This window comes from Nansenia antarctica (assembly GCF_963989245.1).
Source record: "Nansenia antarctica genome assembly, chromosome: 3".
Lineage (NCBI taxonomy): Eukaryota > Metazoa > Chordata > Actinopteri > Argentiniformes > Microstomatidae > Nansenia > Nansenia antarctica.
In genome coordinates this window covers 3,084,589-3,156,677 of record NC_137688.1, presented here as the reverse complement: position 1 = coordinate 3,156,677, position 72,089 = coordinate 3,084,589, and the positions used below count along the sequence as shown (strand labels likewise).

Below are 72,089 nucleotides of genomic sequence, written 5' to 3'. Positions count from 1 at the left end.
GTGCCGGACGGCGGCAAGCCCAAGGCGGACGGCAAGCCGGTCCTGGTGCACTCAGAGACGGTCGGGTCGGCAGAGAAGGAGGAGGACCAGGACCCGGCCCGGGTTGACCCGGTGTTGCTGGCGTACGCCCAGCGTCTGTCCGAGGAGATCGTGGCTCGGGCGGTGCAGCAGTGGATGGAGGTGGACAGCCGCTACAGCGACATCCCCTACATCGAGTGTGACGCGCCGTGAGGGACCAGGAGAGTAGGAGGCCCGGACAGAAACAACAAACCCTGCGGTGGCTTTCCCCCCCTTCCCTGCTCCTCCTCCTCTCTCGCCGTGGTGAGACAGACGGACGTCCAGCGACTACCGGACGCACGGACGGCAGACAGTTCTGTTTTGCGATTCTGTAAGTCCATAAGACGTCCTAAAGACGTCACCTGGACGTCCTAGGAAGACATCATCTGGACGTCCTAGAAAGACGTCATCTGGACGTCCTAGAGAGACGTCATCTGAACCCACATTCTGGCTTCCCTGAGGACGTCTTTTGGACTCTTTGTTTACCGGGAGGGCGATTACACAACAAACATCTGCCTGCCTACCCAGAAATGACCGGAAAAGTTGCCGTTCTATCGTCCCTCGCCATTTTACGTCTATTGATTGATTGTCTGATTCATTCGGAGCGTCTTTGTGTCTTTAGTCTAGTCCAGTCTCCACAACCATTGACATTTCGACTTTCACTACTGAACAAACATGTTGGCCAATCTGGTGTCGTCATACTGTAACTGCATTGAGAGCATGTGCTCACTTCCATCAGGACACGTCCATCTGCGATGGTCCAAGCCGATAGAAGGACTAGGACTGGTCATGAGGTCAAATCCCACCTGGGAACACCACCACAAGTGTGCCCCCTTAAGTAAGGCACTCAGCCCTACGTAACTCCAGGGAAACTGTCAAACTGTAATCTCTAATTGTATGAATCTTTAGATAAAAGTGTAACTGCTAAATGGTTCAAATGTAAATGTTCTTCCTTCCAGTGTCAGTCTATACTTGAATTTCAGTTCCCATGTAGGAAGTGACTTAATAATAAACCCCTCAAGTGGCCAAGGCTTTCACTTGAGATGTGAACACACACACACACACGCACGCAGGCAGGCAGGCAGGCAGGCAGGCAGAGGCAGGCAGGCAGGCAGGCACCCACGCACACACACACACACACACACACACACACACACACACACACACACACACAGACAGGCAGGCAGGCACCCACGCACACACACACACAGACACACACACACACACACACACACACACACACACAGACAGACAGGCAGGCAGGCAGGCACCCACGCACACACACACACACACACACACACACACACAGACACACACACACACACACACACACACACACAGACAGACAGGCAGGCAGGCACACACACACACACACACAGACACACACACACACACACACACAGACAGACAGACAGGCAGGCAGGCACACACACACACACACACACAGACACACACACACAGACAGACAGGCAGGCAGGCACACACACACACACAGACACACACACACACACAGACAGACAGGCAGGCAGGCACACACACACACACACACACACACACACACACACAGACAGACAGGCAGGCAGGCACCCACGCACACACACACACACACACACACAGACACACACACACACACACACACACACACACACACACACACACACACACACAGACAGACAGGCAGGCAGGCAGGCACGCACACACACACACACACACACACACACACACACACACAGACACACACACACACACACACACACACACAGACACACACACACACACACACCTCCTCCCTCCCTTCACCCTTCTACCCAGACAGCGGTTCCTGGATCAGGGTAATGGCGTCTCCAGTGGGCCTGTGGTGGACTAGCAGAGAGGAGCTCCCTCCTCCACACATCCTGACCCTGCTGCCTAACGGACACTTTTTTTTTTCTTCTTTCCTAGCACCAGGGGAGCCACCCCTCCTAAATTTCGTTGTTTGGTACCTGTACTGTAGCAATGACAATAAAGACCATTCATTCATTCATTCATTCATTCATTCAACAAGGACCTCACGGTCACTTTGTGTAAACCGTCTCAGAGCATCGTTTCAGTTTCAGCACCTACATGGGAACTGGAATATGAACGTGCGTCTGTCTGTGTGTGTGTGTGTGTGTGTGTGTGTGTGTGCCTGCCTGCCTGTCTGTGTGTGTGTGTGTGTGTGTGTGTGTGTGTGTGTGCCTGCCTGCCTGTCTGTGTGTGTGTGTGTGTGTGTGTGTGTGTGTGCCTGCCTGCCTGTCTGTGTGTGTGTGTGTGTGTGTGTGTGTGTGTGTGTGTGTGTGTGTGTGTGCCTGCCTGCCTGTCTGTCTGTGTGTGTGTGTGTGTGCGTGTGTGTGTGTGTGCTCACATCTGAAGTGAAAGCCTTGGCCACTTGAGGGGTTTATTATTAAGTCACTTCCTACATGGAATCTGATCCATTAGATGTTTCTGTCCTCATGCCACTAGGAAGGAACCAGACACACGTTTATCCTTTTATCCTGGACACAGAATGGGTTTACAAAAAACCTTTTGTTGGAGCCAAAATTGTCTGGGCCCAAATAACCACGGTTCCCTGTCGTAGCATGAGGGTGGTTACCATGGTTCCCTGTCGTAGCATGAGGGTGGTTACCATGGTTTTAATATGCTATATTACAACAACAAAAAACTATCGCCATCTGACCAATATAGTATACAACAGCACACAAATGCAACTCTCATGACCTCTGACAGTAGTTAGGAGTAGGCCTCCGATGCACAGTCACCATGGAGAGCTGAATTATACTGAATAGGGGACCACAATTCGTGACGTTGGAATTATAAGGTTCTATCAAAATTTTGTTTTTTACATAATCTGATCCATTAGGTGTTTATTAATGCCTGTGTGGTGTTATTTTTTAAAACGTTGAAATGTTTTAGTTAGAAATTAATAAAATACAAAGGTTCCATCTCACAAAACATAATGGAATGTAAAAACTTTCACGCTCAATATCTCTGAACTACCCTAGACGGACATAGAACCTTATCATTCTAAGCTCACGAATGAACGTGTATACTTAAGCACAATGTGTTTTATGGGCTAGCTAGAACAACCTTGGTCATAAAAGGTTTTATGACAGAGGGGAAGGCAATATCAGTTTGGTCAGTTAAGGTGTGTCAGAACCTACCGTACCACAACTGATGTTCAGGGAGCAGAACAAGGCAATCAGGGAAACAGGAAACATCGTCAGTTTCATGAAAATCCATCATGGTAAATAAAAGAGTGTTATTGAAACAACTATTTCACTGGAAAAATAAAGAGGAACAAAAAAATGAGAAGATTTGGAAAGTTTCCAAACTCTCTCCAACTTGGTGGCAGACTGTCTTGTCTCCCATTCAGCAGTCATTAAACAGCAACCAAAGGGGCTTTGTCACAAGTTACATTGACCTCCACCCAACTGTCGTGCTACGTAAGGTGTTATTAGTATTGTAAACTGCGGATCAGAATAAAAGTTCTATCACAGCCATCATAGCGATCACTTGCGACAACTGTTTGGGAAAAACCCCAATTATGAGATGGATCATAAACATTTGACATGGTATATTACATGGTTTCACAATGTTTGCTTTTATGAGCTCTTAGCCAATAACTGAGGAAACATTGAAGGCACGTTGGATAGGTGGAGTAACCCCAGTGCACAACGAAAGATTAGCTCTGATTCACCTAAACCTCTTTCAACACAACACATGGCAACAGTTAAAAGTCTGCCTATTCTCTCTTATTCCTCCCCAGTTTCCTACTGCATTCATACATTTCTTTGCGGCAGAGGTCAGAAAAAGCTGCAATTGTCAAACGATGACACATTTTTACGATGTTAAATGCATAGAGCGTCTGACCTCGATTTGAAACATTTTACAAAGCTTTATCTAGCACTGCAGTCAGGAGGAGGACCGGCCATGTTATGACGAAGACACTTGGATTCGCGTTTTTCAACAGTTAAGTGGCAGTTGTTTTGGTTGCTACGGCAACGTGCTGTAAGCAGACCTGCTTTTGTCTTTGGCTAGCTCTCAAACAAACGGCTGAAACGTAAAAACTATTAATGTTTGGGCTTATATGTTGATATTTGATGTGACAGTAAGAGTTGCTCTACGTTTCCATGTAACAATTGGGACATATAGACATACAATTGTAACCGTGGGAGCAGTTTGCAAAATGTGTAAAAAAAACAGAGATCAGAGGTTTTAAACCCAGTAAACAAAGAGTCCAAAAGACGTCCTCAGGGAAGCCGGAACGTGGGTTCAGATGACGTCTTTCTAGGACGTCCAGGTGACGTCTTGTCCATAAGACGTCCTAAAGACGTCATCTGAACCCACGTTCCGGCTTCCCTGAGGACGTCTTTTGGACTCTTTGTTTACTGGGAACGGACTTTGAACCTGCGTCCAAATTCTCCACCCTTTTGTGACAGTGTCCACACCCCAACATCTACTAAAAGCATTAGTAGAAGCGACAATGGGATATTACACAAATGCTATGCAATGAAGGGTGGTGGTGATGTTTAATAAGTCGTAAGGTCAGCAGAGTGTTGGTTTGAACCCCGGCTGGCCACATGTTGAGGTGTCTTTGGGCAAGACACTTAACCCCCAATGGGCGGGCCGGGGCCTTGCGTGGTAGCGTGCCGCCATTGGTGTGTGTGGGTGAATTGAATGAAGGCATTGATAAGCATTTACCATTTATAATTGCTCCAGATAAATGATGATTAGGTGATAAAAGATCGGTTACAAGGAAGCAGCATGTCGACTGAATATCATCCATGTGTCTGATAGCCTTTTTTTTACCAAAGAGGTGATGACACAGTAGTATGTTAACAGTAGTAATCAAGTACTTCCATTCTAAATATGATGTCATTTGATAACATTGGCAAAAAAGGGTACATATCATCTTTTACAGTATCTATCATGAACAGCTGCCTTCCAGTCAACCCGTCATCAGTGTCATTGACTGAAGGGCGTTTATCAGTGAGCGTGGTATTACGGCTATTTCAACATTTCGTTTTGCGCATATTGAGTAAAATACTGTGGGCGAGGAAGGGGGCACGCACACATGCAATGACATTTTTACCAAGTCACTGACACTGAAGTCACTAAGTAAGTAAGTAACGTTTAATTTAAACGTTTTATTTATATAGCACAACATTTACAACGACAAGAGCCGCCCAAAGTGCTTAACAGATAAAAGATAAAGATAAAAACAAGATAAAAGAGATAAAAAACAGATTAAAGAAAACTGATCAAATAGAAAAATACACTAAAAGCAGCAAGGTGCAGTACAAATAAAAGTGCAAAGAGTGCAGTGTCGGGAAGGCAGGCTCACCTCAGGTCAAAGGCCAGGGAGAAAAGATGTGTTTTTACTAGTTTTTTAAAAGCCTCAATGCTCTCACTGACGCTGTGGGGATGCTAAAATTGTCTCCATATGATAAAATCCACCTGATGTTCTTTTACAACTTGAGTACTGGTGGTGTATATATATATTTCACCTGCCGCACTGTACAGCTTTGTAAATAAGTCAATGAAGGATAAAACACTGTGAATAATAAATAAATGCAAATAAATCTGTGTACTTCCACTGAATAAGTTTCCTTTTAATTAAACCTGCATGCAGACAGTTCTTCAGCGGTCAGCTCAGATCAAAACGATCATGTTTGTTAGATTCAGTTTACTTTCTCTCACATTTCTCGAAACCGATTACAATCCAGATCATATTTATTATACAGTTGGGGACGTGTGTATTCAACACATCAACACTGGATGTAGCTGCTACTGGGCGTCATCGACGTGACGGAGCTGGTCTGCAGAACTACAACCCAGCGCTGCCTATGAGGCCACTGCTACATGTTTAAACAACGTTGAGGCAGTTCCCAAAGCTCCTCTGCACTCCCCTGTCTAATGTCACTGTCACATTATATTAGCTGACAGACATGTCTCACTGTCACATTATATTAGCTGACAGACATGTCTCACTGTCACATTATATTAGCTGACAGACATGTCTCACTGTCACATTATATTAGCTGACAGACATGTCTCACTGTCACATTATATTAGCTGACAGACATGTCTCACTGTCACATTATATTAGCTGACAGACATGTCTAATGTCACTGTCACAATATATTAGCTGACAGACATGTCTCACTGTCACATTATATTAGCTGACAGACATGTCTCACTGTCACATTATATTAGCTGACAGACTTACCTCAGCAGATCAGTTAAACTAGCTTTGAAGAATCACATAGCTGACGCAACGAATTAGAAAGAACACAAGGAAAAGGTTGGCCCTTGCAGTATACCGAGTTACTTTTCCTTGGTGTTGTAGTTATTATGATAATAATAATAATAATAATAATAAGTAATATTAGGTAACAAGCAAAGTGTTGCCTGGCTGGCGCCATTTGAAAGGCAGATCATAACCCTAAACCATAACAGCTTATCTCTGACACCAAGAGAATGATGGAGCCTCCAGCCTTGTTGCAGTGTGTTAGTGGTGGTTTGTTGCAGTGTGTTTGTGGTGGTTTGTTGCAGTGTGTTTGTGGTGGTTTGTTGCAGTGTGTTTGTGGTGGTTTGTTGCAGTGTGTTTGTGGTGGTTTGTTGCAGTGTGTTTGTGGTGGTTTGTTGCAGTGTGTTTGTGGTGGTTTGTTGCAGTGTGTTTGTGGTGGTTTGTTGCAGTGTGTTTGTGGTGGTTTGTTTCAGTGTGTTAGTGGTGGTTTGTTGCAGTGTGTTTGTGGTGGTTTGTTGCAGTGTGTTTGTGGTGGTTTGTTTCAGTGTGTTTGTGGTGGTTTGTTGCAGTGTGTTTGTGGTGGTTTGTTGCAGTGTGTTAGTGGTGGTTTGTTTCAGTGTGTTAGTGGTGGTTTGTTGCAGTGTGTTAGTGGTGGTTTGTTGCAGTGTGTTTGTGGTGGTTTGTTTCAGTGTGTTAGTGGTGGTTTGTTGCAGTGTGTTAGTGGTGGTTTGTTGCAGTGTGTTAGTGGTGGTTTGTTGCAGTGTGTTAGTGGTGGTTTGTTGCAGTGTGTCTGTGGTGGTTTGTTTCAGTGTGTTAGTGGTGGTTTGTTGCAGTGTGTTTGTGGTGGTTTGTTTCAGTGTGTTAGTGGTGGTTTGTTGCAGTGTGTTAGTGGTGGTTTGTTGCAGTGTGTTTGTGGTGGTTTGTTGCAGTGTGTTAGTGGTGGTTTGTTGCAGTGTGTTAGTGGTGGTTTGTTGCAGTGTGTTTGTGGTGGTTTGTTTCAGTGTGTTTGTGGTGGTTTGTTGCAGTGTGTTTGTGGTGGTTTGTTGCAGTGTGTTTGTGGTGGTTTGTTGCAGTGTGTTTGTGGTGGTTTGTTGCAGTGTGTTTGTGGTGGTTTGTTGCAGTGTGTTTGTGGTGGTTTGTTGCAGTGTGTTTGCGGTGGTTTGTTGCAGTGTGTTTGTGGTGGTTTGTTGCAGTGTGTTTGTGGTGGTTTGTTGCAGTGTGTTAGTGGTGGTTTGTTGCAGTGTGTTTGTGGTGGTTTGTTTCAGTGTGTTTGTGGTGGTTTGTTGCAGTGTGTTTGTGGTGGTTTGTTTCAGTGTGTTTGTGGTGGTTTGTTGTAGTGTGTTTGTGGTGGTTTGTTTCAGTGTGTTTGTGGTGGTTTGTTGCAGTGTGTTTGTGGTGGTTTGTTGCAGTGTGTTTGTGGTGGTTTGTTGCAGTGTGTTTGTGGTGGTTTGTTGCAGTGTGTTTGTGGTGGTTTGTTGCAGTGTGTTTGTGGTGGTTTGTTGCAGTGTGTTTGTGGTGGTTTGTTGCAGTGTGTTTGTGGTGGTTTGTTTCAGTGTGTTAGTGGTGGTTTGTTGCAGTGTGTTTGTGGTGGTTTGTTGCAGTGTGTCTGTGGTGGTTTGTTGCAGTGTGTTTGTGGTGGTTTGTTGCAGTGTGTCTGTGGTGGTTTGTTGCAGTGTGTTTGTGGTGGTTTGTTTCAGTGTGTTAGTGGTGGTTTGTTGCAGTGTGTTTGTGGTGGTTTGTTGCAGTGTGTCTGTGGTGGTTTGTTGCAGTGTGTCTGTGGTGGTTTGTTGCAGTGTGTCTGTGGTGGTTTGTTGCAGTGTGTTTGTGGTGGTTTGTTTCCGTGTGTTAGTGGTGGTTTGTTGCAGTGTGTTTGTGGTGGTTTGTTGCAGTGTGTTTGTGGTGGTTTGTTGCAGTGTGTTTGTGGTGGTTTGTTGCAGTGTGTTAGTGGTGGTTTGTTGCAGTGTGTTAGTGGTGGTTTGTTGCAGTGTGTTTGTGGTGGTTTGTTTCCGTGTGTTTGTGGTGGTTTGTTGCAGTGTGTTAGTGGTGGTTTGTTGCAGTGTGTTAGTGGTGGTTTGTTGCAGTGTGTTAGTGGTGGTTTGTTGCAGTGTGTTAGTGGTGGTTTGTTGCAGTGTGTTTGTGGTGGTTTGTTGCAGTGTGTTTGTGGTGGTTTGTTGCAGTGTGTTTGTGGTGGTTTGTTGCAGTGTGTTTGTGGTGGTTTGTTGCAGTGTGTTTGTGGTGGTTTGTTTCAGTGTGTTAGTGGTGGTTTGTTGCAGTGTGTTTGCGGTGGTTTGTTGCAGTGTGTTTGTGGTGGTTTGTTGCAGTGTGTTTGTGGTAGTTTGTTTCAGTGTGTTTGTGGTGGTTTGTTGCAGTGTGTTTGTGGTGGTTTGTTGCAGTGTGTTAGTGGTGGTTTGTTGCAGTGTGTTTGTGGTGGTTTGTTGCAGTGTGTTTGTGGTGGTTTGTTGCAGTGTGTTAGTGGTGGTTTGTTGCAGTTTGTTTGTGGTGGTTTGTTGCAGTGTGTTTGTGGTGGTTTGTTGTAGTGTGTTTGTGGTGGTTTGTTGCAGTGTGTTTGTGGTGGTTTGTTGCAGTGTGTTTGCGGTGGTTTGTTGCAGTGTGTTTGTGGTGGTTTGTTGCAGTGTGTTAGTGGTGGTTTGTTGCAGTGTGTTAGTGGTGGTTTGTTGCAGTTTGTTTGTGGTGGTTTGTTGCAGTGTGTTTGTGGTGGTTTGTTGTAGTGTGTTTGTGGTGGTTTGTTGCAGTGTGTTAGTGGTGGTTTGTTGCAGTGTGTTTGTGGTGGTTTGTTGCAGTGTGTTTATGGTGGTTTGTTGCAGTGTGTTTGTGGTGGTTTGTTGCAGTGTGTTTGTGGTGGTTTGTTGCAGTGTGTTTGTGGTGGTTTGTTGCAGTGTGTTTGTGGTGGTTTGTTGCAGTGTGTTAGTGGTGGTTTGTTGCAGTGTGTTTGTGGTGGTTTGTTGCAGTGTGTTAGTGGTGGTTTGTTGCAGTGTGTTTGTGGTGGTTTGTTGCAGTGTGTTTGTGGTGGTTTGTTTCAGTGTGTTAGTGGTGGTTTGTTGCAGTGTGTTTGTGGTGGTTTGTTGCAGTGTGTTTGTGGTGGTTTGTTGCAGTGTGTTTGTGGTGGTTTGTTGCAGTGTGTTTGTGGTGGTTTGTTGCAGTGTGTTTGTGGTGGTTTGTTGCAGTGTGTTAGTGGTGGTTTGTTGCAGTGTGTTAGTGGTGGTTTGTTGCAGTGTGTTTGTGGTGGTTTGTTGCAGTGTGTTTGTGGTGGTTTGTTTCAGTGTGTTAGTGGTGGTTTGTTGCAGTGTGTTAGTGGTGGTTTGTTGCAGTGTGTTTGTGGTGGTTTGTTGCAGTGTGTTTGTGGTGGTTTGTTGCAGTGTGTTTGTGGTGGTTTGTTGCAGTGTGTTAGTGGTGGTTTGTTGCAGTGTGTTTGTGGTGGTTTGTTGCAGTGTGTTTGTGGTGGTTTGTTGCAGTGTGTTTGTGGTGGTTTGTTGCAGTGTGTTTGTGGTGGTTTGTTGCAGTGTGTTTGTGGTGGTTTGTTGCAGTGTGTTTGTGGTGGTTTGTTGCAGTGTGTTTGTGGTGGTTTGTTTCAGTGTGTTAGTGGTGGTTTGTTGCAGTGTGTTTGTGGTGGTTTGTTGCAGTGTGTTTGTGGTGGTTTGTTTCAGTGTGTTTGTGGTGGTTTGTTGCAGTGTGTTTGTGGTGGTTTGTTGCAGTGTGTTAGTGGTGGTTTGTTTCAGTGTGTTAGTGGTGGTTTGTTGCAGTGTGTTAGTGGTGGTTTGTTGCAGTGTGTTTGTGGTGGTTTGTTTCAGTGTGTTAGTGGTGGTTTGTTGCAGTGTGTTTGTGGTGGTTTGTTGCAGTGTGTTTGTGGTGGTTTGTTTCAGTGTGTTAGTGGTGGTTTGTTGCAGTGTGTTTGTGGTGGTTTGTTTCAGTGTGTTTGTGGTGGTTTGTTGTAGTGTGTTTGTGGTGGTTTGTTGCAGTGTGTTTGTGGTGGTTTGTTGCAGTGTGTTTGTGGTGGTTTGTTGCAGTGTGTTTGTGGTGGTTTGTTGCAGTGTGTTTGTGGTGGTTTGTTGCAGTGTGTTTGTGGTGGTTTGTTGCAGTGTGTTTGTGGTGGTTTGTTGCAGTGTGTTTGTGGTGGTTTGTTGCAGTGTGTTTGTGGTGGTTTGTTGCAGTGTGTTTGTGGTGGTTTGTTGCAGTGTGTTTGTGGTGGTTTGTTGTAGTGTGTTTGTGGTGGTTTGTTGCAGTGTGTTAGTGGTGGTTTGTTGCAGTGTGTTTGTGGTGGTTTGTTGCAGTGTGTTTGTGGTGGTTTGTTGCAGTGTGTTTGCGGTGGTTTGTTGCAGTGTGTTTGTGGTGGTTTGTTGCTTACTTCTCAATCTTTCCGGTGGGTCACTTAGCCACTCTGGGCCGACTCCTCTGGGAGTGTGCAAGTGCACTTCCAAATTGTGTACACAAACTGGGTCTGAGTGCTGCAAATGGGATATGATATAAGCAATGACCATTTTGTGCTGGGTACATTTCAATTGAGAAGGCCGGATGTTGTCAACCCGACGCTACCAAAATGATTAGCTCATGCACTAATAACTCACAACCATTTCATTTAACGCTAGTCTTCCCAAACGGAGGTTCATGGGTGCGTGTGACACTTATTGGGAAACCCAACCTCTTTCCCTGACTTTCCGTAAATGCCTTTTTTTCATTTTTCTGAGTGGGGCAGTCCCACTCATATTTTTCATTTTATTAGACAGATGTAGTGAAGACAGACAGGAAAGTAAGGAGAAGAATGGAGAGAGGGCATGTCAGCAGGGCATGGGCCGGATTCGAACCCATGCCGACATGGGCATATGTGCACTGTAGACCGCAGTGCTAGACCACTGGACGACGCCTTTTTTTTTTGTTGCTACAATTTCAAAATCACACAGAAAGAAATCTGGAAACATTTCCATGTTCTACCACAGCTTCCAGCCAACATCTCCATATCACATCCTGAGGCACGGTGAACACCTGCTCTAACGGTGGATTGAAACTGACCGTAGTTATGAATTGCTTTTTCATTTCCATAAGAGCGATATCAGCAACATACACAGACAGACAATTACTTATTATTGTTATTTACATGATCAAAGTGATTACATGTGGATGCAGTTTTCTCTCAGTGTCTTTAAACCTTGTTTTCAATGAGCATCCTACGATATCTCCTCCTGTGTGTGTAGGCTACAGTATGTGTGTGTGTGTGTGTGTGTAGGCTACAGTATGTGTGTGTATGTGTAGGCTACAGTATGTGTGTGTGTGTGTAGGATACAGTATGTGTGTGTATGTAGGCTACAGTGTGTGTGTGTGTATGTAGGCTACAGTGTGTGTGTGTGTGTGTGTGTGTATGTAGGCTACAGTATGTGTGTGTGTGTGTGTGTGTGTGTATGTAGGCTACAGTGTGTGTGTGTGTATGTAGGCTACAGTATGTGTGTGTGTATGTAGGCTACAGTATGTGTGTGTGTGTATGTAGGCTACAGTGTGTGTGTGTGTGTAGGCTACAGTATGTGTGTGTGTGTGTGTGTGTAGGCTACAGTATGTGTGTGTGTAGGCTACAGTATGTGTGTGTGTGTAGGCTACAGTATGTGTGTGTGTGTGTAGGCTACAGTATGTGTGTGTGTGTGTAGGCTACAGTATGTGTGTGTGTGTGTGTAGGCTACAGTATGTGTGTGTGTGTATGTAGGCTACAGTATGTGTGTGTGTGTGTGTAACCAGGGAGTAGCTGAAAAGGACTGTATAATTTAGGAAGGGGCTGGTTATCTAACTAATGGAGCTAAATAGGCAGTGTAGGAGGATACAGGCAGGGGGCGCCAGCAAACCGTTAGACTAGCAGTTACTATCGTTAGCATTAGCATGGGAACTAGCATTAGCATTAGCCTTGTAATTAGCATTAGCATTTAGCATTGGAACTAGCATTAGCATTAGCCTTGTACTTAGCATTAGCATACAAACAACTAACACACGGTAACGGTATCACTTATGAACAACACATTTATTATACATGACTGATGTATACATCCCCAAATATACATTCCCTCCCCGCCGGCCACACACACACTCAATCACTCACTCATAGTCTCTGGCCTGAACAGGCTTATAGTCCAGGGCGGTGGTGCGCGTTGAGGCCTGGTTGGATGGCATGTGCGTCGATGAAGTTAGCCGACGAAAAGGGGGGGGTGACGTAGCAACGCGGAGGGAAAGGGCCGTCTTCGTGGTCCACAACGAGGTGAAGGGCCCAGGTCCGGTGGTCCGCGTCGAAGCTCCGCTGGAGTCAGTGTTCGGTCGCAGTCCGCTCGTGGAGGCGACGATTATGTCCAGCTGGCGTCTCGCTTGGTCCAACGTTGAACAGCCGGCTGCTGGCAAGGCGGTCCAACGGGAACACAACTAAACGGGCTACAGTGGTACACTCAATAATCGCTTTCCTGGCGTCTTCAGCTGCTGCACGGTGTGCGTGTTGCTGAATCCGCCATCTTAGATTGGCTTCTCTTTACTCTCTCTCGTTCGGTCTCTCTCGTTCTGATTCTCATCACACACTGACTCGCGGACTACTTCCGTCTCTTATATATACACCACCGAACCTAACATCCGGGTCACGGACACACCCCGGATATACTACGTCATTAAACATATACATAAACAGTACAATAATAATACATACACCTTCATAAACGTACAGAGATAGTATGAAAATAACAAAGGAAATAACTGGGGCGAAATAGGGCTGGTTTGGGGAAACTAAACTGGCACTAAACTGTGGGCCTTCACAACAGCCGCCCCATGAAACCCTCGGTTTCAGTTAACTAAGAAGGCACACTGGCTATGCTGCTCTAGCAGCGTGAGGTAGGAAGGAATAGTGTCTTTCGTAATTGGAGGGAGCTCAATCAGGCGTGCCACAGGTCGGGTGTAAGTGCGACCACCAACGTCCACGATGGCCGTCCGCACCCTTCCATCCGGACCCGGCAGGACCTTGGTCACTCTGCCTGTCTGCCGGGCGGCGCGTGGAAGGGACTGGTCGATCACCAGTACCACGGCACCTTCGGACAAGTTGTCTCTCTCCCTCAGCAGAGTCTTCTGCTTCTCCTCCTTCTCCAGGGCGCGGATGTGCACCTCGAAGCAGATCAGAGCGTCTTCCTTGTCCATGTTCTGCAGCGCCTCGTACTCAGCGAAGGTGGGGTTGTCCAGCAGGTACTGCTGGGCCTCGGACCAGGTGGTGCGGTAGGTGACGTTGGCCATGTTGTCCAGAATGCTCTTCAGCGCCTCCCAGTTCCTCTTCCTGAGCTGCTTGGCTTGTTCCTTCTCCTTCTTAGCCTTGTAGGCCTTAAACGCTTGCTTCTTCTCACTCAGCTTGGGCAGGGCGCTGTAGCGTGGGTCGTTGATGATCATTCTCATGGCTTGCTCCCATGACTCGTTGGATGAAACACTCTTCTCCTTCAGAAGCTCTTTGAAGGCCTGCTTGGCCTCCTCTTTTGGGTTCCACTTGTACGTCTTCTTCGCCAACTCCGGCCTTTCCTCCTTGGAGGCGTCTACAATACTGGCTGAGACTTCCATGGCTGACGTGTACTCGACGGAGTTGACGGGTGCGTCAATGCTGACCTCGGCCACGTGAGGGTGCATGGCCACCTGCAGGTGTTCCTCGGCAACAGCGGTTGCCGCCATGGCACGGTAGCGCCACCACCGGGACTCCTTAGTCTGGGAGTTGTAGTAGTAAGGCTTTCCCGTGTCAGACTTATGCTCTGTCCACAGAGACTTCTTCTTTGGTTGGTCATCCTGTGGTGAACCATTTGTGGTACTAACTGTTCCAGGTGCACTGGCAGCAATAGATTCCACTCCAGGCGGTCCGGTTGGTTGGTTTGCTTCTTCGGTTCGGACATGGAGGGATGACGTAGCTCTCCCGTCTCTATCTCTCCCCTCGGTAGCGCCTTGGAGGGCCCACCCAAGCGCAGTCTTAACAGCCATCGGGCAGCCTCGTGGTCCTCTCAGCGGAGGACGGAGCGACACGATCAGGTCAGCGTTGTCCGAGCCGATGAGAAGGGTTGGCTCCGCTCCTTCTATCGGGTGTAGGTCTACTCGCCGTAGGTGGGGATATCTTGCGCGTAACCTCTCCAGGGGGTAGTCGTAGCGGGAGAGCGCTAGCTGGTCCGCGGTGAAGACATTCCGAAGTCGATATCTGTCCGACGGCCGCCCCGCCGGGGAGATAGAGAAGTGGATTCTCGCCCCGGTGACCTCTTTAAGGTCGCGACGTATCGTGCGCAGAGTCAGCTTCTCCGCAGTCCCTTGGAGCCCCAACTGGCGCGCTGCCCCCTGGAGAAGGATGGTCCGTTCCGACCCGTCGTCTAGAACGGCGTACGTGTCGTACACAGCGTTGTTGTGGTGCAGTCGGACCTTCACCACCTTCAGTAGGACCTTGGAGCCGCTGCTCCGGGCTGGGTCTAGGTAGTAGACAGGGGTTTCCTCTTCCGGTGCGCGACCGGACCTAGGGCTTCTGGTGCCCTCCGTGGACCTGGCGAGGGAGACCTCGTGTAGAATGTTGAGGTGGACCTCCTCACAGCGATTGCACTTTCTCCTCAAGGTGCAGTTCTTAGCCAGATGGTCGCGCCCACAGTTCCAGCACCTCTTGTTCTCCTCGAGCCACCCCTGCTTGGCCTCGGTACTCAGGTTGTTGAAGTCACTGCACTCATTGAACCAGTGCTCGCTGGTGCAGTACGGACATGGCGGTGGACCTCTCCGTCCCTTTTGAGGGGGTTGAGAGGAATCCTTTCCCTCAGGTCGGGTGGTCCTCTCTCTCCGAGGCTCCTCCTCCGTGTGCAGCACTCCTACTGGGCGTCCTCTGTTCGAGCTCGGCCCGTCCCAGCGGTCTCCCTTCTCCCTCTCCTTCTTCGGCTCAGCGTAACCCATGGCGTCTACGTTGGTGTCATGCACTTCCTCCAGTAGGAACTCCGCGAAGGCAGCCATGCTCAGACCCAACTTCCCGGGGTTACGAACGCGCTGCTGTCGCCGGAACCTCTCCTGCCGGAAGCGTGGGATCTTGCGGAGCAGCCGCTCTACGTTGGAGGTGCTGTTGATCTCGCTGGCGCCAGCTGGGCCCTGCGTCTTCAGCATTCCAACCAAGGTGTGCACGCGGAGCGCGAAGTCATCCAGCGCCCGGTCATCCTTGATGGGGGCCTGCTGTTCGAGGGCTTGCAGTTCAGCAAGGGCGTGGTTCCAGGGACGACCGTAGCGGGCATCCAAGTCGGCGAGCGCTCTGGTGTAAGGTGTCGGTGCGGAGGCATGGGCCAGTACCATGTTGTGGGCTCTGGGGTTCCTCACATGCTGAAGGAGAATCGCATATTTGTAGGACTCTGAGCAGGAGTCGTCCAAGAGCGTGTCTAGGCAGATGCGTAGCTCCACATACTGGCTCCTGTCCTCGTCCTTGAAGAAGGGGAACTTGGGTCCCTCCACCTGGGGGAACATCCTGTAGTGGATCATCGGGGCTGGAGTGACGGTCTGGGTGTCCGGCCTGCATGCATTTTGGTGCACTGGAGGACCTAGGGGTGTGCTACGCTCTTGGGGGATGGCTCCCCTCCCGGGCAGCGACGCTGGCTCCCTCTGGGCCGCGTAGCGGTCGGGTCCCTGGTCCTCTTCCTTCCAGGTGGTCAGCTGGGCCTGTAGTTGGACAGTCATGGCGGGGGTCATGGAGCCATCGGCGGGGGGTTCAGGAGATGGCACTCGAGAGGGCCGTGCGGATGATGCTCTGGAGCTACGGGCCGACGGAGTTCTGCTGATGCACACGTCGCGCATGGTCTGCATCATTTCCTCCATCTTCTCTGCGTGCAGTTGCTCTCTCGCCATCTGGAGGCGGTCGCGCTCCATCTGGAAGCGTTCACGTTCTAGCGCCTCCTGGCGCTGTCTCTCCGCCTGGAGGCGGTCGCGCTCCATCTGGAAGCGTTCACGTTCTAGCGCCTCCTGGCGCTGTCTCTCCGCCTCGCGTTCCGCCCCCTCCATCTGCCTCTCCGCCGCGCGTTCCGCCCCCTCCATCTGGAGGCGCTCGCGCTCGTACTGGATGCGTTCCCTCTCTAACGCCTCCTGGCGCTGTCTCTCCGCCGCACGTTCCGCTCCGTTCATCTGGAGGCGTTCACGTTCTAGCTGGAGTCGTTCCCGCTCTAACGCCATCTCGGCCTGTTGGCGCTCCCGCTCTAACGCCATCTCGGCCTGTTGGCGCATACATTCCGACAGCGCGGCACTACTCCCTCTGGAGTGCAGGCTATCCGCCCCAGAGGCAGAACTGCCCACAGAAACCCTGGACCGGGAGGAAGCCACTGAGCGGCAGGAGCGAGGTCTCGAGCGCGCCGTACTGGGAGGCAGATCGTTAAGGCTGAGGCCCTCACTCTTCCGCCCGCAGGCGCTGTCGGACCGGGCCTCTCCTTCCTGCTCTTCCGTTTCCACGGCAAAACCCTGCGGTTCTGCCATCTCATCCTCAGGCTGGTGCTCTTGGAGGGCTGTCTCAGTGCTAGCCACCCGCGCGCCGGCGGACACCTCGGCCTCTCCGACCACTGTATCCCGTGGAGTGCGCTCCTCGCTACCACTCAGTGAGCTTTCGAGCTCAAGCTCATACTCCTGTAACCTCGGAGGCAACCGCGGGACTCTCTGTGGTCGTGGCTCTGGCTCCGGGGGCGGAGAAGGGGGGGTAACTGTCTGGTCTGGTTGGCTGCGCTCAGCCATGCTATCACTACACTACCGATCCGGCTCGAAGGACCAATTGTAACCAGGGAGTAGCTGAAAAGGACTGTATAATTTAGGAAGGGGCTGGTTATCTAACTAATGGAGCTAAATAGGCAGTGTAGGAGGATACAGGCAGGGGGCGCCAGCAAACCGTTAGACTAGCAGTTACTATCGTTAGCATTAGCATGGGAACTAGCATTAGCATTAGCCTTGTAATTAGCATTAGCATTTAGCATTGGAACTAGCATTAGCATTAGCCTTGTACTTAGCATTAGCATACAAACAACTAACACACGGTAACGGTATCACTTATGAACAACACATTTATTATACATGACTGATGTATACATCCCCAAATATACATTCCCTCCCCGCCGGCCACACACACACTCAATCACTCACTCATAGTCTCTGGCCTGAACAGGCTTATAGTCCAGGGCGGTGGTGCGCGTTGAGGCCTGGTTGGATGGCATGTGCGTCGATGAAGTTAGCCGACGAAAAGGGGGGGGTGACGTAGCAACGCGGAGGGAAAGGGCCGTCTTCGTGGTCCACAACGAGGTGAAGGGCCCAGGTCCGGTGGTCCGCGTCGAAGCTCCGCTGGAGTCAGTGTTCGGTCGCAGTCCGCTCGTGGAGGCGACGATTATGTCCAGCTGGCGTCTCGCTTGGTCCAACGTTGAACAGCCGGCTGCTGGCAAGGCGGTCCAACGGGAACACAACTAAACGGGCTACAGTGGTACACTCAATAATCGCTTTCCTGGCGTCTTCAGCTGCTGCACGGTGTGCGTGTTGCTGAATCCGCCATCTTAGATTGGCTTCTCTTTACTCTCTCTCGTTCGGTCTCTCTCGTTCTGATTCTCATCACACACTGACTCGCGGACTACTTCCGTCTCTTATATATACACCACCGAACCTAACATCCGGGTCACGGACACACCCCGGATATACTACGTCATCAAACATATACATAAACAGTACAATAATAATACATACACCTTCATAAACGTACAGAGATAGTATGAAAATAACAAAGGAAATAACTGGGGCGAAATAGGGCTGGTTTGGGGAAACTAAACTGGCACTAAACTGTGGGCCTTCACAACAGTGTGTGTATGTAGGCTACAGTATGTGTGTGTGTGTATGTAGGCTACAGTATGTGTGTGTGTGTATGTAGGCTACAGTATGTGTGTATGTAGGCTACAGTATGTGTGTGTGTGTGTGTGTGTGTGTGTGTGTGTGTGTATGTAGGCTACAGTATGTGTGTATGTAGGCTACAGTGTGTGTGTGTGTGTATGTAGGGTACAGTATGTGTGTGTATGTATGTAGGCTACAGTGTATGTGTGTGTATGTAGGGTACAGTATGTGTGTGTGTATGTAGGCTACAGTGTGTGTGTGTATGTGTATGTGTGTATGTAGGCTACAGTATGTGTGTGTGTATGTAGGCTACAGTATTTGTGTGTGTGTATGTAGGGTACAGTATGTGTGTGTGTATGTAGGCTACAGTATGTGTGTGTGTGTATGTAGGCTACAGTATGTGTGTGTGTATGTAGGCTACAGTATGTGTGTGTATGTAGGAACCAGTATGTGTGTGTGTGTATGTGTGTGTATGTAGGCTACAGTATGTGTGTGTGTGTATGTAGGCTACAGTATGTGTGTATGTAGGCTACAGTATGTGTGTGTGTATGTAGGCTACAGTATGTGTGTGTGTATGTAGGCTACAGTATGTGTGTGTGTATGTAGGCTACAGTATGTGTGTGTGTATGTAGGCTACAGTGTGTGTGTGTATGTGTGTGTATGTAGGCTACAGTATGTGTGTGTGTATGTAGGCTACAGTGTGTGTGTGTGTGTATGTAGGCTACAGTATGTGTGTGTGTATGTAGGCTACAGTATGTGTGTGTGTGTATGTAGGCTAAAGTATGTGTGTGTGTGTGTATGTAGGCTACAGTATGTGTGTGTATGTAGGCTAAAGTATGTGTGTGTGTATGTAGGCTACAGTGTGTGTGTGTATGTAGGCTACAGTATGTGTGTGTGTGTACAGTATGTGGGTCTGCGTAAAGCCCAGTGATGTTGATAGCAACACCAAAAGTGGTGTCGATGCATGTGGATAACGGGTGACAAACAATTGACTCTTCTATGTGTGTGTGTGTGTCTGCTGTTTATGAAACGTACCTTACAGCGAGTCTCTCCAGCCCCCTAAGGCTTCGCTCCCTCATTCTGGTTAAACTCCCCGCCTCCAAGTGAAGCACTTCCTCCACGACTAAATATCGATGTACAATAAGAATATGTGATGCTGGTATATGTAATCATGGTCACAGTATGAATGAATGAATGGTCTTTATTGTCATTGATATAGTACAGGTACCAAACAACGAAATTTGGGAGGGGGGGCTCCCCTGGTGCTAGGAAAAAAAAACTAAAAACAAGAAGGGAAAAGAGCTGGTTTACATAAATAAAGGCTATGTACACTATCCACTATACTATACTATACAAATAAAACACTGTGCTGTACTCTATGCTATGCTATACCTATTCTAACATTTCCTATCTCTGAACCTTATGTACCCGAGGGTTGTCATATTGCACATAGTGTTATTGCACATTCATTTAAAGTGTCGCAGTTTGCAGGTTTGAAATGTTCACAGTTGTGTTTCAGTATTGCACTTGATTTCAATCTAGTAGCTGCCATCAAATTGTCTAGATTGTCCAGGGCCTAGAACCTAGGTCTTTGCTGTGTTCAGGGCCTGAATGGCCCTGGGGTAGAAGCTGAGCTTCAGTCTGTTTGTCCTTGCGAACATGGTCCTGAACCGCCTGTCCGAGGGCAGCCGAGCAAATTGTTCGTACCCAGGGTGGGATGGGTCTCTGGAGATCTTGGAGGCCTTCCTGAGGCAGCGTGTGTTGTACAGCTCTTCCAGAGAGGGGAGGGGGGCACTACAGTATTACTTTTTGTCTCTTTATTTAGTATCTTCCTCCACTTCAGCTGTTGTCATTCCAGCCCTTCCAGAACAGCAGTTAGTAAGTAAACTGCCCTCCCCCAATCACACACATGTACACACACACACACACACACACACACACACACAGACTTTCTCTCTCTCTCTCTCTTCCCAGCCTTACAAAGAGGGGATTTTGGAATGTGCAACGCCCCAGAGTCCCTCAATTTAATTTCTATATATATATTCTATATTATATAATTACAAAGCAAAGTTACAGTGTAACAACATAATGTTATTAGACAGTTATTACACAGGTTATAAGAGTAATGTTGTCAAGTGGTGTTTCCCAACCCTTTCCCAGCCCAAGTACAGGGCTTTTAAAGTGATGCTGGTATATGTAACCATGGTGACAGTACAGGGCTTTTAATGTGATGCTGGTATATGTAACCATGGTGACAGTACAGGGCTTTTAATGTGATGCTGGTATATGTAACCATGGTGACAGTACAGGGCTTTTAATGTGATGCTGCCACTGCCTCCGTGTGTTTTTCCCTCAGAGTGGCATTGCATAGTTACTAAATGGTGCAAACTATAATATTATTATACATATTATGTACACAAATACCTTTAACCTCATAAGTCACCTTTACCTAATGTCTGGTGTCCCACTTCAACAATGTAAACTGGACACTACAATTTGCCAAAGATTGAGATGTTTAATGTGCAGCATTTAAATGTAAAACGTTTTCTAAAATGCAGAAAATTTCACTTTTTTTTAATCAATCTGGTAAAAGTGTATCAGTCCTTATCGCGCAGAAAGGCATACGCAAGTCCATTTCCATTCACCTTCACAACACATTTGAAAGAATCTAATTGGTTCATGATCACATAAAATTAGTGCTGTTAATCTATTTATTTATATTTTTTCATACAAAAGTGTATATTTATTTCAGATACTGTAGTGGAAGATATCTTCATCTGCAGTGAAGTAGCCGCCATCTTCTTCACTTTGATTGGTCCAATGTCATGAATGTAACCAACGACTCATCATCATTACAACCCAGTATACAAATCACCTGTTTACAGTGTTATCTGCGTTTGCTATCTACGCAAGTCAGTATATATATATTTTTTAACGCATTAAGGTTTCCAGATTAAACGCGAGCGTTAACGCGTTAACATTGACAGCCCTACATAAAATAGGTAACATAAAATAGGTAACATAAAATAGGTCATATAAAATAGGTCACTTAAAATAGATTAGATTTGTGTTGTCGTAAAGAATATCATTGAATCCAAGTTTTTTATTTAAATAAAGGACTACGTGGTGAGATTATTTTCTCTGTTCCCACAATGCCAAAGCCCTGAATGGCATTCAGCGGGGTCGAGCTAACACAGGACGTTCAGAATGGAAAAAAGACAACAGGACAGACAGGTTGTCTCTGGCATGTTTCTATCTGGAACATCTACAACTTGCCATCCCTCTGCTGTTGCGAGTGTCAGAGTGGACTGAAGCACGTCGATGTCCCAACACTCTAGAATAGGTGATGTCCCAACACTCTAGAATAGGTGATGTCCCAACACTCTACAATAGGTGATGTCCCAACACTCTACAATAGGCTCCTTCCCTGGTCTCCTCTCCTTCATGGTCAGCGATACAGCATATCAGTGGCTTGTTTAAAGAGCTCCTACAGTAATGAAATCTATCTGAGGCCAGGAAGGAAAGGCTACGGTGAAGGAGGCTTGTTTAGGCGACTGGGAGGTTCTAGTAGGCCACTGGGGGGGGGGGGGGGGGAGGCTGCTGAGAACTGGTGCCATGTGTTTTTTTGGAGTGGTCCTCAGAGCTGAAGGTCCCTTTCCCCCAGGGAAGCAAAGCAGCTGTCCACACTCTCCTCGGACACCTCCTCCAGACTGGACGGACTCCACTTGGGGCTCTGGTCTTTGTCTATCAACACTGTTCAAAGAAAAAACAGAACAACAATCAATAACTATAACACTTAATGTCCACAGCAATTTGATTTGGAGGAGTTTGTTCCAACTAATAGGTAATAAACAGTATAATTGTGCAGAATTGTATGTATTTGTAAAAAGGTGACCCAGGTGTTTGAATTCTGTGGTAACCGCCTATCATCATGTTTGGTTTAAGGGGTTAGGTGGCTACAGCAGAATTTAGAGTACTCAGTGATTGTTACATCACTTTGTTGATGAGTCAAATATCTTACCAGCTCTCACACCCTCATAGAAGTCTTTGCCTCGCTGCAAAAACAAGGACAGAAACGCGTGACACACACACACACACACACACACACACACACACACACACACATATAAATATATATATACCAGCTTTAAATCAATTAGACCAGGAGAAGGGTCTCCATTGAGAGCTGGTCCTTGTCAAAACCGATTTAACGACTAAACAGCATTACCTTCTCACGAAAAGATACTGTGAATCAATACGAGAAAGTGTGATGAGAAAAGGTATTTAAGCGAAGGCGTTAGGGCCTCGGGCCTCTTGACACACACCATACAAGCCTGAGTGAGTCTGTACTCCATCACCAGCACCTCCTGCAGACTCATAGTAGCTCCCGCCTGCAGCTGCTTGAAGGTGATCTTCAACGACGTGGGAGACATCTGAGAAAGAGTCTGAGACATGGACACACACACAGTCATGTGAGAAAGGCTCTGAGACACGGACACACACACACAGTCATGTGAAGGACAAGGACACACACACACACAGTCATCTGAGACATGGACACACACAGTCATCTGAGAAAGAGTCTGAGACATGGACACTCACACACAGTCATCTGAGACATGGACACACACACACAGTCATCTGAGACATGGACACACACACACAGTCATCTGAGACATGGACACACACACACAGTCATCTGAGACATGGACACACACACACAGTCATCTGAGACATGGACACACACACACACAGTCATCTGAGACATGGACACACACACACACAGTCATCTGAGACATGGACACACACACACACAGTCATCTGAGACATGGACACACACACACAGTCATCTGAGACATGGACACACACACGCACACAGTCATCTGAGACATGGACACACACACACAGCCATCTGAGACATGGACACACACACACACAGTCATCTGAGACATGGACACACACACACAGTCATCTGAGACATGGACACACACACACAGTCACCTGAGACATGGACACACACACACAGTCATCTGAGACATGGACACACACACACACAGTCATCTGAGACATGGACACACACACACAGTCATCTGAGACATGGACACACACACACAGTCATCTGAGACATGGACACACACACACAGTCATCTGAGACATGGACACACACACACAGTCATCTGAGACATGGACACACACACAGTCATCTGAGACATGGACACACACACACAGTCATCTGAGACATGGACACACACACACAGTCATCTGAGACATGGACACACACACACAGTCATCTGAGACATGGACACACACACACACACAGTCATCTGAGACATGGACACACACACACACAGTCATCTGAGACATGGACACACACACACACAGTCATCTGAGACATGGACACACACACACAGTCATCTGAGACATGGACACACACACACACAGTCATCTGAGACATGGACACACACACACAGTCATCTGAGACAAGGACACACACACACAGTCATCTGAGACATGGACACACACACAGTCATGTGAAGGACAAGGGAGAAGGCCAGGAGTATCTTGGCAGGCAGCTCCCGTCCTTTATTCAGACAGTTTGAGCTCATGAGCTCTGGGAGGCGCTATAGAGTTCCCCTGGCAACTAGAAATACATTCAAGAAGTCCTTCAGTCCCGAGTTCCATTAGCATCCTTAATTCTGCAAAGTGACCAACAAGACGGAAGCCACAGACATGAACTGTTCTGATGCGTTTCTAATGTGCAGCCCTGCCCTGGAACATTGTACAGCTTTAGTAGCAACACACGTTTCCTTACATGCAAAAACTTCCTCTCTACACCAGTTGTTATGGAGGAGTGGAGTAATGTCAGTCAGGACGACTGGTGTGTTGGTGACGAGGTGGAGGAGGAGGAGGAGGAGGTGGAGGACGAGGAGGTGGAGGAGGAGGAGGTGGAGGAGGAGGAGGTGGAGGAGGAGGAGGAGGAGGAGGAGGAGGTGAAGGAGAAGATGTATGGAGAAAATATGAATAACGAGGAGACAAAGACACAGACGAGGAGCTGCCGAAAAGGGAGAGAAGAGAAAGAGTTAGAGGAGCGAAAGAGAAGAGACAGAATGAGGGAGGAGGAGGAGGAGGAGAGGAGGGAGTGTGAGGAGAGCTGGGAGACGGAGAGAGAAGAGTTGACGAGGGAGGAAGTGGGTGACGGAGAGACAGAGCTGGAGGAGAAGAGGAAGAGGATAGAGAAGCCGATGATGATCCAGAGGCAGAGAAAGAAGAGATATGCGATGGAGAGATTGGGACAGATGAATGTGGCGGGATGGCGAGACTGGAGCAGGAAGGAGAAATAAATCATGAAGGAGAAGCCGTGGGGGGAGGTAGAGGAAACAGTGGAGGGAACAAAACAACACAGTCTTCAGGAGAGAAGGAGTAACGACAAGACAAGAGATAAGGAAGAGAGGGAGGAGGGAGGAGGGAGAGGAAAGGAGGGACAGGAAAGTATATTGAATTGTTAATGGAACAACACACTGAGAGGGGAAGCAAGAGAAAGGAAAAAGAGAGCAATTACAGAGAAGACAGCAAGAAGAGATGCGGAGAAAAACTGAATTGGAGAAAATTAAAGATCTGGAAATGAATAGAGAGGAGGTGACGCACGCACGCACGCACGCACGCACACACACACACACACACACACACACACACGCACACACACACACACACACACACACACACACACACAAACCTAATCCACTAGGCACAGACCTACAATCAGATTAGCCTCCATATTAGCCCCCCTCCAGCCATAACCTCCACCGTCATGCAGACACAACAGATCTGATCCAGGATCTTGACGTCGTCTGCTCTTGAGCTGAACGTGCTAGGACGGCCTGACCTGGCCATGTTGCCAGTTGTTTTAAATGCTTTAAATAAATCCCTTGAACTTTGTTATGTTTTGATATGTTTTGATATGACAAATTTGAAGTGGTCAGTTTATGAAAATAATACCATAGAATACTAAATAAAATATTAAAATAATAGCCCTCTAGCGTTTGCCGCCATATTGTGACACCCCCCCCCCGCCCCCAAAGTCCAATCAAAAATGAATAAATATTAGCATCATAAAACAGCAATTTGGAGAAATGCAACACCAGCACACTTAAAAAAACTAACAATGTTAGTTGTAATGTACAGTTCTGCAGCCTACTGTTTGTTCTGCATCGGATATGTGTGAAATTGCTGCTGTTCCGTAGTAGTCTGTTTGTATTCTCTGATGTTGTCTGAGTTTGTTTAACACTCAGAAACAGCATTTTTATTCACATTCACATGGCTTTTCTGCTCTCTGGTAAACGAATGATAATGATATTCCAACTGCCCAGTTAAATCCAATCTATTATTTGGCATTCAGTGACATGCTTTTTAAATTATATAACACAGAATATTAGTCAACATTAATATTTAGGGAAGAAAATAAGCCTACTTTTTTTGATGGGGGGGGGGGGGGGGGGGGCGGTAAGAGGCCTGGATAATGGACAGGGGGGCGCTGGCCCAAAAAAGGTTGAGAACCACTGGTCTAGAGTCTCGTCCCCCAAGCCAGAAATCTCACATGATAGATAGATAGATAGATAGACTTTATTTGTCATTGCTACAGTACAGGTACCAAACAACGAAATTTAGGAGGGGAGGCTCCCCTGATCAGGGTAGTAGTACCCTGACTGACCTGTAAGAGGCAGCTATTTGTGACAGTGCAAATAAAGTGCCGAAGAACGAAAAGAAGAAGACGCGTCAGTCAGCTCGCTTCTTGATTGGCTACATTCCATTCCATGTCACAGTTGGACTCAGGAGTTCCGTTTTGCCCACACAAGAGGACTTTTGATCGTAAATATTGAACACGTTTAATATTTATGATCGTCTGCCCCGACCATTTTCCGAGCAGATTGTTGGGAGAAATTAACTCTTCACACACCTCACACCACAGGATAATCTTGTAGGATAATCTTTAGAGCCATCCGATAATCGGGCGTTTGCTGTCCTTAACCCTAACCCGGAAGGGGGGAAATCGGGCCATAATCGGACAGATTATCTTTATGTGTGTACCAGGCTTGACTGTAGGGAGAGATTCTTTGTCCTCCTCATCCTTCTCTTTGAAGACGAGCAGGTACATATTCATGATTTACAGAACCAGTGTACTCCTTCCAACAGCACACACACAGGATTCTGGCGTGTTCACAGTCAGTCACAAAACCAAACAAAGCCCATCTCATTAGCAACACCATCTGTGCCCAATGATGAATAGACAGACAGTCTATGAATGGTGATCTATTTTTAATGTAGTGAGTCGGTTAACCAGACGATACCTGTTCATCTGTTCTTATGGCAACAGGCACAGTAATTATGCCCAATGTATCCATAGCCTAACATGAAAGTCCAGCACTTCAATTGATCTATCTCTGACAGGAATTCACTTTCACAGCTTTCAAGGCAAAAGCACTGCCTGCCTGGCATTGCACTTCAGATGAGGTTTCTTATCATTGCCCAACAGGGGACTTTGCTCAGCCACTGTAAAATATGTGCAGTAGTAAATTAATAGAATCAGTGCATGAAATTACACACCCGCCAAATGTGGTTACATTTTGGAATCTGTCAGTCTGAACAGTCGTGTTGGCAGGTAGCCAACAAGGGTTAGAGAATAATTTTTAACACTAGGACAGCCGCACCATGTTCACCTACACTTAGGGTGTGTTCTCACTAGAACATTTGCTTCACTTGAAACGGAGTTTAGGATAAAGTTCGCTTTGCTCTGCGTCGTTTGGAGAGGTGAGAACGCACATTCGAAGTAACTCCCGGAGCAAACACCCGTCGGATGCTCCGCTTGAAAAGGGTGGTTTCGCTCCGGTTAGAAACGACGCATCCATCACTTTGCTTCTCTTCGCTTTTGGTGAGAACGCTGCTCGAGGCAGTCCATAGGAAAACAACAGCGCATGCGTGTTGATCTGGATAAGAGCGGGACAACGGGGCAATTCTAAATTTTTCTGAGAATGGGAAGCTGCTACTGACACACAAAGATCACTAGATGGCGCATTCTATTCAAATCGCCTACCTCCAATTTGACAGTATTTGTCCTAAAACTAGTAATATATTCACTTGTACTCACTCATTAAATCTTTTGTTTCTGGGGATGACTTGTGAGAGACTTTTTTTTATTTTTATGTTTAATATATATTAAATAATAATATTATTATATATATTATTTTATTATGGAATATTTGTATATCTTCATGTGATGGCATTGGTTCTGAACCCACCTTGGCCTAACTATGGGTTCTGAACCCACCTTGGCCTAACTATGGGTTATGAACACACCTTGGCATGCTTCTGAGTGAAGGCCGAGCCGTCCTTGCGGAGGTTCTCCAGAATGCCCTCCACGCTGCCGGAGCTGAACAGCCTGAAGGCGTCAGGACAGAGACAAGGCACGTCAGCGTACAGTACAGGTACACTCAACACACATTGTGATGTTAGAATTATAAGGTTCTATCTCCATTTTGGTCAATTTTTTTTTTTTTACATAATCTGATCCGTTAGGTGTTTATTAATGCCTGTGTGGTGTTATTATTAAAATTTCGACATTGTTTTTGTTAGTAATTCATCAAATACAAAGGTTCCATCTCACAAAACATAATGGAATGTAAAAACTTTGACGCTCAATATCTCTGAACTACCCTAGACGGAGATAGAACCTTATCATTCTAAACTCACGACATATAGACACACAATCATGGAATCGGCACCATTGATTATGATTTTCATCATCAACACCTACATAATAAACCCTAACCCAAATAAATTATTCATTGAGAAAACATCCAAAGGTCAACGCATTTCCTGTAAAAAGAAATGCAATACTGTTTTATAACAACGGCTGTGATGATGAGAACAGAAATGTAAAAACCCACGTTGATCATAAAAGCTTGGTAGTCGTGACTATAAATCAACTAGGCGATCTCAACGGGCCTCTTTCAACTTACCAGAATTGCCGCAACTTAACAAGTTTATTACCCAGGCAATGTGTTCTAGAGTGTAAACGTCCCTGGTAACACCTGTAGGCTACTTTTCTATTCTTCGTGAGCTGCTGTAATAAACTTGACTGTGCCGCCAATCTATCTGAGAAGGTCAGGCTGATAAGACAAACCATTCTCCTTTCAAACATCCTTCACAGCTCTCGTCACCACCTTGTGGCGGCTTCCGGCCTTGCATCTGCTGCAGTAGTGGCATTGACATTGACATTGACATTTTTGGCATTTAGCAGACGCCTTATTCCAAAGCGACTTACAATCAATACATTTGAATACTAAGCATGAGAATCATCAATCCACCAGTCGTAGCAGGAAGAGTAATCTAGCTCAGGCCCGGGGCCATTAATAGAAGGAAAAACCTTCTCCGATCACCTTCTTCTAAAACCTAGTTGTTTTTTTGTTTTAGTTTTTTCACTGGAGAAACAGAGAAACAGTACAAGGGGGGCAATAGAAGTTCTTAGGGACTCAGTAGAGGGGAAAGCGGGTGTCTTTAGGAGACGTAGTGGTGAGGGGCAGAAGATGTCTCAGGAGGAGCAGTTAAGGTGTAACCTGAAGAGATGGGTCTTCATTGAGACCAATTACTTCTACCACAGTAATGTCGGCCCACTGTACCGAGTGTATCCCGGTGCCTAACACACTTGCGTCCTTATACCGATATACATACGGTGCTGTGAAAAAGTATTTGCCCCCCTTCCCAATTTCGTCGTCTGTTTTTGCTTGTTTGTCACACTTAAATGTTTCAGATCATCAAACCATCTTTAACGTTACACAAAGATAACCTGAGTAAATAGAAAATGCAGTTTTTAAATGATCATTTCATTTATTGAAGTCAAAGAGTTATTTAAAACATATAGGGCCGGTTTCACAGACAAGGCTTAAGCCTAATCCTAGACTAAAAAACATCTTCAATGGAGATTTTACATTGAAAGTGTGATTTAGTCCAGGACTAGGCTTAAGCCTTGTCTCTGAAACCGGCCCATAATCACCCATGTGAAAAAGGAATTGCCCCCTAAACCTAATAACTGGTTGGGCCACCAGACGTCGACTAGGCCACTCCAAAACCTTCATTTTGTTTACTCAGGTTATCTTTGTGTAATATTAATTGGTTTGATGATCTGAAACATTTAAGTGTGACAAACATGCAAAAACACACGAAATTGGGAAGGGGGCAAATACTTTTTCACAGCACTGTCTAGGTCTGGTGGAACCTGGCAGGACAGGGATGGAGGCAGAGAGAGAGGGGTTATCAGAGGGCTTACCTATCAATCAGCTCTGTGTGCTGCTCAAGGACAAATGGCTTGTCTGCATCCAGAGAGCTCTGTTGACAGAGAACACATGGATACTAGTTAACATATGCACTCACGCACGCACGCATGCACAATGATGACTTGGCATACAGTAGTGTTGAGCTATATTTAGTTTTTGCAATATACTGCAATAAAATACGCATTTTCTGCAAATACCTGTGTCTGGTAGGAGTCCAGTACTCTGGTGACGTCATCAATGGAAGGAGACCTCAGGTGGACCAGCTCCTTCTCCAGGGCTGCCATCTGTTAAGAGAACGACAGGGTTCCTACAAGTTTCAACAAGTCAAATTTAAGACCTTTTTAGACCTTGTTTAGATCTATTTGAATGGAATTGTAGACCTATTCGCGACGCCATGTGAACCCTGACCTCCCACATTGTTATGCCTGCCCTTGGCCACGCCCCCATACCTTCTGTGACTCCACAAAGTGCGTAGCGACTCCGGCTCTCTGCACGTCGCGGCCTCTGAGACGGAAACCCGTGAGGGCCAGGAACAGGCCCAGCATGCCTTGCAGCCTGGGCAGGAAGTAGCCGCCTCCGACATCAGGAAACAGTCCTGCCAACATGAAGACAGATTGAGAAGAGGAAGAGGGGTTGGGAAATGTGACTGGTGTGAAAGCAGAGCATACGCCCCTCCCTTCACACAGGTTACTTCTGTTAGGATATATGTTTTTCAAAGGTCCTATTGTCCATTCTGTAGTACCAGCTGCTTAAATCATGATGTTACATATCTTATCAGTTTTCCTGTTTTAACATGCACATTATCAATATTGTATCCTAAGAACACATACGACTCATTGTAAGCTACTGTCTGGGAACTGTCTGATGACCATGAATCCAGGTGTTGTAAGAACCGCTAAAAAAACTCTCACGTCTAACACAAGACAACACTCCATTCATAGTTCTAGAACATTCTAATAGGCCATTCAGCTCTTACATCATAGTGGCCAAAAGGGTAAGAACTCTGTGTCTTGTGAAAATATATAATGTGTTGTAATCTGAAGAAGAAGAAACACCTTTCCTCTGAGATTGACTCAGGGTTGGGTCCAGCTGTTGCAGCACTGCTTTGTACTCTACGTGTACTTTTCAATAAATATACCACTTGTGCAATAGAAAACATCTCTCCTCTTTCTTGGAGCAGTCAACAAAAGAACCGATTCTGATTTTATTCTAACACTTCTAAAGGCCAATGCACACGGCGTGCGATTTTGTCGCACCTCCGAATTCTAAACCATTGTTTTGAACGAGACAATGCACACGGCGTGCAATGCGCTATTGTCGCACGACAACATTCGATTCTCCATTCACACCAATTGAAATAATTCAAAGAATTGAGAATCGAATGTTGTCGTGCGACAAAATCGCACGCCGTGTGCATTGGCCTTAAGAGTTTCTGTCTGCAGAGCTACGGCTGGTAATCTACCATAGAAGGAACTATGTTAGGATTAACAGCATCAACAGCTTTGGGGATCCTAATAAATCACTTCAAGTCAAACAATAAGAGCATCAAAGCAGTGCACAGGGCCTAGAGACACACATTCATTTCGTTGTACCCCTGTAAGGTTGAATCTAATCTAATCTATATTAGGATTAACAGCATCATATATATAATATATATATATATATATATATATATATATATATATATGTTACGGTACATGTGGGAAAACTAGGGTTAGGGTTAGGTGCTAGGGTGCTACGGTTAGGGTTAGTTGACGTAGCACCTAACCCTAACCCTAGTTTTCCCACATGTACCGTATTCCCACATGTACCGTAACATATATATATATATATATATTATATTATCACATTATAATTTGTATGTAATTAAGTGAATGTTACAATAATGGTTCGATGATGTATGAATTGTGAGTATTCCTGTTGGAAATATGATGATGCCATAGGAGAGAAGTAAATCATTTGTTGTGTGGCGTCACATATTCCACATGGAAGGTGAGTGTTGAACAGAGTCCGTTGCGATGGCAGGAACACGGATTACCCTGCTTGACCTGATTCTAGGATGATGAAAATGTAATATTATAAATGCAGATTATCTGCACTGTTGAAGGTCGGAGCGAGGGGGGGATTCTCTTAATCCTAGAGTGGAGGGGGTGAATGGAGGGGGCTGTCATAGGGGGGGTGGGGGGGGAGGCATCCAAGCACCATGACAGATGGACAGCACATTGTTGTGTGCATAGGGTTCAACTCAATCCTGCTACCAGATCACTGGCTAAGTGTAAAAACATGTGTTCCTATTTGCCCAAAGTTTTCGGTGTGTGTAACCAGACAACACACTCAGACAACACACTCAGAGAAGCCAGATTAAATCAGACAACACACTCAGAGAAGCCAGATTAAATCAGACAACACACTCAGAGAAGCCAGATTAAATCAGACAACACACTCAGAGAAGCCAGATTAAATCAGACAACACACTCAGAGAAGCCAGATTAAATCAGACAACACACTCAGAGAAGCCAGATTAAATCAGACAACACACTCAGAGAAGACAGATTAAACTGTCTTGGTCTTTTTCAGCGTAGACAATAACCAAAAGGCAAACATCCTAATCAGATTGTTGCCCTGCTTCAAGTTCACACTTCAGCCATGCTAGAGATTGTGTGTGTGTGTGTGTGTGTGTGTGTGTGTGTGTGTGTGTGTGTGTGTGTGTGTGTGTGGAGGAGGGGAGGGGGGTGTACAACATACCAAGTGAACTGCACCAGTGAACAGAAGAGGGGTAAAGTACCACTAGTACAACAAGTTGATTATGACCTTAACTGATGACCAGCCTGTCTCAGAGCTCTCCTGCCTACATACAATTCTAGAGCCCCCGACCAACATCCAGCTGCTTTCAGAATCAGATTCAGAATTATTTGTATTAAGTATATTTGTATTAAGTATATTTGTATATATATACAGGAAATAGACTTGGTGAGGTTGCTGCATAGGATACAAAAAAACAACAATATCTAAGCCAAAATAGTTTAAAAAGACAATGGCAAAAAGGGCAATAGAACAATGATTATGTAGGCTGTAAATTACAGTAAATGTAAAACTAACATATATTACACTGTCGGTTGTCTGTGTGTGCGTGTGTGTGTGTGTGTGTGTGTGTGTGTGTGTGTGTGAGTGTGTGGTGGTGGTGTGGTGTGTGTGTGTGTGTGAGTGTGTGGTGGTGTGGTGTGTGTGTGGTGGTGTGGTGTGTGTGTGTGTGTGTGTGTGTGGGGGGGGGTGGGGGGTGGAAGTCCCAGGGTCAGTGAGAGGCAGGGGGCTTGTTTGTGAGGCTCACTGTCATGGGGAAGAAACTGTTCAGGTGGCGCAAGGTTTTGGTCTTGATACCGGAACTGGAAGCTTTTTCCAGATGGAAGTCTTTAGAAGAGGTGGTGACTGGGGTGGGAGGGGTCAGCCATGATCTCTCCTGCTCTCTTACTGGTCCTGGAGTGGAACAGCTCTCTTACTGGTCCTGGAGTGGAACAGCTCTCTTAATGGTCCTGTAGTGGAACAGCTCTCTTACTGGTCCTGGAGTGGAACAGCTCTCTTAATGGTCCTGGAGTGGAACAGCTCTCTTAATGGTCCTGGAGTGGAACAGCTCTCTTAATGGTCCTGGAGTGGAACAGCTCTCTTACTGGTCCTGGAGTGGAACAGCTCTCTTACTGGTCCTGGAGTGGAACAGCTCTCTTACTGGTCCTGGAGTGGAACAGGTCCAGGACAGATGGCAGGTTGCAGCCGATGACCTTCTCGGCTGACCGAATGATCTGCTGTAATCTGCCTCTGTCCTTGGCAGCGAACCAGACGGAGATCGATGAGCTGAGGATGGACTCCATGATGGACGTGTAGAACTTGTGGCCAATATTGAATTTCTTCAGCTGCAGCAGGAAGAACGTCCTCTGTTGGGCCTTCTTGGTGGTGGAGGTGTGGAGGGGATGTTCTCCTCCCACCTGAGGTCTTGTGAAATGATCGCCCCCAGGAATCTGAATGACTCCACACCGCTAAATTGGGGAGTCACACATGATAAGATGATGCCGAATGCATTAATGTCAAGCCACCAGAATCAACCGTTTAACAGTTGGCTCCTAAAACTAATTGGGAGGGAAAAAAAACTAGCAACAGCGCCCCTGTGCCCCACACCCAAATAAGCCAGGAAAAACACTGCCACAGTACAACCAACCAGCTAGGGGGAGTAGAAAGACACTGCCACAGTACAACCAGACAGCTAGGGGGAGTAGAAAGACACTGCCTTGAAAAACTCATCCATGCATTTGTTTCGAGTAGACTTGATTATTGTAATGGTCTACTAACTACTCTACTAACAGGCCTATCTAAAGGAGCTGTTCGTAAATTGCAGCTCATCCAAAACGCCGCTGCTAGGGTCCTAACAAAAACAAAGACATTTGAACACATTACACCAATCCTGAGATCCCTGCACTGGCTACCAGTCTCTCAGAGAATTGAATTCAAAATCCTCCTAATTACATACAAATCACAAAATGGTCTTGGACCAAAATACATATCAGATCTCCTTCCACCCTATATTCCCGCAAGGTCCCTAAGGTCAGCTGAGACTAAAAACACGGTGCAGCAGCTTTCAGTCACGCTGCTGCATGCTCCTGGAACAAACTCCCTGAAGAAATCAAACAGGCCCAAACCATTAAAATATTTAAATCTAAGCTAAAAACCTTCATGTTTTGCACCAGTTATGATTAAACACAAACACTTCTATCAATGTCTATTTTCCATTAACTATTGTCTTTTTAAATGTTTTATCTATTTACTTCTTATATTTGCTTTTATTCATTGTAATTTTTATTTTCTTACTATGCTCCTCTTGCTGTGTTTTGAAATAATGTATGTAAAGCACTTTGAATTGCCCCTGTTGTATGAAATGTGCTTTACAAATAAACTTGCCTTGCCACAGTACGCAGAGGATTAATCCCTTGACGCCTGCCACGATTCTGTCTCTGCAAAGAGCATTACAGATGAGTGGCCTGCTGCTAGGCTATATCTAGTGCGCACACACACGCACACACACGCACACACTCACACACACATTTTAACAGGCTTTATTCATCTGGCAGCCATCTTTATGCAAAAGACAGATGCAAAAATACAAAAAAGGGTTGTCTGCTAGCTGAGCATTGAACACTGAATAACAACAACATTATTCAACAACATGTAATCTACAGTAAACTAATTCAATTAGCAAGCATCTGGGTATTGTTCTGAAGTTCTCCATTTGTACAATAGCCAAAGGGGCGTCGCCAAAACTGTCATTTTTTTTGTGTAGCAGTGTTGACAACTCTCACGCTTCAGTGCGAGAGACGCTTTGGACCTGAAATTCACATACTCACGCCACTTATTTCTCACACCAAATATTTGCTATGTAATGCGGTAGCAGCAGAACATGCGGGGCGGCTGTGGCTCAGGAGGTAGAGCCGCAGTCTAATGATCGCAAGGTTGGCAGATCGACGGTTCAAGCCCCGGATGTCAAAGTGTCCTTGGGCAAGACACTGAACCCCAAATTGCTCCCAGTAGCTTGCCACCATTGGTGTGTGAATGAGAGGCTATTGTAACAATTGGCATGAAGGTAAGAAGCAGCTTAATTTGAAGAAACATTCTGCACAAAATGATGATGCAGTTTTTCTTAATTTGACTCAGAAGTTGCAAGTGGGCTTATATGGTACGTGGGCTTAATAGGGATGTTTACCATAATTATAAACCCTTTCTAAGCGCTTCACAAACTAATCTAGAGTGTTACCGAATATTGCTTTGAATGGACCTATCGCTAAGCCACGACCCAAAATGGAAATTGTCCAATCATATCACAGCAAAAGTCACGACAGGCAGAAAACTCAGACAAACAACTCGCTAATATCTGATGGTGAAAAGCTTCTAGACAAAATATTCTTGTCATCTTTAAAAAAAAACATTTTAGTCTAATTACTTGCTGTGGTAAATCAGAAATCAGAAATTTGCCAACACCCACCATTGTAAGTCATTGAATGTCATTTAGTCACGGTCGGTCAGTCAGTCACTGTCAGTGAAGCGTTGTTTGTTTGTCAGAGTTTTCAAAGAGGGCGTGGCTTAGCGTTAGGTCCATAGGCAGGTCCATTCTACTCGGAAAACCCCCCCAAATCATCTGGGGCACAATAAAACAGAATGGGCTTCCATGAAAGCCTCCGTTGTTCATTTTGATCAATGAACCTGGGAGAGAGGCGTCCCTCTGGAGAGGGAGAGGCTGGTAGTGATGGATGAGGTGGGCAGGGGAGCCACAGCCAGGCACGTTACTGGGCATGCCCCACAGCTGCCTACACAGCAGAGAATGGCTGTATGCCGTTTAACACTAGAACAGCCGTGAGCCTGAATATAACATTAGAAAAATGTTATATCTTTGCAAAACTTCAAATTTCACGACCCTCCTTTCATGACTTGTCCTAGATATGTGCGTTCTACCACCCAGTATCCTTACATTTTCTAAATCACATCAGGATAAGCTAGTATGAAGCCATTTTGCTGTTTTTCTGTGTAGGAAGCAGGCTAATTTACAAGCGGGCCAACTTGTGGTCGTTGTGTGTAAATAGCAGCTTGAGCATTGTAAAGAGGAGGTCATTTGACCCCGAGGCGGCTCTTTTAGTAGGTAAAAAAGGCACAGCTGTTCTAGTGTTAACGACCCTGTGATTTGCTGTGGGCTGCATTCCTTCCACCCTGCTAGGCAGCCCACCAGGAGATGATCCAGACCTTCTGTTCCAGCAGCATAACTTGGTAGCAGGTCCATCTCCTCTCCTCTCCCAGAAGGCTGTTTCCACATCTGTAGCAGATGTGAACGAGCGTGTGAGCTGGCCGTCGAGCAGACGGTGGAGACATCTCCAGCTTCTCTGAGATGGTTATTTTTAAACATCCCTAGCCCCAATGAGCCACAGTGTCTCTTTTGCCAGGGAAACCTTGCCAAGAAAGCAGCCTCAGTCGATATGATATTCGAAAATGGAAGAAAACCTCGTGAATAGAGATTTGCAGCATTTTAAAACTCATTTAGGGGCACTAGGACAAGCATACCGTGACTATTCCAGGCCTCTGGTGGACAGTACCGGTAGTAAAGAGCAGTCTTGCCTAACTTGGTTCCTGCCATGGGGACTAAGCAGCCGTCTAGTGGCGCTTGTCTGGAAGCTGTGTGTTGTGACGGAGGACAGGCAGGCTACAGAGGTGTGGAGGGAGTTACTTACAACCGAATACTGTCCTCCCAGTCCCAGCTTCAGTAGGAGAGGAATCAGTCCCTATTTTTTGTGTGTCAGACAGTTTGTCATTTATATATGATGGTTAGGGCTAACCCCTTCTTCCTGCACCTCCAGCTGAAGATGAGCTGAACGCACTTCCAGCATGGGCGCTACCACAGAGCCAGGAGATGTAAACATGGGCTCTACCATAGAGCCAGGAGATGTAAACATGGGCGCTACCATAGAGCCAGGAGATGTAAACATGGGCGCTACCACAGAGCCATGAGATGTAAACATGGGCGCTACCACAGAGCCATGAGATATAAACATGGGCGCTACCACAGAGCCATGAGATGTAAACATGGGCTCTACCATAGAGCCAGGAGATGTAAACATGGGCTCTACCATAGAGCCAGGAGATGTAAACATGGGCTCTACCATAGAGCCAGGAGATGTAAACATGGGCTCTACCATAGAGCCAGGAGAATTGAACATGGGCTCTACCACAGAGCCAGGAGATGTAAACATGGGCGCTACCATATAGAGCCAGGAGATGTAAACATGGGCTCTACCATAGAGCCATGAGAAATAAACACTGCTTTTTTTACAAAGAGACCAACAAAACAACAACACGCGTATTCCTACTCTAGGAACGTAGCCCTCACAAGGCCAGGCTAGGCTAAAAACAAGTAGCCTAGTAGCCCAACTGTAAACTAATTTACACAACGCGCAGTTGAATGACGTCAGACTCATCCCGCTCCACACTCAACAGTAATAATAAGTAATAATAATTACTGAACTATGACTGAAATTATATATTATATATATATAATATGAAATGTACAGAAAAAAAAACTGGCTTTTGGCGCTTTTCCATTGACCGGCACGGCACGGCTCAGCTCGCCTCGGCACGCTTTTGAACAGTTCTGGGTACGAGACGTTTTCCACTATACAGGAATGACCCGGGACTGTAGGAGGAGTTACGTGTCATAAGATTCCCCCCGCTATACAGATCAGCGGGGGGGAAATGCGATAAGAATTATGTCAAAATTCAGCACTATCGTGCACAGATCAGCCTTACAACATGAAACGTTAAGTGCCTGTTACTTGCCGCTTTCAGTTCTAGTAGACTAGTTTAGATCTCGCAACCAGGGAAATGCCGACATGTGTTAAAGCCCCGATTCTATTTTTATTTCTCCTGACACGTTGAGCACTGTGCTTTTTTTGTTGGTGAACTACAGTAATAAGCCTAAAAAAGTTCAACTGTTCAAAAAGTGCAACTTCTCTGCTTTCAGAAACTGTTAGAATTTTTTAGATTGGGCATATAGTTCATGAATTACGATAGTTTGAAGGAACGCTGTAAAATCCTGTCTGCTGCCAACAGCTCCGGTTTCGGAGCAAGACGCGAATCTATCGGCATTAGTCAAATACATGCTCACATCCAGTCATCCGATCACTGCTCTCCATCAAAAATGGGACATCCATCAATAATATGACATAATAACAACTGCTCTGATTAGATTGCTTAGATTGTTTAATACATCAACGGGGGGAAAAGCGTGATGAACTCGCGAGTATCATGCTTCCTCCATTGAACGGAAAGTCCTATCTATTCCATTCAAAGTGTTTTAGCCTTCCCCCTTTCCACTGGTAATAAGGAATTGGAAAGAATAGATCGATATAAATAGATCAACATAATGCAGCACTATCATTCACAGATCAGCCTTAAAACATGTAACGTTAGATATATAACAGAGCGATGTATTTCTATGGAAAGGCTGACTGACGCGTGGCTCATACAATCAAGCGGACGTTTGTTATAGATACGAGTGCTCCGGTGTCTTGCTGGTAGTCAAATATATTTATTTATATATACAGCATATGGATGTTACGTGCCTGTTACCTGCCGCTTTCAGTTCTACTAGTTTAGATCTCGCAACCAGGGAAACGCCGACATGTGTTAAAGGGAGCAAGACGCGAATCTACCGGCATTTGACTGCCGCTGGACTGAGGAACAGCATAGGCACAGCACATCGCCATAATAGCGATTTTTTTGTTATGCTTGTTGTAAATAAAAGTTCTATGATGCATTGAAATGACATTAAACTAAGATAATACGATGGTTATCATAATTGTTCTAATCTTTATTAATACGTTATTACAGAAACAGTAAGTGACATTTTCCGAGAGCGAAATCTGTTGTGGTATTTAAAGATGGCGGTTAGCGAAGAAATCTATGAACATGGGATGACGATTTCCATTGACCAATCAACGGTGTGCAGCGTCACACGTCACACGCAGCCTGGCAAAAAGGTACCTTTCGCTACCCATCCCGAACAAGAACTATTTTACCGTGCCGTGCCGACCCGGGCCGGTCAATGGAAAAGCGCCAAAGAACAGACCCGGGTCGACCCTGTAGTGGAAAAGCGCCATTTGTGTACCAGGCTACACAAAAAAATGTGTGTCCCACTTTGGTCGGCGGCTGTTCAGTGTATACAATACATTGTGACGTTATAATTATAAGGTTCTATCTCCATTATGACATTGTGACGTTATAATTATAAGGTTCTATCTCCATTATGACATTGTGACGTTATAATTATAAGGTTCTATCTCCATTATGACATTGTGACGTTATAATTATAAGGTTCTATCTCCATTATGACATCGTGACGTTATAATTATAAGGTTCTATCTCAATTTTTGTTAAAATTGAGTTTTTTACATAATCTGATCCATTAGGTGTTTATTAATGCCTGTGTGGTGTTATTTTTTAAATGTTGTCATTTTTTAGTTAGTAATTCATAAAATACAAAGGTTCCATCTCACAAAACATAATGGAATGTAAATACTTTGACGCTCAATATCTCTGAACTCCCTAAACGGAGATAGAACCTTATAAGAGGGGTAGTGGTGGTCTAGTGGATAGTGAGTTGGACTTGTGATCGGAAGGTTGTGAGTTCAAATCCCGCCTGAAGCCACACCACTACTAGTGTGCCCTTGGGTAAGGCACTTAGCCCTCAGTTACTCCAGGGGGAATGTCCCTGTAATTCGTAATTGTAAGTCGCTTTGGATAAAAGCGTCTGCTAAATGGCAAAATTAATTATAATTCTAAGCTCACGACATGTCAGGAACAAGTTGCCCCCCCCCCCCCCAAGCAGAAAGTAAAAATTGATAAACATGGATCGGATGCTAGGGTTGGACTATCGAAACAGAACCGTACATTTTTTTTTTGCAATAACCGGCTGTTTGATTCATTGCACAGCTCTAATGAAGGATAGTCTTACCAATTGCCGTCTCTGGCATGGCGAACAGCGTCTTCTCTGTGGCCACGCGAAACTGTCCATGTACCGAGAGGCCAACGCCCTGAGAACAGGGAGAGAGGAGAGAGGAGAGAGGAGAGATGAGAGATGAGAGATGAGAGAGGAGAGGAGAGAGGAGAGAGGAGAGAGGAGAGAGGAGATGAGAGAGGAGAGAGAGATGAGAGAGGAGAGAGGAGAGAGGAGAGAGGAGAGAGGAGAGAGGAGAGATGAGAGAGGAGAGATGAGAGATGAGAGAGAAGAGAGGAGAGAGGAGAGAGGAGAGAGGAGAGAGGAGAGAGGAGAGAGGAGAGAGGAGAGAGGAGAGAGGAGAGAGGAGAGAGGAGAGAGGGGGAAAGACAGAGAGAAAAACAATATGTTCATAAAGAATAATGTCACTTGGTCAGAAGATTTATTTTTATTTTTCTAGATTTATTTTCATTAGCCATATTACTGTAGCAATACATATCAACAATATCTAACTCCTTATGCTAATATCAAATTAGCTTAAGTTCATTTTGTATGTAAATTCTAATGCATCAGCAGAGTCTAGAGTCTAGCATCCACAGAGTCTAGCATCCACAGAGTCTAGCATCCACAGAGTCTAGAGTCTAGCATCCACAGAGTCTAGAGTCTAGCATCCACAGTCCACAGCATCCACAGGTGAGCGATTGTCGTAATGAAGAGAAATAAAGTTTAGTACGTATGTTTCCCTGTACTGCATATTATGTTCTTATATGGTGGTTAGTGGTACTGTCATGCCAAATTCTGTCCGCCTGCCAATATTAGTCCGGGCTACCAACGGCCCATCAAAATCAAATCGTTCGAACGCTGTTGCTATGCCGACTTGCATTACGGAACATTCCCGGACTAATGCACATCAAGCGTTCGAACGATTTGATTTTGATGATGGCAGTTGATGACCCGGACTAATATTGGCAGTTGGCAAAGTTTGGCACGACAGTTCCAGTAGATCCAGTGTACTTTTATGGGTATGTTTTAATCTTATAGTAAGTGTTTTAAGTCTTAAAGTAAGTGCACCATTTCTAGCTCCCTCGTTCCAGCCAGCAGTTCTCATTGCTATTAAAAGTCCTGAGATATACAGCTTCAGATTCAGGCCTGGTGAAATCCTCTGGAAACTTTTCTGTTGCCGGGAATCTGCTTTCCACTCTCCTATCCAGAGGCTGTGCCATGTCAACTGTCCAGGGATGGTATTTTCCACATTGGAGAAAATGGCTGGTATGGCTACACCAACAACTCATTTTACATCGATTTGAGATGTCGAATGGCTCCTAAATATCACAGTAAATCTACAGTTGTGTCCAGATTTAACATGAATATGAACAGAGAACAAGAACAGAATATCCTTTCAAGTCTGACTGTGCAAATACCATATAATAATAATATAATAATATAATATATATCTATATATAGTATAATAATATAACACAAGGTAAAGGGGTCAAGTATGTTGTAGGCATCCCTAGCTGGAATCCTGTTTGTCCTTTTTAAATCCTAATAAATCCATATAAAATAAACGTCTTGAATACAGTAGGTAAGAGTGTAATAGGTTCATATTCAAGCAGTGGTAGCACGACAGTACCACCATTGCATTAAAATGTTTAATAGGTATTTCCTTTAATAGGTATCACACTGGCTGCAAAACAACCACCAGGGGGCATTACTGAGCAGTTCTAATGGATGGCGCGGGACAAGAGAGCTGTCAATGTCTAGTATTGACTCTAAGCTTTGCATTTGCCTTTGGAGTCTGCTATTGGTGTCTGTCAACATGAGGACTGCTCAGTAATGCCCCCAGGTGGTTATTTTGCAGGCAGTGTGATACCTATTAAAGGAAATACCTATTAAACATTTTAATGCAATGGTGGTACTGTCGTGCTACCGTTGCTTAAATATGAACCTATTACACTCTTACCTACTGTATTCAAGACGTTTATTTTATATGGATTTATTAGGAGTGACGTCATTATGAGGCTAAAATATCAACCAAATCTATAAGAAACGAAGCCAAAACCTTAGACTTACCAACATCAACAGTTTGTAACATCATAAGAAAATAAAGAGTGAGTGAGTCAGGATGTATTCCGAAGTGAACAGAAACATCTTGTCTACTCAAATGCCTCCAAATGTATTGGATGGATGGCGCTTCATCAATGACAAAAACATACTCAACTGCCAAGTTCATCTTCAGATTTAAATCCAGTTGAACATTGAACATTTCATTTCCTTTTAGGCAAACATACCTCAATACGAAGAACAACTGCAGATGGCTGAGTATAGAAGACTAGACCCAGTATCTGGTGGGTCTAACCCGCTCCCATCTCACCACACCTCAATCCAAGTCAACCAAGGTTATAATGACCCCTCAATATCGCCACCTGGTGGCTAAAATAAAATTAAAAAATCATCCATCCGCAGAGGGATCACAGTCTATACAGCATTTTAAATGACTTTACTGTTTGAGTACTGAAATACCTTTGTTTGTTTTGTTTTCTTAAAACATATATTATTATTATTATTTTTAAATGTATTGAGGTAAATTGAGGTTGCATTTTAACACTGATGGGACTAATTTGGTCATTCTTAGACTATAAATCTAAATTAATGATATAGTAGCCATGCCATGTTCTGATGTCTGTGTAACTAGCACACACATCTCTGGCTGGGTATATCTTTAGTAAATGCATGCAGAATATACTCTATAATGTAGAGATATTATAGAGTATGTAGCCCATCTATTGACATTTAAAATCGAACGCCAGGCGGACAAACACTGACAATTGCAACTGATGAGAGAGAGCGTCTCATACTAAGACACGTCCTCCACATGGCGCTGTCTTGATACAACGCACACCGGCAAAATAACAGGGTCCCTCCAAGTTTGAACAAGTCACATTTAAGACCTTTTTAGACCTTTTTTTAGACCTCTTTGGATATCATTTTAGACCTATTCGGGACACCATGTGATAGCTTTTTGTCATCCTCGAGGTGATGAAATTAGGGATTTCACTGCCATACAGACAAAAAAGGAAGCACATTTCCTTGCAGGATCTTGTTTTTAAGACCTGGCACCTCATTTGTAGACCAAATAACTGGAATTTGATACCTTTTTAGGCCTTATACATTGGATTGCTGGATTTTATACTTTAAGGCTTTTTAAGACCAGCACGGGAACCCTGAAATAAGAAAAGAAAAAATAGGAAATAAATAAATAAAAATAAATAGAATACTCACCCCTCCCATGGTAATTCCATCAATAAGGGCCACATAGGGTTTCTTGAACGTTCCTTAAAAGACAGAATACAATCTATATCAAAACAGTAGTAGGAAAAGTAACTGAGAGAGCTAAATGAAGGAACTAGGCATGAGGGCTTTGAACATTTAGAGGACTACAAAGCTTGCAGTAGGGCGTTTAGTTGGCAGTCGTCATGCTAGAAGAAGGAAGTCATAATTCTTTTTTTTAATTAACAATAGAGAAACTGTACAGGGGGGTAGAGGGGATGTAGATGTCTCAGGGGGGACAGTTAAGGTGTAGCCTGAAGAGATGGAGGTCTTCAGGAGGGACAGTTAAGGTGTAGCCTGAAGAGATGGAGGTCTTCAGTCTACAGTGGAAGATAGGGAGTGACTCTGCAGTCCTGACAGCAGTGGGAAGCTCGTTCTACCAGCGGGGTGCAGGACAGTGAAGAGACGTTCTACCAGCGGGGTGCAGGACAGTGAAGAGACGTTCTACCAGCGGGGTGCAGGACAGTGAAGAGACGTTCTACCAGCGGGGTGCAGGACAGTGAAGAGACGTTCTACCAGCGGGTGCAGGACAGTGAAGAGACGTTCTACCAGCGGGGCACAGGACAGTGAAGAGAAGCTGGTTCTACCAGCGGGGCGCAGGACAGTGAAGAGACGTTCTACCAGCGGGGCGCAGGACAGTGAAGAGACGTTCTACCAGCGGGGCGCAGGACAGTGAAGAGACGTGACTGTGTAGTGAGACTGCTGCATATGAGTAGAGGCGGTGCCAGTCGACCAGCAGAGGTGGAGGAGTGAACGGGGGGTGTTTTAGGGGGTGACCATCGCTTGCAGGTAGGACACAGTCTAGGTAATAGACACAGTCTAGGTATTTCATAGGAAACACTGGATCACTGAAGCAGAGGCCAGAGACAACTTGGACTCAACAACGCCGGACGGCTATACTGGACCAGAACCCTATATTCTTTTTGAAATGTGTACATGTTTGGCATTTAGCAGACGCCTTTATCCAAAGCGACTTACAACGAATACATTTGACTAAGTAAGTGAATCATCTGTCACCTGAATCACCAGTCATAACAAGAAAAAGCCATCTATGCTCAGGCCAGGGGCCCACATACATCCCACCCGATGTACTGCGAGCTGGCGGGGATGAGGAGCAAGTTCAGCCACAGATTTGTTCTCCCCCGTCAAAGTACAAAAAGATTTGGACAGTCCTTTATTCCAGCTGCACTCCGACTCTACAACCAGGCCCTGCAGGGTGGGGGAGACCTGGAGCTGAGAGGCTGTTAAGACTGCTACTTGGACTATACATGCACTTGAGCACTTTATCTTGCACTGTTTACTTATGAATGAATGAATGAATGAATGAATGGACTTGATTATCATTGCTACAGTACAGGTACCAAACAACGACATTTAGGAGGGGTGGCTCCCCTGGTGTTAGGAAAGGGAAAAAAAACACTTTTAAAAAAAAATCACAAGAAGGGAAGGAGCTGGTTTACATAAATAAAGGCTATGTACACAATCCACTGTACTATACTGTACAGATAGACGACTAGGGTTGTCATATTGCACAATAGTATCGTTTCACGTTATTTAAGTGTCACAGTTTGCAGGCTTGAAATGTACATGTTTGTGCCTCAGCACTACACCTGATTTCACTTATTGAGCCTGCACTGTTTTATTTATTTATTTATTGAATGTTTTCTGTCTGCCCTACTAAGCTGTTTGACAACAACATTTCCCCATTGGGGACAATAAAGGTTTTCATTCATAAAGGTTTTCATTCATTCATTTCATTCATTCATTCATTCATTCATTCATATCCAAACAATGACACCATCAATGCTCTGTAGGCTATCACCTATGAAATAGGTCAAAACCGTGAAACAAAACCCAGAACAGAAAGGAAGAATAGTTTTTATGGAGGCCCAATCAGGAGGTGCAGTCTCACTAGGCTACTATTCGGGAGGACAGGGGAGGACAGAGTCATGGGTCTCATTCTCCCAACTTCTGCCAGGTGCCACAGCAAAATGACGTTTCGTGACGTTAGAATTATCAGGTTCTATCTCAATCTTTGGTGAAAATTGAGTTTTTTACATAACCTGATCCATTAGGTGTTTATTAATGCCTGTGAGGTGTTATTTTTGTTAGTTAATGTTTTAGTTAGTAATTAATAAAATACAAAGGTTCCATCTCACAAAACATAATGGAAGGTAAAAACTTTGACGCTCAATATCTCTAAACTGCCCTAAACGGAGATAGAACCTTATAATTCTAAGCTCACGGTTTGTCAACTATAGGTACTGTAACGCTTGCACAATACTCAACCCAAAGCTGACCCGTGTTCATTTCTGCAAGACTGGAGCATACCAGAACTGAGTCTGTTGTTGAAGTATGAGGAAGAGGATCAGGGTGGATGAACCAACACACTGAGGCCGTTGTGTAACAGCTCAGTAGGACACAGCAGTGGAATCAGCATGACTGGTATCTGCTGTATAGTTACGCCTCTATTTTTCTACAATGGCACTATTGCTTCACATATTTTTTTTGGTTTGTTTGCACTTGTTATCAAAAGGTGAGCGTGTGTCGCAGGTTGAGACAAGAAACATTTGGACTTGGTCTTTACAAAAATAATCAATAATTATCGCGATCAATAACTGATAACGACACCTACAATGACTGGAAAAAGAATGATGATGATGAAAGATCTTTGGAAGTTTTACTAGGCAATGAGGGGGGGGGGGGGGGGGGGGGGCAGAGAAATCATCTGGATGACGTCACACTGGCTACACGTCTCCAGAAGTAAATTGTTAATTTTTTAAGGATTCTGACTTTGGGTGAAAATATAAATATAGATATTTTTTAACTAAATTATTGAATGATTGCATATTGATAGTCAAGAGTTCTCCCCAAAGAATGTAAGAGGGCTGCTCTGACACCTTATCAACGTGGCTCCACCACCATGTAACCAACAGCAAATTAAACTGATATTTAGTAATGATAGGTAACTATCTTTAATCGCCGATTACGCTGGTAAAAGCGAAAGTGAAAGTGTTATGTTGATCCTCAGTATCAGTAGCAGCATTTTTAGCTGCATCTTGACATGAATAAACCGTTACCGTTTTGATAATCCAATACAATCCAACGCCATCTTGGAACCCGGATATACTTCTACTTAACATATGGATAATCTTGACTGTAGGGTTGTTTAGATTGTGATACATACCAATAGCATTGTTCAGGATGTACTCCTCACGAAAGAAGTCCTGAGCCAGGGGGTCTCCCACCTTCCCCGCATCTGTAACAGCTAGGAGGATATGACATCATCTGTAACAGCTAGGAGGAAATGACATCATCTGTAACAGCTAGGAGGAAATGACATCGTCTGTAACAGCTAGGAGGATATGACATCATCTGTAATGGCTAGGAGGATATGACATCATCTGTAATGGCTAAGAGGAAATTACATCATTTAGCACACACAAACAAAAAGATACTGACACGACCATTTGAAAGTAGATCATGACAAATTCACTATGAATCAAGCTACTATGCACAAACTCTGACACTAAGTTGGCTTACCTCTGATATCTCCACCAGCACAAAACGCCTTCCCGCCTGTTCCTTTAATAATAACCATGTGAGTCTCCTCATCCTTCTCCCATTCCTACAACAGGACACAAGATAGATAGATAGATTGAATACATAGATTCAACAGTCTTTACTGTGTGTGTGTGTGTGTGTGTGTGTGTGTGTGTGTGTGTGTGTGTGTGTGTGTGTGTAATAAAAACAAGTAACAGACAACAGGTGTACAACAACATCAACAGGACACAGAAAGACAGGGGCTATCCAAAAGCCTGTCTCTACAAGTCATACTGTCTTAAGCTGTTTTTTAAAAACCTCAACCATTATGCAATTATGCATTATGCAAACGCTGTCATGTACAAAGCCATGTATCGGCTCCAGGCGGGTCTGCCTACAGAAACCAGCTGGAGTGTCATTTACCCAAGACCCCGTAGGACTTTACACTCTGGACAACACATTTACCCTTTGCACTACTGCTGTTTACGGTCAATGTGAACACTCAATTACCCTTTGCACTACTGCAAAGTTTGCAAATACTACCTTTGCACATCATACCATTGTGGGGAGCATGCCGTGTCTGGCCTGCAGAGGGCGCTGTGGGACTGTTGGTGGAGTGGTGGAGTGTTGGAGTGTTGGAGTGTTGGTGGAGTGGTGGTGGAGTGTTGGTGGAGTGGTGGAGGCTCACAAAACAAGCTAGTTGACTAGCGATGTTGTCATTGATTGTCAAAAATGCGGAAATGTATTCACATTTTTTTTTCCGAAAGAAAAGTCTGATCATTACATCAGATCCCATTAGAATGTGTCACAATTTAGGTCCTCATCGATGGCTATGTACGGGTCGACACCACCAGGTTGAGAAGCTGGACGCACCTCATTCCTGTGGCCTGTCTGTGTTAAGTTCTGCATTCTCTTTCATTTACCAAACCTGTAGCAGCACACCTGACGTAGGTGTGCTGTGGACTGTCGCTGCTCTGGAAATAAACGGGCGGTGCCCAGAACCATCTCTCACGTGTGCCGACTCCCTCCGTGCCTAGAACTGCTACAACCATCTTTTTGAACATATTTGAACATTTGTACAACAATAACACTGTTATTGGACGATGGATCTACAGGTTGCCTCATAGTTACCTTGCCTCATGGTTGCCTTGACCCCCCCTGGCCTTACCTGGCCTTACCTGGCCGTGACCCTTGGACCCCTGTCCCAGGTGTGGTTCATTGTCTCTCACCTTGAGCTGGGGGTACATGTGTCTGATCATGGGGAGACTGAGGGCGTTGAGGGCTTTGGGCCGGTTCAGTGAGATCACCCCGGCGTTGCCCACTCTCTCCAGCAGAACCTCTGACCCGGCCTGGCCCGACATCTGCTCCCAGGACCCACAGAAACACAACAGAACAATTGCTGAGATGACTGGAACCTATTATAACATATTATAACGCTCTATTAATAGCACGGTAATGTACATGTACTGTAGTAAGAAAAAAAGTTATCCAACACAATTTCACCTCGTGCAGTTTACACCAGCGCGTTCGGGAGGGGGCGGGAGGACGTGAAAACGTATCTAGTCCTCCTGCCCCCCTTCAATATGTTACAACGAGTCTCTTTCTATAACTAAATACAACATAAATATCCATATACAACATAAATATCAAATGCAGAAAATTAAATAAGATGTGGGCTACTTCAGTCACCTTACTACTCCTACTCAGTTCAAACTGTAGAACTCTGGAAAAAAATAACTTCTGCACCCCTATTCATGTGAAGGAGAGGTACTTCAGACCCCCGGTCTAATACAGCTGATCTGAGTCAGAAAGCTTACCATGTGTCCTTGGATTCTTTGCAATCTGCAGAGGGACCTCAGTCTAAAAAAGAACATAAACAAGCGTTGGTAGACACATCACGAAACATGAGCATGTTCTTGAGACAGTCTTGAGCTGTCCCGTCATTCAAGCATCTTAGAAGATGGAAATGGGGAAATAATTAACAATAATGGGGAAAAAATAGCACCCCAAATGACGTTTACCATAATGACCATATACTGTCATGTCATAGTTTACCATAATGACCATATACTGTCATGTAATAGTTGGGACAACGACCTCTTATAGGAACCCAGTGCGGTGGACGGACCGTACAAGCTCAGTATCCACTGATGATATATCAACACCCTACGCAAAGCAAACATCATATCTTCATTTGATCACAAAACCACATTCAGGACCATGTCTGAACAGAGTCTAAATGCATAACTGCGTCCAAAATGCTTGTTCTCAACAGTAACTTTGGGGCAGGTTGGGGTAGTGGTGGTGTAGTGGTAGTGAGTTGGACTTGTGATCAGAAGGTTGTGAGTTCAAATCCTGCCTGAAACCACACCACTACTCGTGTGCCCTTGAGTAAGGCACTTAGCCCTCAGTTACTCCAGGGGGAATGTCCCTGTAATTCGTAATTGTAAATCGCTTTGGATTAAAAGCGTCTGCTAAATGGCAAAATTAACCCCTCTCTGGTGACAGTATCAGTCTATGACCCTGGTCCTCCAGACCACCTCTACACGAGTGAGTGCCACAACCATGAATGATGAATGGTCTTTATTGTCATTAATATAGTACAGGTACCAAACAACGAAATTTGGGAGGGGGGGCTCCCCTGGTGCTAGGAAAACAAAAACTAAAAACAAGAAGGGAAAGGAGCTGGTTTACATAAATAAAGGCTATGTACACTATCCACTATACTATACTATACAAATAAAACACTGTGCTGTACTCTATGCTATGCTATACCTATTCTAACATTTCCTATCTCTGAACCTTATGTGCACGAGGGTTGTCATATTGCACATAGTATTTTTGCACATTCATACATGCATACATTCGAGCAGGCATGTTTGTTCATAGCTGAATATTCAACTTATTACTTCTTGTTTAAACGTACCTGTGAGTTAAATTCAACAACATTGCGATGAATGTCTGAATGACCTCTTCTTCTTCTTCTTCTTCTTCTTCTTCTTCTTCTTCTTCTTCGTCAATGGCGGATGGCCACGAGAGTCAATGGTGTATCAGCGCCATCTACTGGACTCATCGTGTACAGTACAGTTGCTATTCTCATGTTTGTCATTCAAACGAAAACGTGCCATTTTGTGTCCCTCGCTCGAACTTTAAAACTGCTCTGTAAATCTGAATTTTAAAAAAAAACTAATTAACAATAAAACATTAGTTTACATTATATGGGTCGTAACATGAAAACAAATGTATCGTTTTTTTCTTTTTTTGTTTCTGTGTGCAATGCATCAATGATCTGTCCCTCAATATGATTTTACTGGCTATTGAGGTAAAGTTTATTCTTAATATGTGTAAAATGTTGAAAAAAACAAGCAATTTAGTCGAGTACCCAGGTTGTCATCAACCCTTTTAGGGTTAGGGTTAGGATTAACCCTAGGCCCTTCACTCCACTCTGCGGCTTCCACTCTATGAATGAATGAATGAATGGTCTTTATTGTCATTGATATAGTACAGGTACCATACAACGAAATTTGGGAGGGGGGGCTCCCCTGGTGCTAGGAAAAAAACAAAAAACAAGAAGGGAAAAGAGCTGGTTTACATAAATAAAGGCTATGTACACTATCCACTATACTATACTATACAAATAAAACACTGTGCTGTACTCTATGCTATGCTATACATATCCTAACATTTCCTATCTCTGAACCTTGTGTACCCGAGGGTTGTCATATTGCACATAGTGTTATTGCACATGACATTACCTCCATTGAGCAGTCTTTTCATCGCCTCCACCTTCTCCTCAACACCTAAAAAACAAAGTGCATTCTTCTCGACCGGAGACCTCGTGCCAGCAGCCCCCCTACGATCTTCTGTGTTGACGGTTCCGAGCTGGAGTTTGTCTCTTGTTACAAATACCTTGGCCTTTGGCTGGACTCATCCCTTTCCTTCACCACCCACAAAGCACCTTCAGACAAAAGTCAAAGCTCGCCTAAGCTTTTTTTTACCGGAACAAGGCCTCCTTCACCCGTGCAGCCAAACATACCCTTGTCAAGATGACCATCCTGCCCATATTCGACTATGGCGATACCATCTATAGGATGGCATCTCAGTCTGCCCTCAGGAAACTCGACACACTCCATCACTCCGCCATTCGTTTTGCCACTAGTGCGCCTTTCACAACTCACCACTGTGACCTGTACACCCTTGTAGACTGGACATCTCTTCACAGCAGACGGCTCTGTCACTGGCTTCATCTTATCTACAGAACCATACTTTGCAAAACACCTTTCTACCTCTCATCCCTTCTGCACCTCTCTCACCGCCCCGTCATCGTTCTAAGATCCAGTGATCTTGTCCGACTCACCATCCCCAAAGGCCGTACCGTAGTCGGGCGCAGCGCTTTCCGGTTCGCTGCAGCACACGACTGGAACACCTTACAGAACACCCTCAAACTCACCGCCCTCACCTCACTCACTGCTTTCAAACAAATCCTGCAGCGAACCATAGTCGATCAATGCACCTGCTGATCACCGTCTCTCACCCATCCCATAACCCATCACTGCCTCATTTTAAGTACCCCTGCTCCACTACCCCCGCTATCCCTCACCTCCGCTCTTCCTCACCCCTACCTCCTCCTTCTCTCTCCCCTCTCTCTGACTGTTAGTATTTTAATGCATCTGTATTTGCCAGTGTTTTATTGTTGTAAATTATTTAACCTTATTTCTAGCCCCCCCCCCCCCCCCCCCCCCCAAAGAGCCATTGCTTTTTGGTCAGGCTGCATTTGTAAATAAGAATTTGTTCTTACATGTTTGCCTGGTTGAATAAAGGTTAAATAACAAAATAATTAACCCTGACCCAGTTTTTATTATTCATCTTAAGGCAGCTGTCACTTTCGCTGTCAGGATGGCAGAGTGGTCTAAGGCGCCAGACTCAAAGTGAAAGACGTTCCTTCTGACAAGGTATTATTAGAGTATTGTGTCAGCGATGTGTTTGCTCTCACTCTATGGAAGATCCATGTTATATGCAGTATAACAGCGCTGTAATTGTCATTTTCATCCAATAAACCTTGTTTTTGGGCAATCATTTTTATTCAATAAGAATAACAGCTCAGCAAGTGAGTACTTTTTGGGGAATCGAACCCACAACCATAATGTTGCGACTTTGTTAATCCTGTCAGGATGGCCGAGTGGTCTAAGGCGCCAGACTCAAGGTGAAAGTCCTTCCTACCAAGGAGTATTCTGGTCTCCGAATGGAGGCGTGGGTTCGAACCCCACTTCTGACAAGGTTTTAGTAGAGTATTGTGTTTGCTCTCACTCTGTGGAAGATCCATGGTATATGCAGTATAACAGCGCTGTAATTGTCATTTTCATCCAATAAACCTTGTTTTTTGGCAATCATTTCTATTCAATAAGAATAACGGCTCAGCAAGTGAGTACTTTTTGGGGAATCGAACCCACAACCATAATGTTGCGGCTTTGTTAACCTGTCAGGATGGCCGAGCAGTCTAAGGCGCCAGACTCAAGGTGAAAGTCCTTCCTACCAAGGAGTATTCTGGTCTCCGATTGGAGGCGTGGGTTCGAACCCCACTTCTGACAAGGTTTTAGTAGAGTATTGTGTCAGCGATGTGTTTGCTCTTACTCTATGGAAGATCCATGGTATATGCAGTATAACAGCGCTGTAATTGTCATTTTCATCCAATAAACCTTGTTTTTTGGCAAGCATTTCTATTCAATAAGAATAACGGCTCAGCAAGTGAGTACTTTTTGGGGAATCGAACCCACAACCATAATGTTGCGGCTTTGTTAATCCTTTCAGGATGGCCGAGTGGTCTAAGGCGCCAGACTCAAGGTGAAAGTCCTTCCTACCAAGGAGTATTCTGGTCTCCGAATGGAGGCGTGGGTTCGAACCCCACTTCTGACAAGCTTTTAGTAGAGTATTGTGTCAGCGATGTGTTTGCTCTCACTCTATAGAAGATCCATGGTATATGCACTATAACAGCGCTGTAATTGTCATTTTCATCCAATAAACCTTGTTTTTTGGCAATCATTTCTATTCAATAAGAATAACGGCTCAGCAAGTGAGTACTTTTTTGGGAATCGAACCCACAACCATAATGTTGCGGCTTTGTTAACCTGTCAGGATGGCCGAGCGGTCTAAGGCGCCAGACTCAAGGTGAAAGTCCTTCCTACCAAGGAGTATTCTGGTCTCCTACTGGAGGTGTGGGTTCGAACCCCACTTCTGACAAGGTTTTAATAGAGTATTGTGTCAGCGATGTGTTTGCTCTCACTCTATGGAAGATCCATGGTATATGCAGTATAACAGCGATGTAATTTTCATTTTCATCCAATAAACCTTGTTTTTTGGCAATCATTTCTATTCAATAAGAATAACGGCTCAGCAAGTGAGTACTTTTTTGGGAATCGAACCCACAACCATAATGTTGCGGCTTTGTTAACCTGTCAGGATGGCCGAGCGGTCTAAGGCGCCAGACTCAAGGTGAAAGTCCTTCCTACCAAGGAGTATTCTGGTCTCCAAATGGAGGCGTGGGTTAGAATCCCACTTCTGACAAGGTATTAGTAGAGTATTGTGTCAGCGATGTGTTTGCTCTTACTCTATGGAAGATCCATGGTATATGCAGTATAACAGCACTGTAATTGTTATTTTCATCCAATAAACCTTGTTTTTTAGCAAGCATTTCTATTCAATAAGAATAACGGCTCAGCAAGTGAGTACTTTTTGGGGAATCGAACCCAGAACCATAATGTTGCGGCTTTGTTAATCCTGTCAGGATGGCCGAGTGGTCTAAGGCGCCAGACTCAAGGTGAAAGTCCTTCCTGCCAAGGAGTATTCTGGTCTCCGAATGGAGGCGTGGGTTCGAACCCCACTTCTGACAAGGTTTTAGTAGAGTATTGTGTCAGCGATGTGTTTGCTCTTACTCTATGGAAGATCCATGGTATATGCAGTATAACAGCGCTGTAATTGTCATTTTTATCCAATAAACCTTGTTTTTTGGCAATCAATTTTATTCAATAAGAATAACGGCTCAGCAAGTGAGTACTTTTTTGGGAATCGAACCCACAACAATAATGTTGCGGCTTCGTTAACCTGTCAGGATGGCCGAGCGGTCTAAGGCGCCAGACTCAAGGTGAAAGTCATTCCTACCAAGGAGTATTCTGGTCTCCGAATGGAGCCGTGGGTTCGAACCCCACTTCTGACAAGGTTTTAGTTGAGTATTATGTCAGCGATGTGTTTGCTCTCACTCTATGGAAGATCCATGGTATATGCAGTATAACAGCGCTGTAATTGTCATTTTCATCCAATAAACCTTGTTTTTTGGCAAGCATTTCTATTCAATAAGAATAACGGCTCAGCAAGTGAGTACTTTTTTGGGAATCGAACCCACAACCATAATGTTGCGGATTCTTTAACCTGTCAGGATGGCCGAGCAGTCTAAGGCGCCAGACTCAAGGTGAAAGTCCTTCCTGCCAAGGAGTATTTTGGTCTCCGAATGGAGGCGTGGGTTCGAACCCCACTTCTGTCAAGGTATTAGTAGAGTATTGTGTTTGCTCTCACTCTATGGAAGATCCATGGTATATGCAGTATAACAGCACTGTAATTGTCATTTTCATCCAATAAACCTTGTTTTTTGGCAATAATTTCTATTCAATAAGAATAACGGCTCAGCAAGTGAGTACTTTTTGGGGAATCGAACCCACAACCATAATGTTGCGGCTTTGTTAATCCTGTCAGGATGGCCGAGTGGTCTAAGGCGCCAGACTCAAGGTGAAAGTCCTTCCTACCAAGGAGTATTCTGGTCTCCGAATGGAGGCGTGGGTTCGAACCCCACTTCTGACAAGGTTTTAATAGAGTATTGTGTCAGCGATGTGTTTGCTCTTACTCTATGGAAGATCCATGGTATATGCAGTATAACAGCGCTGTAATTGTCATTTTCATCCAATAAACCTTGTTTTTTGGCAATAATTTCTATTCAATAAGAATAACGGCTCAGCAAGTGAGTACTTTTTTGGGAATCGAACCCACAACCATAATGTTGCGGCTTTGTTAAACTGTCAGGATGGCCGAGCGGTCTAAGGCGCCAGACTCAAGGTGAAAGTCCTTCCTACCAAGGATTATTCTGGTCTCCGATTGGAGGCGTGGGTTCGAACCCCACTTCTGACAAAGTTTTAGTAGAGTATTGTGTCAGCGATGTGTTTGCTCTCACTCTATGCAGTATAACAGCGCTGTAATTGTCATTTTCATCCAATAAACCTTGTTTTTTGGCAAGCATTTCTATTCAATAAGAATTACGGCTCAGCAAGTGAGTACTTTTTTGGGAATCGAACCCACAACCATAATGTTGCGGCTTTGTTAACCTGTCAGGATGGCCGAGTGGTCTAAGGCGCCAGACTCAAGGTGAAAGTCCTTCCTACCAAGGAGTATTCTGGTCTCCGAATGGAGGCGTGGGTTCGAACCCCACTTCTGACAAGCTTTTAGTAGAGTATTGTGTCAGCGATGTGTTTGCTCTCACTCTATAGAAGATCCATGGTATTATGCACTATAACAGCGCTGTAATTGTCATTTTCATCCAATAAACCTTGTTTTTTGGCAATCATTTCTATTCAATAAGAATAACGGCTCAGCAAGCGAGTACTTTTTTGGGAATCGAACCCACAACCATAATGTTGCGGCTTTGTTAACCTGTCAGGATGGCCGAGCGGTCTAAGGCGCCACACTCAAGGTGAAAGTCCCTCCTACCAAGGAGTTTTCTGTTCTCCGAATGGAGGCGTGGGTTCGAACCCCACTTCTGACAAGGTTTTAGTTGAGTATTATGTCAGCGATGTGTTTGCTCTCACTCTATGGAAGATCCATGGTATATGCAGTATAACAGCGCTGTAATTGTCATTTTCATCCAATAAACCTTGTTTTTTGGCAATCATTTCTATTCAATAAGAATAACGGCTCAGCAAGTGAGTACTTTTTTGGGAATCGAACCCACAACCATAATGTTGCGGATTCTTTAACCTGTCAGGATGGCCGAGCGGTCTAAGGCGCCAGACTCAAGGTGAAAGTCCTTCCTGCCAAAGAGTATTCTGGTCTCCAAATGGAGGCGTGGGTTCGAACCCCACTTCTGACAAGGTATTAGCAGAGTTTTGTGTTTGCTCTCACTCTATGGAAGATCCATGGTATATGCAGTATAACAGCACTGTAATTGTCATTTTCATCCAATAAACCTTGTTTTTTGGCAAGCATTTCTATTCAATAAGAATAAAGGCTCAGCAAGTGAGTACTTTTTGGGGAATCGAACCCACAACCATAATGTTGCGGCTTTGTTAATCCTGTCAGGATGGCCGAGTGGTCTAAGGCGCCAGACTCAAGGTGAAGTCCTTCCTACCAAGGAGTATTCTGGTCTCCGAATGGAGGCGTGGGTTCGAACCCCACTTCTGACAAGGTTTTAATAGAGTATTGTGTCAGCGATGTGTTTGCTCTTACTCTATGGAAGATCCATGGTATATGCAGTATAACAGCGCTGTAATTGTCATTTTCATCCAATAAACCTTGTTTTTTGGCAATAATTTCTATTCAATAAGAATAACGGCTCAGCAAGTGAGTACTTTTTTGGGAATCGAACCCACAACCATAATGTTGCGGCTTTGTTAAACTGTCAGGATGGCCGAGCGGTCTAAGGCGCCAGACTCAAGGTGAAAGTCCTTCCTACCAAGGAGTATTCTCGTCTCCGATTGGAGGCGTGGGTTCGAACCCCACTTCTGACAAGGTTTTAGTAGAGTATTGTGTTTGCTCTCACTCTATGGAAGATCCATGGTATATGCAGTATAACAGCGCTGTAATTGTCATTTTCATCCAATAAACCTTGTTTTTTGGCAATCATTTCTATTCAATAAGAATAACGGCTCAGCAAGTGAGTACTTTTTTGGGAATCGAACCCACAACCATAATGTTGCGGCTTTGTTAACCTGTCAGGATGGCCGAGCGGTCTAAGGCGCCAGACTCAAGGTGAAAGTCCTTCCTACCAAGGAGTATTCTGGTCTCCGAATGGAGGCGTGGGTTCGAACCCCACTTCTGACAAGCTTTTAGTAGAGTATTTTGTCAGCGATGTGTTTGCTCTCACTCTATAGAAGATCCATGGTATATGCACTATAACAGCGCTGTAATTGTTATTTTCATCCAATAAACCTTGTTTTTTGGCAAGCATTTCTATTCAATAAGAATTACGGCTCAGCAAGTGAGTACTTTTTGGGGAATCGAACCCACAACCATAATGTTGCGGCGTTGTTAACCTGTCAGGATGGCCGAGCGGTCTAAGGCACCAGACACAAGGTGAAAGTCCTTCCTACCAAGGAGTATTCTGGTCTCCCAATGGAGGCGTGGGTTCGAAACCCACTTCTGATAAGGTTTTAGTAGAGTATTGTGTCAGCGATGTGTTTGCTCTCACTCTATGGAAGATCCATGGTATATGCAGTATAACAGCGCTATAATTGTCATTTTCATCCAATAAAACTTGTTTTTTGGCAATCATTTCTATTCAATAAGAATAACGGCTCAGCAAGTGAGTACTTTTTGGGGAATCGAACCCACAACCATAATGTTGCGGCTTTGTTAATCCTGTCAGGATGGCCGAGTGGTCTAAGGCGCCAGACTCAAGGTGAAAGTCCTTCCTACCAAGCAGTATTCTGGTCTCCGAATGGAGGCGTGGGTTCGAACCCCACTTCTGACAAGGTTTTAATAGAGTATTGTGTCAGCGATGTGTTTGCTCTTACTCTATGGAAGATCCATGGTATATGCAGTATAACAGCACTGTAATTGTCATTTTCATCCAATAAACCTTGTTTTTTGGCAAGCATTTCTATTCAATAAGAATAACGGCTCAGCAAGTGAGTACTTTTTGGGGAATCGAACCCACAACCATAATGTTGCGGCTTTGTTAATCCTGTCAGGATGGCCGAGTGGTCTAAGGCGCCAGACTCAAGGTGAAAGTCCTTCCTACCAAGGAGTATTCTGGTCTCCGAATGGAGGCGTGGGTTCGAACCCCACTTCTGACAAGGTTTTAATAGAGTATTGTGTCAGCGATGTGTTTGCTCTTACTCTATGGAAGATCCATGGTATATGCAGTATAACAGCGCTGTAATTGTCATTTTCATCCAATAAACCTTGTTTTTTGGCAAGCATTTCTATTCAATAAGAATAACGGCTCAGCAAGTGAGTACTTTTTTGGGAATCGAACCCACAACCATAATGTTGCGGCTTTGTTAAACTGTCAGGATGGCCGAGCGGTCTAAGGCGCCAGACTCAAGGTGAAAGTCCCTTCCTACCAAGGAGTATTCTGGTCTCCGAATGGAGGCGTGGGTTCGAACCCCACTTCTGACAAGCTTTTAGTAGAGTATTGTGTCAGCGATGTGTTTGCTCTCACTCTATAGAAGATCCATGGTATATGCACTATAACAGCGCTGTAATTGTTATTTTCATCCAATAAACCTTGTTTTTTGGCAATCATTTCTATTCAATAAGAATAACGGCTCAGCAAGTGAGTACTTTTTTGGGAATCGAACCCACAACCATAATGTTGCGGCTTTGTGAAACTGTCAGGATGGCCGAGCGGTCTAAGGCGCCAGACTCAAGGTGAAAGTCCTTCCTACCAAGGAGTATTCTGGTCTCCGAATGGAGGCGTGGGTTCGAACCCCACTTCTGACAAGATTTTAGTAGAGTATTGTGTCAGCGATGTGTTGGCTCTCACTCTATGGAAGATCCATGGTATATGCAGTATAACAGCGCTGTAATTGTCATTTTCATCCAATAAACCTTGTTTTTTGGCAAGCATTTCTATTCAATAAGAATTACGGCTCAGCAAGTGAGTACTTTTTTGGGAATCGAACCCACAACCATAATGTTGCGGCTTTGTTAACCTGTCAGGATGGCCGAGCGGTCTAAGGCGCCAGACTCAAGGTGAAAGTCCTTCCTACCAAGGAGTATTCTGGTCTCCGAATGGAGGCGTGGGTTCGAACCCCACTTCTGACAAGCTTTTAGTAGAGTATTGTGTCAGCGATGTGTTTGCTCTAACTCTATAGAAGATCCATGGTATATGCAGTATATAACAGCGCTGTAATTGTCATTTTCATCCAATAAACCTTGTTTTTTGGCAAGCATTTCTATTCAATAAGAATTACGGCTCAGCAAGTGAGTACTTTTTTGGGAATCGAACCCACAACCATAATGTTGCGGCTTTGTTAACCTGTCAGGATGGCCGAGTCGTCTAAGGCGCCAGACTCAAGGTGAAAGTCCTTCCTACCAAAGAATTTTCTGGTCTCCGAATGGAGGCGTGGGTTCGAACCCCATTTCTGAGAAGGTTTTAGTAGAGTATTGTGTCAGCGATGTATTTGCTTTCACTCTATGGAAGATCCATGGTATATGCAGTATAACAGCGCTATAATTGTCATTTTCATCCAATAAACCTTGTTTTTTGGCAATCATTTCTATTCAATAAGAATAACGGCTCAGCAAGTGAGTACTTTTTGAGGAATCGAACCCACAACCATAATGTTGCGGCTTTGTTAATCCTGTCAGGATGGCCGAGTGGTCTAAGGCGCCAGACTCAAGGTGAAAGTCCTTCCTACCAAGGAGTATTCTGGTCTCCGAATGGAGGCGTGGGTTCGAACCCCACTTCTGACAAGGTTTTAATAGAGTATTGTGTCAGCGATGTGTTTGCTCTTACTCTATGGAAGATCCATGGTATATGCAGTATAACAGCGCTGTAATTGTCATTTTCATCCAATAAACCTTGTTTTTTGGCAATCATTTCTATTCAATAAGAATAACGGCTCAGCAAGTGAGTACTTTTTTGGGAATCTAACCCACAACCATAATGTTGCGGCTTTGTCAAACTGTCAGGATGGCCGAGCGGTCTAAGGCGCCAGACTCAAGGTGAAAGTCCTTCCTACCAAGGAGTATTCTGGTCTCCGAATGGAGGCGTGGGTTCGAACCCCACTTCTGACAAGGCTTTAGTAGAGTATTGTGTTTGCTCTCACTCTATGGAAGATCCATGGTATATGCAGTATAAAAGTGCTGTAATTGTCATTTTCATCCAATAAACCTTGTTTTTTGGCAATCATTTCTATTCAATAAGAATAACGGCTCAGCAAGTGAGTACTTTTTTGGGAATCGAACCCACAACCATAATGTTGCGGCTTTGTTAACCTGTCAGGATGGCCGAGCGGTCTAAGGCGCCAGACTCAAGGTGAAAGTCCTTCCTACCAAGGAGTATTCTGGTCTCCGAATGGAGGCGTGGGTTCGAACCCCACTTCTGACAAGCTTTTAGTAGAGTATTGTGTCAGCGATGTGTTTGCTCTCACTCTATAGAAGATCCATGGTATATGCACTATAACAGCGCTGTAATTGTTATTTTCATCCAATAAACCTTGTTTTTTGGCAAGCATTTCTATTCAATAAGAATTACGGCTCAGCAAGTGAGTACTTTTTGGGGAATCGAACCCACAACCATAATGTTGCGGCGTTGTTAACCTGTCAGGATGGCCGAGCGGTCTAAGGCACCAGACACAAGGTGAAAGTCCTTCCTACCAAGGAGTATTCTGGTCTCCGAATGGAGGCGTGGGTTCGAACCCCACTTCTGACAAGGTATTAGTAGAGTATTGTGTTTGCTCTCACTCTATGGAAGATCCATGGTATATGCAGTATAACAGCACTGTAATTGTCATTTTCATCCAATAAACCTTGTTTTTTGGCAAGCATTTCGATTCAATAAGAATAACGGCTCAGCAAGTGAGTACTTTTGGGGAATCGAACCCACAACCATAATGTTGCGGCTTTGTTAATCCTGTCAGGATGGCCGAGTGGTCTAAGGCGCCAGACTCAAGGTGAAAGTCCTTCCTACCAAGGAGTATTCTGGTCTCCGAATGGAGGCGTGGGTTCGAACCCCACTTCTGACAAGGTTTTAGTTGAGTATTGTGTCAGCGATGTGTTTGCTCTCACTCTATGGAAGATCCATGGTATATGCAGTATAACAGCGCTGTAATTGTCATTTTCATCCAATAAACCTTGTTTTTTGGCAATAATTTCTATTCAATAAGAATAACGGCTCAGCAAGTGAGTACTTTTTTGGGAATCGAACCCACAACCATAATGTTGCGGCTTTGTTAAACTGTCAGGATGGCCGAGCGGTCTAAGGCGCCAGACTCAAGGTGAAAGTCCTTCCTACCAAGGAGTATTCTGGTCTCCGATTGGAGGCGTGGGTTCGAACCCCACTTCTGATAAGGTTTTAGTAGAGTATTGTGTTTGCTCTCACTCTATGGAAGATCCATGGTATATGCAGTATAACAGCGCTGTAATTGTCATTTTCATCCAATAAACATTGTTTTTTGGCAATCATTTCTATTCAATAAGAATAACGGCTCAGCAATTGAGTACTTTTTTGGGAATCGAACCCACAACCATAATGTTGAGGGTTTGTTAACCTGTCAGGATGGCCGAGCGGTCTAAGGCGCCAGACTCAAGGTGAAAGTCCTTCCTACCAAGGAGTATTCTGGTCTCCGAATGGAGGCGTGGGTTCGAACCCCACTTCTGACAAGCTTTTAGTAGAGTATTGTGTCAGCGATGTGTTTGCTCTCACTCTATAGAAGATCCATGGTATATGCACTATAACAGCGCTGTAATTGTTATTTTCATCCAATAAACCTTGTTTTTTGGCAAGCATTTCTATTCAATAAGAATTACGGCTCAGCAAGTGAGTACTTTTTGGGGAATCGAACCCACAACCATAATGTTGCGGCATTGTTAACCTGTCAGGATGGCCGAGCGGTCTAAGGCGCCAGACACAAGGTGAAAGTCCTTCCTACCAAGGAGTATTCTGGTCTCCGAATGGAGGCGTGGGTTCGAAACCCACTTCTGACAAGGTTTTAGTAGAGTATTGTGTCAGCGATGTGTTTGCTCTCACTCTATGGAAGATCCATGGTATATGCAGTATAACAGCGCTGTAATTGTCATTTTCATCCAATAAACCTTGTTTTTTGGCAAGCATTTCTATTCAATAAGAATTACGGCTCAGCAAGTGAGTACTTTTTTGGGAATCGAACCCACAACCATAATGTTGCGGCTTTGTTAACCTGTCAGGATTGCCGAGCGGTCTAAGGCGCCAGACTCAAGGTGAAAGTCCTTCCTACCAAGGAGTATTCTGGTCTCCGAATGGAGGCGTGGGTTCGAACCCCACTTCTGACAAGGTTTTAGTAGAGTATTGTGTCAGCGATATTTTTGCTCTCACTCTATGGAAGATCCATGGTATATGCAGTATAACAGCGCTATAATTGTCATTTTCATCCAATAAACCTTGTTTTTTGGCAATCATTTTTATTCAATAAGAATAACAGCTCAGCAAGTGAGTACTTTTTGGGGAATCGAACCCACAACCATAATGTTGCGACTTTGTTAATCCTGTCAGGATGGCCGAGTGGTCTAAGGCGCCAGACTCAAGGTGAAAGTCCTTCCTACCAAGGAGTATTCTGGTCTCCGAATGGAGGCGTGGGTTCGAACCCCACTTCTGACAAGATTTTAGTAGAGTATTGTGTTTGCTCTCACTCTGTGGAAGATCCATGGTATATGCAGTATAACAGCGCTGTAATTGTCATTTTCATCCAATAAACCTTGTTTTTTGGCAATAATTTCTATTCAATAAGAATAACGGCTCAGCAAGTGAGTACTTTTTTGGGAATCTAACCCACAACCATAATGTTGCGGCTTTGTCAAACTGTCAGGATGGCCGAGCGGTCTAAGGCGCCAGACTCAAGGTGAAATTCCTTCCTACCAAGGAGTATTCTGGTCTCCGAATGGAGGCGTGGGTTCGAACCCCACTTCTGACAAGCTTTTAGTAGAGTATTGTGTCAGCGATGTGTTTGCTCTCACTCTATAGAAGATCCATGGTATATGCACTATAACAGCGCTGTAATTGTTATTTTCATCCAATAAACCTTGTTTTTTGGCAAGCATTTCTATTCAATAAGAATTACGGCTCAGCAAGTGAGTACTTTTTGGGGAATCGAACCCACAACCATAATGTTGCGGCATTGTTAACCTGTCAGGATGGCCGAGCGGTCTAAGGCGCCAGACACAAGGTGAAAGTCCTTCCTACCAAGGAGTATTCTGGTCTCCGAATGGAGGTGTCGGTTCGAAACCCACTTCTGACCAGGTTTTAGTAGAGTATTGTGTCAGCGATGTGTTTGCTCTCACTCTATGGAAGATCCATGGTATATGCAGTATAACAGCGCTGTAATTGTCATTTTCATCCAATAAACCTTGTTTTTTGGCAAGCATTTCTATTCAATAAGAATTACGGCTCAGCAAGTGAGTACTTTTTTGGGAATCGAACCCACAACCATAATGTTGCGGCTTTGTTAACCTATCAGGATGGCCGAGCAGTCTAAGGCGCCAGACTCAAGGTGTAAGTCCTTCCTACCAAGGAGTATTCTGGTCTCCGATTGGAGGCGTGGGTTCGAACCCCACTTCTGACAAGGTTTTAGTAGAGTATTGTGTCAGCGATGTGTTTGTTCTTACTCTATGGAAGATCCATGGTATATGCAGTATAACAGCGCTATAATTGTAATTTTCATCCAATAAACCTTGTTTTTTGGCAATCATTTCTATTCAATAAGAATAACGGCTCAGCAAGTGAGTACTTTTTTGGGAATCTAACCCACAACCATAATGTTGCGGCTTTGTCAAACTGTCAGGATGGCCGAGCGGTCTAAGGCGCCAGACTCAAGGTGAAATTCCTTCCTACCAAGGAGTATTCTGGTCTCCGAATGGAGGCGTGGGTTCGAACCCCACTTCTGACAAGCTTTTAGTAGAGTATTGTGTCAGCGATGTGTTTGCTCTCACTCTATAGAAGATCCATGGTATATGCACTATAACAGCGCTGTAATTGTTATTTTCATCCAATAAACCTTGTTTTTTGGCAAGCATTTCTATTCAATAAGAATTACGGCTCAGCAAGTGAGTACTTTTTGGGGAATCGAACCCACAACCATAATGTTGCGGCATTGTTAACCTGTCAGGATGGCCGAGCGGTCTAAGGCGCCAGACACAAGGTGAAAGTCCTTCCTACCAAGGAGTATTCTGGTCTCCGAATGGAGGCGTGGGTTCGAACCCCACTTCTGACAAGGTTTTAATAGAGTATTGTGTCAGCGATGTGTTTGCTCTTACTCTATGGAAGATCCATGGTATATGCAGTATAACAGCGCTGTAATTGTCATTTTCATCCAATAAACCTTGTTTTTTGGCAATCATTTCTATTCAATAAGAATAACGGCTCAGCAAGTGAGTACTTTTTTGGGAATCGAACCCACAACCATAATGTTGCGGCTTTGTTAACCTGTCAGGATGGCCGAGCGGTCTAAGGCGCCACACTCAAGGTGAAAGTCCCTCCTACCAAGGAGTTTTCTGGTCTACGAATGGAGGCGTGGGTTCGAACCCCACTTCTGACAAGGTTTTAGTTGAGTATTATGTCAGCGATGTGTTTGCTCTCACTCTATGGAAGATCCATGGTATATGCAGTATAACAGCGCTGTAATTGTCATTTTCATCCAATAAACCTTGTTTTTTGGCAATCATTTCTATTCAATAAGAATAACGGCTCAGCAAGTGAGTACTTTTTTGGGAATCGAACCCACAACCATAATGTTGCGGATTCTTTAACCTGTCAGGATGGCCGAGCGGTCTAAGGCGCCAGACTCAAGGTGAAAGTCCTTCCTGCCAAAGAGTATTCTGGTCTCCAAATGGAGGCGTGGGTTCGAACCCCACTTCTGACAAGGTATTAGCAGAGTTTTGTGTTTGCTCTCACTCTATGGAAGATCCATGGTATATGCAGTATAACAGCACTGTAATTGTCATTTTCATCCAATAAACCTTGTTTTTTGGCAAGCATTTCTATTCAATAAGAATAAAGGCTCAGCAAGTGAGTACTTTTTGGGGAATCGAACCCACAACCATAATGTTGCGGCTTTGTTAATCCTGTCAGGATGGCCGAGTGGTCTAAGGCGCCAGACTCAAGGTGAAGTCCTTCCTACCAAGGAGTATTCTGGTCTCCGAATGGAGGCGTGGGTTCGAACCCCACTTCTGACAAGGTTTTAATAGAGTATTGTGTCAGCGATGTGTTTGCTCTTACTCTATGGAAGATCCATGGTATATGCAGTATAACAGCGCTGTAATTGTCATTTTCATCCAATAAACCTTGTTTTTTGGCAATAATTTCTATTCAATAAGAATAACGGCTCAGCAAGTGAGTACTTTTTTGGGAATCGAACCCACAACCATAATGTTGCGGCTTTGTTAAACTGTCAGGATGGCCGAGCGGTCTAAGGCGCCAGACTCAAGGTGAAAGTCCTTCCTACCAAGGAGTATTCTGGTCTCCGATTGGAGGCGTGGGTTCGAACCCCACTTCTGACAAGGTTTTAGTAGAGTATTGTGTCAGCGATGTGTTTGCTCTCACTCTATGGAAGATCCATGGTATATGCAGTATAACAGCGCTGTAATTGTCATTTTCATCCAATAAACCTTGTTTTTTGGCAATCATTTCTATTCAATAAGAATAACGGCTCAGCAAGTGAGTACTTTTTTGGGAATCGAACCCACAACCATAATGTTGCGGCTTTGTTAACCTGTCAGGATGGCCGAGCGGTCTAAGGCGCCAGACTCAAGGTGAAAGTCCTTCCTACCAAGGAGTATTCTGGTCTCCGAATGGAGGCGTGGGTTCGAACCCCACTTCTGACAAGCTTTTAGTAGAGTATTTTGTCAGCGATGTGTTTGCTCTCACTCTATAGAAGATCCATGGTATATGCACTATAACAGCGCTGTAATTGTTATTTTCATCCAATAAACCTTGTTTTTTGGCAAGCATTTCTATTCAATAAGAATTACGGCTCAGCAAGTGAGTACTTTTTGGGGAATCGAACCCACAACCATAATGTTGCGGCGTTGTTAACCTGTCAGGATGGCCGAGCGGTCTAAGGCACCAGACACAAGGTGAAAGTCCTTCCTACCAAGGAGTATTCTGGTCTCCCAATGGAGGCGTGGGTTCGAAACCCACTTCTGATAAGGTTTTAGTAGAGTATTGTGTCAGCGATGTGTTTGCTCTCACTCTATGGAAGATCCATGGTATATGCAGTATAACAGCGCTATAATTGTCATTTTCATCCAATAAAACTTGTTTTTTGGCAATCATTTCTATTCAATAAGAATAACGGCTCAGCAAGTGAGTACTTTTTGGGGAATCGAACCCACAACCATAATGTTGCGGCTTTGTTAATCCTGTCAGGATGGCCGAGTGGTCTAAGGCGCCAGACTCAAGGTGAAAGTCCTTCCTACCAAGCAGTATTCTGGTCTCCGAATGGAGGCGTGGGTTCGAACCCCACTTCTGACAAGGTTTTAATAGAGTATTGTGTCAGCGATGTGTTTGCTCTTACTCTATGGAAGATCCATGGTATATGCAGTATAACAGCACTGTAATTGTCATTTTCATCCAATAAACCTTGTTTTTTGGCAAGCATTTCTATTCAATAAGAATAACGGCTCAGCAAGTGAGTACTTTTTGGGGAATCGAACCCACAACCATAATGTTGCGGCTTTGTTAATCCTGTCAGGATGGCCGAGTGGTCTAAGGCGCCAGACTCAAGGTGAAAGTCCTTCCTACCAAGGAGTATTCTGGTCTCCGAATGGAGGCGTGGGTTCGAACCCCACTTCTGACAAGGTTTTAATAGAGTATTGTGTCAGCGATGTGTTTGCTCTTACTCTATGGAAGATCCATGGTATATGCAGTATAACAGCGCTGTAATTGTCATTTTCATCCAATAAACCTTGTTTTTTGGCAAGCATTTCTATTCAATAAGAATAACGGCTCAGCAAGTGAGTACTTTTTTGGGAATCGAACCCACAACCATAATGTTGCGGCTTTGTTAAACTGTCAGGATGGCCGAGCGGTCTAAGGCGCCAGACTCAAGGTGAAAGTCCCTTCCTACCAAGGAGTATTCTGGTCTCCGAATGGAGGCGTGGGTTCGAACCCCACTTCTGACAAGCTTTTAGTAGAGTATTGTGTCAGCGATGTGTTTGCTCTCACTCTATAGAAGATCCATGGTATATGCACTATAACAGCGCTGTAATTGTTATTTTCATCCAATAAACCTTGTTTTTTGGCAATCATTTCTATTCAATAAGAATAACGGCTCAGCAAGTGAGTACTTTTTTGGGAATCGAACCCACAACCATAATGTTGCGGCTTTGTGAAACTGTCAGGATGGCCGAGCGGTCTAAGGCGCCAGACTCAAGGTGAAAGTCCTTCCTACCAAGGAGTATTCTGGTCTCCGAATGGAGGCGTGGGTTCGAACCCCACTTCTGACAAGATTTTAGTAGAGTATTGTGTCAGCGATGTGTTGGCTCTCACTCTATGGAAGATCCATGGTATATGCAGTATAACAGCGCTGTAATTGTCATTTTCATCCAATAAACCTTGTTTTTTGGCAAGCATTTCTATTCAATAAGAATTACGGCTCAGCAAGTGAGTACTTTTTTGGGAATCGAACCCACAACCATAATGTTGCGGCTTTGTTAACCTGTCAGGATGGCCGAGCGGTCTAAGGCGCCAGACTCAAGGTGAAAGTCCTTCCTACCAAGGAGTATTCTGGTCTCCGAATGGAGGCGTGGGTTCGAACCCCACTTCTGACAAGCTTTTAGTAGAGTATTGTGTCAGCGATGTGTTTGCTCTAACTCTATAGAAGATCCATGGTATATGCAGTATATAACAGCGCTGTAATTGTCATTTTCATCCAATAAACCTTGTTTTTTGGCAAGCATTTCTATTCAATAAGAATTACGGCTCAGCAAGTGAGTACTTTTTTGGGAATCGAACCCACAACCATAATGTTGCGGCTTTGTTAACCTGTCAGGATGGCCGAGTCGTCTAAGGCGCCAGACTCAAGGTGAAAGTCCTTCCTACCAAAGAATTTTCTGGTCTCCGAATGGAGGCGTGGGTTCGAACCCCATTTCTGAGAAGGTTTTAGTAGAGTATTGTGTCAGCGATGTATTTGCTTTCACTCTATGGAAGATCCATGGTATATGCAGTATAACAGCGCTATAATTGTCATTTTCATCCAATAAACCTTGTTTTTTGGCAATCATTTCTATTCAATAAGAATAACGGCTCAGCAAGTGAGTACTTTTTGAGGAATCGAACCCACAACCATAATGTTGCGGCTTTGTTAATCCTGTCAGGATGGCCGAGTGGTCTAAGGCGCCAGACTCAAGGTGAAAGTCCTTCCTACCAAGGAGTATTCTGGTCTCCGAATGGAGGCGTGGGTTCGAACCCCACTTCTGACAAGGTTTTAATAGAGTATTGTGTCAGCGATGTGTTTGCTCTTACTCTATGGAAGATCCATGGTATATGCAGTATAACAGCGCTGTAATTGTCATTTTCATCCAATAAACCTTGTTTTTTGGCAATAATTTCTATTCAATAAGAATAACGGCTCAGCAAGTGAGTACTTTTTTGGGAATCGAACCCACAACCATAATGTTGCGGCTTTGTTAAACTGTCAGGATGGCCGAGCGGTCTAAGGCGCCAGACTCAAGGTTACAGTCCTTCCTACCAAGGAGAATTCTGGTCTCCGATTGGAGGCGTGGGTTCGAACCCCACTTCTGACAAAGTTTTAGTAGAGTATTGTGTCAGCGATGTGTTTGCTCTCACTCTATGGAAGATCCATGCTATATGCAGTATAACAGCGCTGTAATTGTCATTTTTATCCAATAAACCTTGTTTTTTGGCAATCATTTCTATTCAATAAGAATAACGGCTCAGCAAGTGAGTACTTTTTTGGGAATCTAACCCACAACCATAATGTTGCGGCTTTGTCAAACTGTCAGGATGGCCGAGCGGTCTAAGGCGCCAGACTCAAGGTGAAAGTCCTTCCTACCAAGGAGTATTCTGGTCTCCGAATGGAGGCGTGGGTTCGAACCCCACTTCTGACAAGGCTTTAGTAGAGTATTGTGTTTGCTCTCACTCTATGGAAGATCCATGGTATATGCAGTATAAAAGTGCTGTAATTGTCATTTTCATCCAATAAACCTTGTTTTTTGGCAATCATTTCTATTCAATAAGATTAACGGCTCAGCAAGTGAGTACTTTTTTGGGAATCGAACCCACAACCATAATGTTGCGGCTTTGTTAACCTGTCAGGATGGCCGAGCGGTCTAAGGCGCCAGACTCAAGGTGAAAGTCCTTCCTACCAAGGAGTATTCTGGTCTCCGAATGGAGGCGTGGGTTCGAACCCCACTTCTGACAAGCTTTTAGTAGAGTATTGTGTCAGCGATGTGTTTGCTCTCACTCTATAGAAGATCCATGGTATATGCACTATAACAGCGCTGTAATTGTTATTTTCATCCAATAAACCTTGTTTTTTGGCAAGCATTTCTATTCAATAAGAATTACGGCTCAGCAAGTGAGTACTTTTTGGGGAATCGAACCCACAACCATAATGTTGCGGCGTTGTTAACCTGTCAGGATGGCCGAGCGGTCTAAGGCACCAGACACAAGGTGAAAGTCCTTCCTACCAAGGAGTATTCTGGTCTCCGAATGGAGGCGTGGGTTCGAACCCCACTTCTGACAAGGTATTAGTAGAGTATTGTGTTTGCTCTCACTCTATGGAAGATCCATGGTATATGCAGTATAACAGCACTCTAATTGTCATTTTCATCCAATAAACCTTGTTTTTTGGCAAGCATTTCTATTCAATAAGAATAACGGCTCAGCAAGTGAGTACTTTTGGGGAATCGAACCCACAACCATAATGTTGCGGCTTTGTTAATCCTGTCAGGATGGCCGAGTGGTCTAAGGCGCCAGACTCAAGGTGAAAGTCCTTCCTACCAAGGAGTATTCTGGTCTCCGAATGGAGGCGTGGGTTCGAACCCCACTTCTGACAAGGTTTTAGTTGAGTATTGTGTCAGCGATGTGTTTGCTCTCACTCTATGGAAGATCCATGGTATATGCAGTATAACAGCGCTGTAATTGTCATTTTCATCCAATAAACCTTGTTTTTTGGCAATAATTTCTATTCAATAAGAATAACGGCTCAGCAAGTGAGTACTTTTTTGGGAATCGAACCCACAACCATAATGTTGCGGCTTTGTTAAACTGTCAGGATGGCCGAGCGGTCTAAGGCGCCAGACTCAAGGTGAAAGTCCTTCCTACCAAGGAGTATTCTGGTCTCCGATTGGAGGCGTGGGTTCGAACCCCACTTCTGACAAGGTTTTAGTAGAGTATTGTGTTTGCTCTCACTCTATGGAAGATCCATGGTATATGCAGTATAACAGCGCTGTAATTGTCATTTTCATCCAATAAACATTGTTTTTTGGCAATCATTTCTATTCAATAAGAATAACGGCTCAGCAATTGAGTACTTTTTTGGGAATCGAACCCACAACCATAATGTTGAGGGTTTGTTAACCTGTCAGGATGGCCGAGCGGTCTAAGGCGCCAGACTCAAGGTGAAAGTCCTTCCTACCAAGGAGTATTCTGGTCTCCGAATGGAGGCGTGGGTTCGAACCCCACTTCTGACAAGCTTTTAGTAGAGTATTGTGTCAGCGATGTGTTTGCTCTCACTCTATAGAAGATCCATGGTATATGCACTATAACAGCGCTGTAATTGTTATTTTCATCCAATAAACCTTGTTTTTTGGCAAGCATTTCTATTCAATAAGAATTACGGCTCAGCAAGTGAGTACTTTTTGGGGAATCGAACCCACAACCATAATGTTGCGGCATTGTTAACCTGTCAGGATGGCCGAGCGGTCTAAGGCGCCAGACACAAGGTGAAAGTCCTTCCTACCAAGGAGTATTCTGGTCTCCGAATGGAGGCGTGGGTTCGAAACCCACTTCTGACAAGGTTTTAGTAGAGTATTGTGTCAGCGATGTGTTTGCTCTCACTCTATGGAAGATCCATGGTATATGCAGTATAACAGCGCTGTAATTGTCATTTTCATCCAATAAACCTTGTTTTTTGGCAAGCATTTCTATTCAATAAGAATTACGGCTCAGCAAGTGAGTACTTTTTTGGGAATCGAACCCACAACCATAATGTTGCGGCTTTGTTAACCTGTCAGGATTGCCGAGCGGTCTAAGGCGCCAGACTCAAGGTGAAAGTCCTTCCTACCAAGGAGTATTCTGGTCTCCGAATGGAGGCGTGGGTTCGAACCCCACTTCTGACAAGGTTTTAGTAGAGTATTGTGTCAGCGATATTTTTGCTCTCACTCTATGGAAGATCCATGGTATATGCAGTATAACAGCGCTATAATTGTCATTTTCATCCAATAAACCTTGTTTTTTGGCAATCATTTTTATTCAATAAGAATAACAGCTCAGCAAGTGAGTACTTTTTGGGGAATCGAACCCACAACCATAATGTTGCGACTTTGTTAATCCTGTCAGGATGGCCGAGTGGTCTAAGGCGCCAGACTCAAGGTGAAAGTCCTTCCTACCAAGGAGTATTCTGGTCTCCGAATGGAGGCGTGGGTTCGAACCCCACTTCTGACAAGGTTTTAGTAGAGTATTGTGTTTGCTCTCACTCTGTGGAAGATCCATGGTATATGCAGTATAACAGCGCTGTAATTGTCATTTTCATCCAATAAACCTTGTTTTTTGGCAATAATTTCTATTCAATAAGAATAACGGCTCAGCAAGTGAGTACTTTTTTGGGAATCTAACCCACAACCATAATGTTGCGGCTTTGTCAAACTGTCAGGATGGCCGAGCGGTCTAAGGCGCCAGACTCAAGGTGAAATTCCTTCCTACCAAGGAGTATTCTGGTCTCCGAATGGAGGCGTGGGTTCGAACCCCACTTCTGACAAGCTTTTAGTAGAGTATTGTGTCAGCGATGTGTTTGCTCTCACTCTATAGAAGATCCATGGTATATGCACTATAACAGCGCTGTAATTGTTATTTTCATCCAATAAACCTTGTTTTTTGGCAAGCATTTCTATTCAATAAGAATTACGGCTCAGCAAGTGAGTACTTTTTGGGGAATCGAACCCACAACCATAATGTTGCGGCATTGTTAACCTGTCAGGATGGCCGAGCGGTCTAAGGCGCCAGACACAAGGTGAAAGTCCTTCCTACCAAGGAGTATTCTGGTCTCCGAATGGAGGT

The 72,089-nt window shown here is 44.7% G+C and overlaps 2 protein-coding genes and 1 long non-coding RNA gene across 4 annotated transcripts in view; 1 reads left to right on the top strand and 2 right to left on the bottom strand.

Annotated features, from left to right (window-relative positions):
• akap19 (A-kinase anchoring protein 19) overlaps window positions 1-231 on the top strand; it is a gene marked incomplete at both ends in the record, with an annotated part of 291 nt that extends 60 nt beyond the window's left edge. Inside the window, one exon of the mRNA XM_080525830.1 lies at window positions 1-231. This exon is cut by the window's left edge and continues 60 nt beyond it. Coding sequence (XP_080381956.1) covers window positions 1-231 — 231 coding nt within the window.
• A 20,454-nt stretch (window positions 232-20,685) lies between these two features.
• hibch (3-hydroxyisobutyryl-CoA hydrolase) lies at window positions 20,686-50,026 on the bottom strand. Of its 2 annotated transcripts, none has more exons than XM_080527845.1 (14): window positions 49,821-50,026; window positions 48,712-48,754; window positions 48,124-48,255; window positions 46,895-46,979; window positions 46,539-46,619; window positions 43,304-43,356; window positions 40,040-40,118; window positions 29,955-30,100; window positions 29,703-29,789; window positions 29,499-29,557; window positions 27,530-27,611; window positions 22,504-22,623; window positions 22,200-22,233; window positions 20,686-21,931 (listed from the first exon to the last, which is right to left on the bottom strand). In XM_080527845.1, the coding sequence occupies exons 1-14, from the start codon at window positions 49,841-49,843 to the stop codon at window positions 21,816-21,818; spliced, it is 1,140 nt and encodes a 379-aa protein (XP_080383971.1). In that variant the 5' UTR covers window positions 49,844-50,026; the 3' UTR covers window positions 20,686-21,815. The 2 variants fall into 2 exon arrangements, with proteins under 2 accessions (XP_080383971.1, XP_080383972.1); XM_080527846.1 differs by lacking the exon at window positions 49,821-50,026 and adding an exon at window positions 48,950-49,141.
• A 334-nt stretch (window positions 50,027-50,360) lies between these two features.
• LOC308152774 lies at window positions 50,361-51,441 on the bottom strand. Its single transcript, XR_013937345.1, has 3 exons — window positions 51,073-51,441; window positions 50,650-50,852; window positions 50,361-50,442 (listed from the first exon to the last, which is right to left on the bottom strand). It is a non-coding gene; the product is annotated as an uncharacterized lncRNA (long non-coding RNA).
• Window positions 51,442-72,089: the final 20,648 nt, after the last annotated feature.

Excerpts from the sequence above, each read along its gene's own strand:
- hibch (XM_080527845.1), bottom strand. The coding sequence starts at position 49,843 with ATGTTGTTGAATTTAACTCACAG. Across the intron at positions 40,119-43,303 it reads ATGGAATTACCATGGGAGGG|GGCGTTGGCCTCTCGGTACA; the intron begins GTGAGTATTCTA and ends CCCTGTTCTCAG. Across the intron at positions 27,612-29,498 it reads CACACAGAGCTGATTGATAG|GCTGTTCAGCTCCGGCAGCG; the intron begins GTAAGCCCTCTG and ends TGACGCCTTCAG.